The 60,948-nt window shown below is 46.0% G+C and overlaps 4 protein-coding genes across 4 annotated transcripts; 1 reads left to right on the forward strand and 3 right to left on the reverse strand.

Annotated features, from left to right (window-relative positions):
• Nucleotides 1-21,456: 21,456 nt before the first annotated feature.
• LOC119658926 (nucleotide exchange factor Sil1) lies at nucleotides 21,457-23,178 on the reverse strand. Its single transcript, XM_038066755.1, has 2 exons — nucleotides 22,743-23,178; nucleotides 21,457-22,657 (listed from the first exon to the last, which is right to left on the reverse strand). Exons 1-2 carry the CDS (start codon nucleotides 23,017-23,019, stop codon nucleotides 21,468-21,470), a joined length of 1,467 nt encoding a protein of 488 aa, XP_037922683.1. The 5' UTR covers nucleotides 23,020-23,178; the 3' UTR covers nucleotides 21,457-21,467.
• Nucleotides 23,179-23,259: 81 nt separating this feature from the next.
• LOC119658927 (iron-sulfur cluster assembly scaffold protein IscU) lies at nucleotides 23,260-33,202 on the forward strand. Its single transcript, XM_038066756.1, has 2 exons — nucleotides 23,260-23,493; nucleotides 32,531-33,202. The coding sequence occupies exons 1-2, from the start codon at nucleotides 23,410-23,412 to the stop codon at nucleotides 32,906-32,908; spliced, it is 462 nt and encodes a 153-aa protein (XP_037922684.1). The 5' UTR covers nucleotides 23,260-23,409; the 3' UTR covers nucleotides 32,909-33,202.
• A 55-nt stretch (nucleotides 33,203-33,257) lies between these two features.
• LOC119658929 lies at nucleotides 33,258-34,412 on the reverse strand. Its single transcript, XM_038066757.1, has 3 exons — nucleotides 34,254-34,412; nucleotides 33,476-33,661; nucleotides 33,258-33,414 (listed from the first exon to the last, which is right to left on the reverse strand). The coding sequence occupies exons 1-3, from the start codon at nucleotides 34,282-34,284 to the stop codon at nucleotides 33,356-33,358; spliced, it is 276 nt and encodes a 91-aa protein (XP_037922685.1). The 5' UTR covers nucleotides 34,285-34,412; the 3' UTR covers nucleotides 33,258-33,355.
• A 12,077-nt stretch (nucleotides 34,413-46,489) lies between these two features.
• On the reverse strand, nucleotides 46,490-60,746 carry LOC119659218 (rho GTPase-activating protein 92B). Its single transcript, XM_038067192.1, has 4 exons — nucleotides 60,141-60,746; nucleotides 49,880-50,115; nucleotides 49,252-49,815; nucleotides 46,490-49,186 (listed from the first exon to the last, which is right to left on the reverse strand). The coding sequence occupies exons 1-4, from the start codon at nucleotides 60,188-60,190 to the stop codon at nucleotides 47,355-47,357; spliced, it is 2,682 nt and encodes an 893-aa protein (XP_037923120.1). The 5' UTR covers nucleotides 60,191-60,746; the 3' UTR covers nucleotides 46,490-47,354.
• Nucleotides 60,747-60,948: the final 202 nt, after the last annotated feature.

The raw sequence follows: 60,948 nt of genomic DNA on the forward strand, positions 1-60,948 counted from the left end.
GGAGCATTCGCCTACTGCATCACGGCCGGCAAACCAAAGTGAGTACAGCGTCTCCCGGTGCCACCACTATGGAGGTTCTCCTCGGCCACTTGGTTTTGGTTTGGCTGACAGGGTTGCTGCCCCGTCTTCCTCACCGCCACCTCTGAGCACCAGTTGAGCTGACAAGTGGAACTGCTCCAAATGTCGGCAATGATTGTAGAAGTGGAGAATGAGCAAATTCTTCAGTTGAAATCTGCTCAAAAAATTCTCGCCATCTATTCGTCGCGACTCAAAAGTTGGTAAGCAAAGTACCATTCTTGTCATTAACGCAACAGAAGTGTTCGATTTCCTGTATGCGTTCGTATCGCCTTTTGGCAAATCGATATAGATCTCCCTCACCATCCCGAGTGTCCAGTTTATCGTAAAAAATTTTGCAATGGGCCGCTCGGGTGACAGCGGTCGTTTTCTTTGCTTCCCGGTTGGCACTCTTATAAATTTGCCAATTGGCGAACGTTTTATCGTCAAGAAACTTGTGGTAGACGGGTTTCTTTTAACGGACCTTGATTTCAAAATCGTCATTCCAAACCCAAGTACCTCGGTTGATGTACCGCTTACCTGGCTTGGTGGCCCCGAGGGTTGCAGAGGCCGCTTTGTGGATCGTGTCTTTCATTTCGTTTCACGATTCCTCCACATTCGCAATGGTTGATAATCGCGTAAGTAAGATCATTCCATCTTTCCTCTCGCGAAATCATCATCATCAACGGCGCAGCAACCGGTACCCGGTCTAAGCCTGCCTTAATAAGGAACTCCAGACATCCCGGTTTTGCACCAAGGTCCACCAATTCGATATCTCTAAAAGCTACCTGGCGTCCTAACCTACGCCATCGCTCCATCTCAGGCAGGGTCTGCCTCGTCTTGTTTTTCTACCATAGATATTGCCCTTATAGACTTTCCGGGCTGGATCATCCTCATCCATACAGATTAAGTGACCCGCCCACCGTAACCTATTGAGCCGAATTTTCTCCACAACCTGCGGTCATGGTATCGCTCATAGATTTCGTCGTTATGTACGCTACGGAATCGTCCATCATCATGTAGGGGGCCAAAAATTCTTCGGCGGATTCTTCTCTCGAACGCGGCCAAGAGTTCGCAATTTTTCTTGCTAAGAACCCAAATTTCCAAGTCTCTTCCATGAGGACAGGCAAGATCATTGTCTTGTACAGTAAGAGCTTTGACTCTATTATGAGACGTTTGGAGCGAAACAGTTTTTGTAAGCTGAAATAGGTTCTGTTGCCAACAAACGTGCGCGGATTTCATCATCATAGCTATTAACGACCCTAGATAGGAGAAATTATCAACGGTTTCAAAATTGTAGTCCCCTATCTTTATTCTTCCCGTTTGACCAGTGCGGTTTGATGTTGTTGGTTGGTTCGTCTTCGGTGCTGACGTTGCCACCATCATCCGCCTGCCTCGGCGAGCTATATAACTGGATCCATGTTTACTGTCCGTTTGTTTTATCAGAACGCTAGGGCTTTAAGAACCAAGCTGAGGTCTTCAATTTATCCGCGTTGGCTCAGCAACACCATGCCATCTGTATCTGTATTGTATTAAACTCCGAGCTCCCCGAAGGGTACTCCACTTTCCCCTATGAGAGGGACTGGAATGTATTTCGTAAGCCCACGGTAGGGTTCATTGTATGCGTTCATTGTATCTTGTGTATATGTCTCCTGTTCTAGCCTTTCTCACCTGCATGAAGAATTGTTTGACAGTTTGTCAGAACTCCTTCTCGTCAGATTCCCTTCCCTCCCTTTCTTCCTTTGCGGAGATTTCAACGTCCCCATGCTCCACTGGCCTAATCATCCTAGCCTTCCAATTCCTGCCAACAACCTCTCCCATTCTTCCCTCCCACTTTCTTCCTTTATGAACACTTGCTCTGCCCTGAATTTCAATAGCACCAAAAACTCCTTGGGCCGCACTCTCGATCTCTTCCTTTCCAACTTCCTCGAGCGCCACCTCTCTTTATTTCCTTGCACATCCCCGTATGTCAAAACTGACGCTCGCCACCACGCTGTTGAATTTGAAGTGGAGCTCCCTCGTTCAAAACCCAAAACCAAGCGTAAATACACTAAGTTTCACTAAGTTTAACTTAATTTTGACGGTCTGAACTCAGCTTTAGCGTCTTTCAACTGGGTACATATATTAAGCAACTCATCGTGTGATCAAGCTCTAAACACCTTTTACAATATCCTGTCCTTTCCTGTCATGTCCCTTCCCCTCCCTGCCTACGTTCGTACCCAACTTGGTCCACAACGGAAATTCTTATTAACATTCGCTTGAAACATACCCTGCGGAAGAAGTTTCGGGCTTCTAAGAATGACGTCGACCTTGCTCACTTTAAGGCCATACGCTCTGCTGTGAAGTCAATGGTCGGAAAAGCGCGTAAAAGGTACTAATTGAGCGTCGAAGCTGCCCTTGCCCGCGGTAACTTAAAACCCTTTTGGTCTCACGCTCGCAATTCTCGTAATCCAACTCAATCTCTCCCTTCTTCTATCAGCTTCGTTGACTCCACTGCCAACTCCCCACAACAATCCTGCAACCTTCTCTGCACCTATTTCTCTTCAGGGTTTTCTCCCTCGAGCCCTCCACCCTCTACACTTCTCATAACTGCAGACTCCTCCGAATCTCTAGCCATTCCTCTCCTTACGCCTTCATTGGTTGAGTTCCTCATTGAAAATCTTGACCCCAATATCGGACCTGGCCCCGATGGGCTTCCTAATCTCTTACTCCTTAACTGTAGAAAACATATTACCCTCCCCCTGAGTATAATCTACAGCAAAAATCTAGATGAAGGCTACTTTCCCCATCTCTGGAAAGAGGCCTTAATCATCCCTATCCTCAAGAGCGGAGACCCTTCCCTTGCTGTGAACTACTGCCCCATTTCTCTTCTCTCAGCTTGCTCCAAAATCCTGGAAAGATACGTCAATGACTGGTTAACCGCGCACTTCGGTCACCTCATTATCAAAGAGCAGCATGGTTGGTGGTGGTGATGAAACATAGATCAACGGCTTCAAACCTTCTGGTCTTTACCAACTTTGTTGCTAAATGCTTGAATTGAAACAACATTCTCCTCTCTAAACTTTCATTACTAGACTTCCCTCCCTCAGTTATCTCGTGGCTTTCCTCCTATCTCTCATACCGTTCCTACAAAGTTTCTTTTCATGGTTACTCATCTCGTTCCTTCTCTCCTTCCTCTAGTGTTCCCCAAGGCTCTATACTTGGCCCGCTACTCTTCCTGTTTTTTATCAATGACCTCGCCTCCATCCTCACCTGCCCGTATTTGCTTTACGCAGACGACCTTAAATTGTTTGCCTTTGTGTCGTCTCCGTTCGACGGTGCAGTTTGTATGTCTCGGGTCGTTCTTCCCATGATGTCGATAACGTCAGCATTGGCCAGTAGTTGGGTGGTCTTAAAGAGGATCGTTCCCCTTTGCATTTACCTCAGCATCACGGATCTCTTTCTCGAGGGCCTGGTTAAAGAGAATACATGATAGGGTATCCCCTTGTCGTAGACCGTTGTTGATGTCGAATGGTTTTGAGAGTGATCCTGCTGCTTTTATCTGGCCTCGCACATTGGTCAGGGTCAGCCTAGCCGGTCTTATCAAAACGCTACCATTTAATGCGCCGCGGGCCAAGGCGTTCTTCACGCTGTTTTGTCGGTGACTTAATTCGCAGGATGGGAATCAACAGCCGATGTTGAGGTGCGATGGTCTCATAGGGAACGGCTTTGCAATCAGTGACAGTGGTGAAATGTCGGCTTCTTATGAGAATATAATTTGCGTTTTACTATTCCCACAATGAAATGTAGGAAGATGAGACAATTGTTTGATGAATCATGCATTCATAGCGGATCCCCATGACGTTAGTCTGTAAAATCGATTATATGCTCGCTTCCACCATGGCAATTGTTACCGTCTGCCTTTTGACCCACATGGCCATTAAGGTCTCTGGCAATGATGGTATATTCATCAGCAGGCACGTTACAAGTCTTTTCATCGAGTAGTTGCTAGAAGGTCTCTTTCTCGGCATCAGGTGGATCTATCTGTGGTGCGTATGCGGTGAGAAGTGCGGTCAGCTGATATAATGGAGAGCTTCATCAGCCGATCATCAAATCGTTCGATTTCTTTAATGGCATCAAGGAAACTCTCTGAGATGGCAATGCCAACACCGTATTGATTGTGTGGGTCACCAAAATAGAGAAGTTTATAGTCATTTTTACTGCATTCGCATTCTATGTCGCAGCTTTTGGCACCAGACCATCGGGTTTCTTATAGAGCGCAGATATTAATGTGCCTTTTCTGAAGGGCTCTTACGAGTTCCTCGGTCCTTCCAGTTAGGGTACAGACACTAACTTACTTACGTCTTAACGCCACCCATGAGTCAAGAACCCTTGCTCATTTCTAGACAGGACAGGGGCGCGTCCTGCCGCGTCGACTAAGGTGGACGCCAAACATTTCTTCGAGGCTTGTTACTCGATCCGATCACTTCTAACGACATTGAATGAATTTCTTGATCGGCCTGTCGCGGGACCTGTCTGTAATAACTCCAACTATGCTTTATTTATCTCTTTCCCTGATCTTAGCATTTTATTTTTGATTTACTGAGGACCTTTACCTGGCCTTGGGACCAGCATACTACGTTAATAGCATGGCGGAGTAAGCATACAATACTCTATATTACTGGCCTGATACAAATTTAAGTTATCAACCAATATAAACTCAATAAACTAAGATATTTGTAGAAAACTTCCTTCCCCTGTAATTAAGTGCCTACTTACCCGTAATAAGACGCATCCGTACATCCATTAAGATTTTTGGGAGCAAATTATCAGTTAATAACACAAATGACACTGCAAACATTAAGTCATTGAATTGGGTATTACCGGAAGGCTACAGAACGCTGCTGGGACGATATATCCGACATACTCCTTGACTTGAAGGTCTCATTTGGGATATGTAAAAATAGAAATAGTTTTCCGCATAGTACGACGGCTGATGCCGTGGATTCTTGTAAACACCCTAGTCCCAACTGTTCTCCCAAATCTGAGCCAGACAAAAAACAACAAGAAAAACAACCAAAAATATTTTAATGACACAATTTCAATCTTTGACCCAAAGAAAAACATTTACACCGAAAACAGAAGTCCCTTTTTCCTAATCCCGGAGTTCGCGTAGCCTTCGATCTCCCTGAACTCTCACATTCCATTCCGGGGACATGAATCATTTCATTGGCAGCACGCGGTTCAAGGATCTCATCTAAGATCCTTATTAAGTCACACACGCGCTTTACGCAAAGAAAAACATTTTTTTTTTCGTCCTATTGAAATGTGTCTTATGACCCGGGGACATGTGATCGGTGTCCCGATATAGAGATCCAAGACCATTTGTGAGCAATTGAGTACAGCCGTCTGCCGATTTCGCAGGATGTTCTCAATCTTATCCGTTGGGCGATCATTTATTTCTTCGCGTGTGCCCAACGTAAAACGCGCAATCTCCTTAGGCATTTAATCCCAAGTGACCCGAAAGGTTGCTCCGTGGATAATAGGAAATCGACAATTGACACGCGCGCTTATGGTCAAAGGTCCTTTTTTATGGTCAGACGGTGATTTTTTTCGGGAGAACGAGGACTGATGAGGTGAAGAAGGGAGCTGGCTCCGAAGGAAGGTTTTGAAGGAATTGGGAAGGAAGATCATTTATGGTCGTTAATCTTCAATAAACGGTGGTCGGAAACCCATGATTAAATGCAGGATTGCTACGGTCTAATTTGCAACCTCGAATCAAGAAGTTTGACTTAGTTCTGGTTGAGTATTAATACGAGCTACTATCAAATTCGACTTAACAAGGTCTTTATCCAACTTTTTGATAGAATTGATCCTAGTGTGTGCCTGCTAGTGAAGGAGCATATCCCATAGCAGGTCTGGGTAGCAGCCCGCAAACGAACGCTGCATAACATTCAAGTTCTTTGTAACCATTGCAGCATTCCTACCTTCTCCATTGTTTCAAGCAATTATTATGAAATCCTTACTCCATTTAACGCCAAACAACACAAACAGTTAACTCACCCTTGTCTTCGACCCTCGAATGAAATATAGTAATTTCCCGAGATCATCAGATGATGTGGGTACGTTTTAATCAAGCATGATCCCACCCACCACAGCTTTCATATAGGGGTGACTCTATATTCAACGAAAAGAGGGTATAAGCATTTTTCATGTCCTTTCTCAACCGAGGGGTCAATTCGCTGATTTTTTTGTTCAACAGGGGAAACTGAAAAAAATTCAGTTTCCGTTTTCCATGCTACCATCGGTTTCCATGGCAGCATGCACCCAAGAACTCTTTGGAAATCAAGGATTGGTTCAAAAACAACTGGCCGCAAGTCCTTTCACGAAGCGCAGCCGATGTCCTGTCCTGTCCGAAAGTCGGTTCGATGTTCAGAAGAGCTCATTGATTCTCCCATGTTGGGTTTGTTTTTTTTGCTCCCATGCTTATTTTTGGGAAAGAAAAAGGAAATCTGCAGTTGTGATGCATTTATTTACCCACAGAACTGGATAAAGTACATTTTGTGCATTTTTATATTCGAGTTTTTGTTTGGGTATCCCTTTTTGGCAGCTTGGCAACAGCTGTATTGGGAAATTGATGGTGTTTTGGGATAGGACGAAATTGGACACAGCAAATGGCAATGAGTTATATCAAAAATGAAAGCGGGTGTTTATGGAATGGATGCAAAGTATCGTGAAGGGTATGATAAGATGCATTGCAATTGTAACGACAGTTGGTTGACGATCGGGTTATTGAAAAAAGGATAATGTGTCATTATTATTGCAATTTCTATGCAGTTTGCATCTTTCATAGCCTATGCATGGTGGATGTAATATCATCCTAGGTAGCGCAAGAGCAATGACACCTGTCCTAGGGACAATGGCAGTGATTATCTGTCCTATGGATCCACACCTGCTTGTGAAATGTTAATAGAAAATGAAAGTCCTATCATCTTTTCTAAGATATAAAGAAGGAACTTACAGAATCGCACTTCATCAAGGGAGATGTTCCTATGGAAAACGTAGACAAAAATTGGCTGAAATCGATGACTCCCTCCGCTGTGGTGCGCCGTTTTGATGCCACAAACTCGTAAGACCGTGACTGCTGTTGTGGGAGCAGAGAGACAGAGTCTAGCCGGCTCGGATCTTCAGAGCCAGCATTCACGTAGCATTCACGAAGGAAAGCAGCTCTCCCACCCTCCAACTAGAAATCTCTTTGAGATCCCCAAAGAATGGTTTACCCAGTTTTAGTAGCCTGACTCTAGCTAGAGTTGGACAATCGCCGAGAAAGTGCATGAGGGTTTCCCTTCCTTCTCCGCAGCTTTGGCAATGCGAATTGTAGGGTATGCCGATCCTGGCGGCGTGGTCCCCTATGGGCCAGTGCCCTGTGCAGACCGCCGTAATCTTGAATGCATTTGCTGTAAGTCGCCCAAATTCTCCTTGACTTTGCACAGCTCATAAGCCTTCCCCATCTAAGGCCCGCGGTTGCTAGGTAGTGCGAGTAGACTCAGCCCCGACAGCCGCCAGCGGAACACTGACTGTATTCACCGAAAGGCTGCCAAGAGCAGAGCCTCGCCTGGCCAATCCGCCAGCCCACTCATTCCCCTCTATGTTCCTATGCCCGAAAAGCCAGAAGAGGGTGACCTTGAGCGTATCGCCCAGACGGTTCAGCGCGTCTCTGCACTGCCACACCAGCCTGGAAGATGTCGTCGCTGAGTACAAGCCCTTGATGGCCGCTTGGCTGTCGGTCAAAATGGTTGTGTTACGCTTGGGGCTCGAATCTCGCTCCAGCCATCGACAGACTTCCAATATCGCCAGTATTTTCGCCTGGAATACACTGGCGAAACCTGGCAGACCGTACGATTTGGATACACTGTGTGTATTCGAGAAAACCTCCGCGCCGACTCCACAGGCCATCTGTGATCCATCAGTAAAGAATACTGAGTCATAACCTTGCAACACGCCGCTGGTCTTCCACTCCGCCCTGATTGGAAAGTCCACAGCAAAGTTTCTCGTGAAGTTAAGCTTGTATGTGGCATAGTCCGTGTGGAATGCCCAGATTTGTCGAGGTACTTCGTCTAGGATGTTGCTGTGGCCGTAGGACTTCGCTGCCCAGCATCCGAACTCACCTAGTCTGACGAAACTGCACGCTGAAACGTATTTAATGTGGAAATCTAGGGGAAAGAGATGCAGGAGTATATTGAGAGCAACTGCCGGGCAGGACTGCAAGGCGCCAGTAGCATCTGAACACGCAGTTCTTTAAATCCTGTTAAGCTTTATCCTATTGTATTTTTTTCTCAAAGCCTGCCACCATACAATAGAGCCGTACATTAGGATCGGACGTACTACAGCGGTGTACATCCAGAGAACCATCCTCGGCCGGAGACCCAATTTCTTTGCAAAGGTTCTCTTGCAAGCATAGAAGGCCCTCAGTTCTATAATCAATCTCCAATTTAGCTTTGGATCCAGGATCACACCCAGATACTTTACATTAAAGGAAAGAACCACTCTCTGTTCATTCAGCCGTGGTAGATGGAATATAGGTATCCTTGTTTTGGTGGTGAATAGCATCAATTCCGTTTTGGTTAGGTTTATGCTGAGTCCGCATCTTGCAGCCCACAGGCACACCTTTCGCAACGCTCCTTCCATGATGTCCCTCACAATTCCTGATACTAATATCACCAACTCGTCGGCATACGCCACCACCTTCGCCCCGCTGCTGTCCAATGTACGTAAAATTTCGTCCATTACTATTAACCAGAGCACCGGTGAGATGGCGCCAGCCTGGGACGTGCCTCTCTTCACAGCTCTGGTCAAGTGGTTGCCTCCCAGATCCGACTGGATTATCCTGGTACTTAGCATGGATATAATCCAATGCGTGAGATACCCATCCAATCCAATACCGGTCATCCGGCGATGGCGCTGATACTAACGTTGTTAAAAGCTCCCTCTATATCCAAGAAGGGAGCTAAAGTATACTGCTTGTACTGCAGTGACCGCTCAACCGTGCCAATTACCTCATGGAGGGCGGTTTTTGTGGATTTTCCTTTGAGGTAAGCATGCTGGCACTTAGAGAAAGGCGTTCTCTCCATAATCGCCTTTAAGTGAATGTCCAGGACGCGCTCTAGGGTCTTCAGCACGAAAGAGGTTAGGCTGATTGGTAGAAAGTCCTTCGCGGAATCATAACCGCACCTGCCCGCTTTCGGTGCGAAAATCACCCATGTGCGCTTCCAGGACTGTGGTACGTATCCTGAAGAGATGCAGCTCCGGTAAATCTCAACAAGCCTCGGCACAACCCTTTCCTGCTGCTTCTGTAGCATGACTGGCATTACGCAATCTGGACCTGGAGATTTATATGCGGAGAAGCTGTTTATAGCCCAGCCAATCTTATCCTCGGTAATTACCGATTTAATAGTCTCTCACAGCTGGCGTGGCTCTCCAAGCAAGGTTTTGACTCACAGTCCTCCTCGCTGGCGGGAAAGTGTGTTCAAACCAGCAGCTCCAAGGTTTCAGTAGAAGATACCGTCCAGGAGCCTTCCGACTTTTTAAGAAAGGATGGGCTCTTATGTTGCTTGGACAGAATCTTACTGAGCCTCGCGGATTTACTGGTGCTTTCGATATTCTGACAATAGTCCAACCAAGACCGCCTCTTGGCGGTCCTGATGGCCGACTTATACTTCTTCAGGCAACCAATATTTTTGCCTGTAACAGATGTTGAAGATTTCTCTGGTCAGCTTCCTGAGGCTTTTTCATTCCACCACGGTGGTAGCGTCTTCTTGCTGTACTTAGTAAGGCACGAGACTTTAAAGGCGGTATCGAATGCCTTTTCCAGAGCCCCGACCTTTCACTCCAGTTCGTCTGTCGTGCCAATCTTCCCAATTTGCGCACCAAAGAGTTTGTTTTTAATTACTTGACCAAACTTTCTCCAGTCGATCCTCGTGGGGTCTCTGAAGGGTTTGGAGACCTCTGCGGCGAGATCTAGACTGAAAAGTATCCAACTGTGATCAGAGAAAAGTATCCAACTCTGGTCAGACACTCTCCAGTCCTCCACTCTAAAAATCCCATTGTCTGTTATTAGGGTGATATCAAGGTCCTCCTCCCAACCGTCACAGTTCTCCGAGCACGCAAATGGAAGGTTGGTGTACTACCCCTGTTACACACCGATAGGTTTGAAGTAATAATAGAATCAAAGATTGACTCACCTCTTTCGTTGATTTCCGAGCTACCCCAAGGCGTCGCCTTGCATTGGTGCTATGGTGTTCGTCAGATGTTGTAGTTCTTCTGGCGGAGCCGATCGGTCATGAGCCATATAAGCCCAGGAAATATACACGTTCTCTGCCCTCGCCAGCTCCAGCTTGACCACAACTAAGTCGCTGGAACTCAGCTCTGGGCAAAGAAAAGCGTGCAGACTCTTCCTCGCGAGAATACATGCTCTAGGTCTATCCTGATCGGCGTGTCCTGTGCTGTGGAATAAATTAAAATATTTGCTTTGGAACCCTTTGATGGTTCCGTTGCCTCCCAGGACTCCTGTATTAGTGCGATGTCGATCCAGATTAGCCGCACGCACTTCGAGTGCTGCTGAAGGTGCAGGAATTGGACGAGCTTGTTCTTATCCATGCGGATCTTCGTCAACCAGATTCGAACGACCGGTATCCTGGGAATCTCGTCGTAAGGGATGACCTTGAACTTTACCCCCTCCCAGGCGTCGCTGATTTTAGCGACACACGAATCGAGAAAGTCCCTAGAGAACTGGTCCATGCAAGATATAACATGGAACCCACGGACCACCTGAGAGGAATCAAAGCAGGGTATGAGTCCCGTGTGTTTGCCTTCGCTGTCCAGGAGATGCTCAAAGACCATCCCCGATAGCCTAGCCTCAACACTGGTCCACACCCCGGCGCTAGTTTGCCACCAGCAGAATTACCATCCGCCAGCGCCACATGTAAGTGCTCCTGGCCACGGTTTCGCAATTCGTGGCTCGTCGGCTGACTGTTGCTGCGTACCTCGGATGTTGCTTAGCGTCTGAACTCCTGCCCACTCTGCTCCGCTTCTAATCTTGCTCGACCTCGTCTTGAGATCGATTGCGTTTCAGAGCGATGGGCTTCGCCTTCTGCTCGTCTGCCAGGCGTTTGCTATTGTATTCTTCAACAATGGGTATTTAGCGAGCTCTTTTTCATCCCGCTCGTTGACAGTACCGGCCTCCTTATTCTTAGCAATCTTGCTAAGAATATGCATGGCCTTCTGGTACTTGCTCTTGAACAGGACACCAGTGGACGTTCGCTTCTTAGCCGGCTTCCGGCGACCGACGTTCTTGTCAGTTTTCACTTTCGAAGGTTCCCCCGACGTTGAGGGTTTCGGATTAAGAGTACTATGTCTGGTACTCGCTATACCCAGTTTGACGGCAGTGGATTGCAGATTGAAAGCTACTAGTCCGTCCACCGCCTCGTTCCGGGAGGTCCCTGCGGTTGGTTTCAGTACAGCGGTGCCAGGGCTGGCACCGAGTGTACTGCTCTCGACTGGTACTGTCTCCTGGCTGGAGGCCTCCTCAGATAATGCGCCTGGCATCACCCCCTCTTCTTCTATCGTCGTTTATTGTTTTTTTTGAAAATTGAGTAAATGTCTTGGTGCCATGTCCGGGAAGAATGTCCACCCTGGCTGGCCGAGCCACCAGGGAAAGGGTGTTATTTGAAACTGAAAGTGCTCAAGTTATTCAGAGTTCGCATGCTAAAGACCAAGCTCCCTATTAGCCACACAACCCTCGGCGTATTCTGTTCCACCTTGGCTTGGGGTCCTATTAGCACCTTTTTCGGTGCAGCGAGGACGATGCCCGGACATATGACCAGCAGACAACCAGATCCTCGTCAGTTGCATGAGCCTACTCCCAGCCCGCCCCTACACACTCTTGGCCCGTCCGAGACGGTTTCCAGCGGCCACCACGAGGAGGTCGTGTGAGAACTTGCCGAATGATGCAACTTTAAACTGAAGCATAATCAGACCAGGCCGCCGATTTGCGCGAATTAACAACTTTTCGAAAGACGATTTTAGGTCGTTAACCTGCATGGCTCGGAGGATGTCGATACACGCCTTTTGAATGGCCGGAATATCAGCATAGTGCATGCCTTTCATCGGCAAATAAAGTTTTCCGAATAGATAAAAGTCAAAGGGTGCCAGATCAGGCGAATACGGGGAGTGATTGACGTTGGACTTTAAGTAATTTTTGGTCATCAGTGAGTTTGTGCGGCACAAAGTGAGAACAAACCTTCCAATAGCCCAATTTTCCGGTCATAATGCGATGAATCGAATCTTTGGACATTCCCAATTCAATTTCCATAAAACGCAATGACCATTTAGTCTGAATTTTGAGAAAATCACGGCGTTTTTCGATGCTCTCTGGCGTAATCACGAATTTCGCTTGGCCAACATGAGAGTCATCATTGATGTCTTCACGACTCTTCCACGGGAGAGTCAATCATCATCATAAACTTGTTGCATCAATTGAAACGTTTCTGTTGCATCAATTGAAACGTTTCGGTAAACGTTTCACCGAGTTTGAAACAAAACATAATATTGGCTTTTTGCTGAATACTCATTTTTGTACCGACAATGCAAACATACTATCACTTTAGGCGCAATAACTTTACTTCCAGTGAACCAAATGTCATGAAATTTTTACTGTAAGTCGGGAAAAGATGTACCTTTCGCCTATAGCCATATCAAGATGGCACTACCATAAATATTCCTATTGGAAAAGTTCTGTTTACTTTGAGACAGACTGTGTACATACAATGGTTCAAACCCATAATCAGGCAAAGAGTGATTCATATTTTGAACATGTTTTTTTGTACTAATTTATCTACTTTTTTTTTCAAAATTTATATGCATACTTTAGATAATGAACAGACCTTTCAAGAAGTATAGAACGTAATATATTTTTATTAAACATTCTTATAAAAAACGTAACAACAAAACCTAAACACAAATTTAATAATAATAATAATAAATCCCATAATAAGTCCCAAGCCCGGTTGTGAAAGGAGGAGGGATGGATAGCTTCAGTCTGAATGGCTGTACGCCACCGCAGCGTCTCAGGGGGTAGGTGAGGAAAGTGCAGGAACTTTGCAGTCTTGCAGATTACTCACTAAGGAAGCTATCTACACACCTGGCAGCTAGGGATAAAATGCACCACCAAAAAAATGAGAAGAAGGAGAAATTTAAGGTCCGGTACGGATAACCGGCGGGAGTCGTCCGACTTGGTGAGTGGGTCGGGCTCTCGTAATGGACAGCACGGCGTCGAAACCGCTAGTCGTGGGGCGGTTCGACGTCTAGGCGCCACGACGACCAGGAGCACAGCTCCGCCTGCTGCAGCTGTTTCGCCACAATCTGTGGCGACCACTTCAGCAGGTTCGCGTAGGAAGCGGATGAAATGGACTGAAGAAATGAACCTCTTCATCATCCGCTCCTACTACGAAATAACGGCAGGGGCGGGTACAACATCTTACCGCCCCTTGTTGCACCAGAGATTCGTCGAGCGTTTCCCGCAATTCGCGCACGTGACTGTGCAGCGAGTCGCAGACCAGTACCGCTTCATCACTCGCAGTGACACAATCCCGGCCACCATCAGGGAACGTGTTCGACTTGAAGTCATCGGGGAAACTGGTGACCGAGAGTCGATGGGGGCAGAGGCGGCGGCATCAACAACACCACGCCGCACTGCAGGCAACAGGTTCAGTACTCGCCGAAGCACTCTTCTCCACCGTCCAGCTGAGGTTTCCGCTGAGGTTCGGGACGAATTCCAAAGAGCGTGTATAGAATTCTCGGATATGGATCCTTTGCATAGACCAGGTATTCCCAGGCTCTATGCATCTCCAGCAACTCCGGGAATTCTATCTCAAATCAATGATGAGACTGTGTGCTGATCTGTCGCTGCTGCAACTACAATCACTTGTGTATTGTGGTGCAGTTGCGGCTATCAGATTGCACGGTCAGAAGATTCGCTTTCGCGTTATTGGTTTGAGTGACAAAAGAGATCCACCATGGAAAATTCGTCTGGAACGTCGGCGGGACTCACTAAGGCAGGACATTGCTAGACTGATTCAGATCAGCACTGGCAATGCCAGCCGACGGGTGAGAAACAAAGTGCAGAGGGTTTACCGGAACTATGCCATCCCCTGTGAGACACCCGTAGTTGAAATTCTGGACACACTAAAACAGAAACTTTCTGTCATATGCAGTCGGTTACGACGGTATGGCGAAAGTTATTCCAGACGTGTCCAGAATGCAACATACGCGAGGAACCAGCGGAGCTTTTTCAGATCTCTCAACGAATCCCAACAGAGCGCCCAGACAATACAGTTCTCGGTGACGGAAGCGAAAGAGTATTGGGGTGGACTTTGGGGGTTACCTGCCCAGCATGCTGAGCATGCTGAGTGGATCACCGCCGAAGGCACCCGCCATGTCAATACACCTGGCATGAATTTCGCGGATGTTACCGAAGAGGAAGTTCGACGAGCCATAAACAGCTCGAAGAACTGGAGGGGCCCAGGTCTGGATCGGGTGCAGAATTTCTGGTATAAGAAATTTACCAGCGTACACAGTCGGTTGGCACGCAGTATAAATGAGGTCATGAGTCGGCCGGAGGAATTTCCACCTTTCCTCACTGCGGGGATTACCTACCTTATCCCTAAGAAGGACACGGTGCAGAACCCCGCAGACACAAGACCGATCACTTGCTTACCAACCCTCTACAAATTCATCACGTCCATTATTAGTGGAAGGATCAATGCGCACCTCGAGACCAACAACATTCTGTCCGAGGAGCAGAAGGGCTGCCGAGTTGGATCAAGGGGTTGCAAAGAGCAACTCATTATCGACTCGGTAGTTGTAGGACAAGCAACTAGAGGCCAAAGAAACCTCTTCAGTTGCTATATCGATTATGCCAAGGCTTTTGATAGTGTTCCGCATACCTGGCTAATCGACATCCTACATCTGTATCGCATTGATCCGAAACTAATAAAGTTTTTGGCGACAGTCATGGAAGGGTGGCATACCACCTTATCAGTCCGTACATCTGAGGGTGCTAATACCTCAGAGCCCATCCGTATACGGAGGGGCATCTTCCAGGGGGATTCATTGAGTCCTCTTTGGTTTTGTATGGCACTGAACCCCCTTTCATGGCTACTGAATGATGCTAGAGGTCATGGTTTTGCAATAAAATATGGCCTACGTGCTAAGTGGGAACTGACACACTTGATGTACCTAGATGACATCAAGCTGTATGCTGGTACTGACAACCATCTTAGAAGTCTGTTGCGAATAATAGACATGTTCAGCCGTGATATTCGGATGGAGTTTGGATTAGACAAATGTCGAATCCAAGCCATCCGCAAAGGTCATCACGAGCCGCATGCCGGACATAGCATTGGTGACCTCCACATCGAAGCTATGACCGAGACAGACTTCTACAAGTACCTAGGAATTCTGCAAGGAACCCATGCTCGAGTTGGTGATCTGAAAGAAGCTCTGCTGTCCGAATTCCTGCGACGTGTAAAGCTGGTGCTGAAATCGCATCTCTCGGGGAAGAATAAAATAAGCGCGTTGAATGTATTCGCTATCCCTTCACTGGCTTATACATTCGGAATATTGCCGTGGACGAAGACCGACCTGGAAAACGTCCAGCGGCGGATACGGACAACTATGTCCAAATTCCGAATGCATCACCCAAAGTCTGCCGTGGAGCGGATGAACCTGCCTCGTGACATCGGAGGTAGGGGCGTGGTTGACGCGGCGGCACAACATCATCGCCAAATCGACTCGCTGCGCGCTTATTTTTACAGCAAAGAGCAGGCGAGTCCCTTGCATGCGGCTGTCTGTAAGGCAGACTGTGGACTGACTCCACTTAACTTGAAGGATCGATCTTTCAATCCTCTGAGTGGGGTGAAGTCGGACCAAGAGCGGATCGTGGAATGGAAGTCGAAGGCAATGCACGGTAAACACGTGAATTGTCTTTGGCAGCCATTTGTCGATTTGCATCTGTCGAACAGATGGCTGTGTGCTGGGGAGCTCTTTGCTGAGACGGAGGGGTTCATGTGTGCCATTCAGGATGGCGTGGTCGCCACCCGAGCTTATAAAAAGCTCATCATGAAAGAACGGGTGGAGAACGACCAGTGCAGAATGTGTGGTTCGGCGTTAGAGACGTTGGACCATCTCATTTCTGGCTGTACTGTTATGGCACCGGTGCAGTACATCACCAGGCATAATGCTGTATGTAAGGTTATCCATCAAAACCTTGCATACAAGCATGGGCTGATCACGGGGACATGTCCGGTTTACCGATACGAGCCGCAAGCAGTACTTGATAGTTCTGCTTACAGCATGTATTGGGACCGACAAGTTCTGACTGATCGCCATACCGCACACAACAAGCCTGACGTACTGTTAGTTGACAAGACAGGTCGCTCCGCGTATATTATTGATGTTGCTATCCCCCATAATAGCAACATTGAACGGAAATACGTGGAGAAGAAGGTGAACTATGAGCCATTGGCTCGGGAAATCAAAGAAATTTGGCGTCTCGAGCGGGTGGTTGTAGTTCCCATAATATTGTCAGCTACAGGTATTGTACCTAAATCCCTCACGGCTTCCTTTGATGTCCTGGGACTTTCGCACAGTCTGGTTCAAACCATGCAGAAGTACACCATTCTGCATACGTGCTCGATGTTGCGGGGAGTACTCGACTGACCTACCACCGGCCACCACCACCAGTGCCCCTTTAGTTTTTAAGTAGGTAGGATCGTCCGAGCCTAAATGCTTGGCACTTAGTGCTAGTATTAGGTAAAATCCAGCATCTGCCGAGATTGTGATAACTCGGAAATAATAATCGTTGGCGCAACAGTCCATGTTGGATCAGGGCCTTGAAGTGTGTTAGAGCACTTCATTCAAGACCGTAACGGTACACTAGGGTCAGCATTGCGCTCGCCCGAGATTATTAACCTGATTTGACTCAGGTACTCATTCACAGCCACCGGCCACCACCACCAGTGCCCCTTTAGTTTTTAAGTAGGTAGGATCGTCCGAGCCTAAATGCTTGGCACTTAGTGCTAGTATTAGGTAAAATCCGGCATCTGCCGAGATTGTGATAACTCGAAAATAATAATAATAATCATTGGCGCAACAATCCATGTTGGATCAGGGCCTTGAAGTGTGTTAGAGCACTTCATTCAAGACCGTAACGGTACACTAGGAGGCAATGTGGTCAGCATTGCGCTCGCCCGAGATTATTACCCTGATTTCACTCAGGTACTCATTCACAGCTGAGTCGACTGGTGTCCGACATCCAGTCACGATAACAAATTCCTCTGCCCCCAGCGAGATTTGAACCGCGACCTTCCGTATGACAACGTTGCGCTCTAACCACTCAGCTGTCCGGACACAAATTTAAGTCAAACCAATAATTGGACAAACAGTTCAAAGTGGGATTTCAATATTTTGAAGCATTTCCTCTTGCCAGTCCTCATGTATTCCTCGGAGACTTGGGTTCTTAGCAAAAAAAACTGCAAACTCTTGGCTGCATTCGAGAGAAGAATCCTCCGAAGCATTTTTAGCCCCCTTGGATGAGAATGATCCAGCCCGGAAAGTCTATAAGTCAATATCTATGGTAGAAAAAGAAGACAAGGCAAACCCTCCCTGAGATGAAGCGATGGCGTAGGTCAGGATGCCAGGCAGCTTTTAAGGATATCGAATTGGTAGACCTTGGCGCAAAATCGGGATGTCTGAAGTTCCTTATTAAGGCAGGCCTAGACCGGATACCAGTTGTTACGTCGTTGATGATAATGATTTTGAAGCATTGTTTATTTATATATTTATTCACTAAACGGACAATAAACAGAAAAACTTCCAATTACATATTTCCCTCGGAAGAAGCAAAAAGCAAAGATCGTAGTTTACCCTTAAAACTAAAGTGCGAAAAAGAGTCCACGGGACCAAGCTGTTGTGCATTATAATTCCAACACAGTCTCGGGATCGAGGAATTGATATAGACTCCGAACTCCGCGAAGGACACACCAAAAATTTTAGCGTTACGATAGTGTTGTATGACGCGTTACGAAGAACGATATCAGCAGAGGCAGAGCGGTCCGTTAGGCCAGTAGAGAGTTTGAAGAGGGTGCAAAGGTCGAGGAAGATTCTGCGTTGTCGGCGATAAGGGAGACGAAAGGTACAGAGGTGGGCGGGATAGTCAACTCGGGAGGGGTTCATCTTGAAGAAAAGCGAGCGAGTGAATATGTGCTGTGTCTTCTCTAGGGCAAGACAATCACGGAACAATCTTCAAGGATACTTCTCACGAGGGAGTTAAAAAGTATTATGGAGGGTTGGACCAAGGTGAAATGAGTACAGGAACGCAGTATGAAAGTACAGGGTGCAGCAGCATAACTTCCTTTTTTAAAATGCGCGCCACTCAGTTAGTTGATGTCATAGCAGAGCGCTAGTGGTCTCGTTCAAGAGGGGATACTGTAAAGTTTTGTCCCGACACGGTTCAGTTGCCATCATGCGTTGGAATAGTGAGGAGCGTGCCTTTGCCATTGAGGTTTACTTTTCAAGCGGATGTTCGGTTATTGCAACACAGCGTGCATTTCGGAATCGCTTTAATTTAGCCCCCTTGGCTCCCGTTCCAGACCGCAAATCAATTGTTACATAGGTCACTACATTCAGACAAACTGCAAGTGCGACAAAAGGAAGAACTGGAGTCCCTCGGCCCGTTAGATCACCTAAGAACATTGAAGCAGTGAGAGCGTCAATGTTGCGATCGCCACGGCGTTCTGCGCGCAAACACGCATCTGCCCTTGGACTATCCGATCGTTCTGTGAGAAGAATTCTTCGTGATGATCTTCATTTTCATCCCTATAAGATGGCGATAGTGCAGGAACTTTCAGAACGTGACTTCAATTCTCGGATGAACACGTTTGAGCTTCTTCTTGATGTCGTTCCCGAGGGTGCTATTGTTGTTTTTAGCGATGAAGCCCATTTTCATTTGTGTGGGTCGGTTAACGAACAAAACATGCGCTACTGGGCTGACACCAACCCTCGCGAATTGCATCAAAAGCCTTTGCATTCATCCAAAGCCACAGTGTGGTGTGCAATTTCCTCAGCTGGAATTATTGGTCCCTGGTTTTTTTAGGAAAATGAGGTAACAGTGACAGTGAATTCGGACCGGTATGTAAACATGCTACAGACTTTTTTTTTCCACGGCTAGAAAATTTGGATTTGGGGGACACTTGGTTCCAACAAGACGGTGCAACAGCACACACTTCAAGAGCATCGATGGCTGTTTTGAGGGAACACTGTGTGTAACAATGTATGGAGAATGGGGGACGTCACCTAACAGATTTGATCTTCAAAACAATGTAAATAAAAACTTTAGACATGTACCTACATTATAAAAAATAAATAAATATTTTCCGATGCATACAATAGTTTTTATTGAGTTTTGAAAAAAGGAGGTTATGCTGCCGCACCCTGTATGAAACCTAACATTTTGGAAGCACAATTGGTGATATTGAACTAGTGGCTGCCAAAACGGAGTTTATCGTCGAAAGTTACGCCCAGGTCAAAGATAAAGTTCAGATAGGGCAGATAGTAACCACCAAGGGAGTAGGAGAAAGGGGTGGGAGACGTTTTAAGCGAGTAACACATCGAGTGGCATTTTGTGACATTAAGAGGCAACTTATTAACTGTGTACCAATGGACCAAAGTATCTAGATTTGTCTGCAGGGAAGTGCAATCCATTGGGGACGAGACAGAGGAAACCGCTTGAGGTCGTCGGCATATAACAAGCAACAACAAGTGAGGATAGAGGGGAGGTCGCTAAAAAGGTATAAAAATAAATAAGGGTTTTGAATGGATCTTTGTGGCACACCAGAGGAGGGGAAAAAAGGATTAGAAGTGCAACCATCAAAAGAAACGCTACAAGATCGGAGGAGAGGTAGGAGGCTTGTCATCTAATAAGTGATGGAGGAATGTTGGGAGAGGCGAGTTTCGACAATTGTATCTCGTGATTAACGGAAACGAAGGCCTAGTCTGTGTAAATGGCGTGGATTTTTGCCCAGAGTTGAGGCATTTAGCCACAAAATTAGTGATGTCCAAAATATTGGTAGCAATGGATCTACGTTTTATGAAGCCGTGCTGCTCCTTAGCTATAAAGTGGCCGAAGTGGGTGGTCAACCAGTCATTGACGTAACTCTCCAGGATCTTGGAGCAGGGTGAGAGGAGTGAAATAGGGCGGTAATTCTCAGCAAGAGTATGGTGACCGCTTTTGTGTATGGGAGAAGTAAGGACTTCTTTCCACAGGCTGGGAAAATGACACTCGTCGAGCTCATTTTGAAAAGATTCGGAAGAAGCTGTACTCGGAAGGGGGAAAGAGGAAGAAGAGGAAGAGGAGCTATGCACCGAGGAGAAGTAACTGCAGTGGAGTCAGAGAATTTGATGAAAGTGGGAGGGGGCTGGGAGGCATTGCGGGTGTTATGGTTGTAAAACCAGAAAAGCTTCAAGTTATCATGGGCCAATTCTAGACTTAACTTTCAGCGACTAAAGGGGGTCATCCTGTGTGTCGGATCCGCGGAATCCAGTTTTTTTTTTTTGGTATCAATTGTATCTAGATTTTTTGATATTCGGAGTCGTTCGGAAATAATAGTGTTAAACACGTGATAAGTCACATGCCAGATTTATGTCGATCGCCGTAATAAAGCGTGTATTTATCGGTCCGAATGGCGTTCGAATGACTTCGCTAAAAGGACAAGAATTGAAGCCAAGCCTGTACATGTGTTTCTTCGAGAAACCTAAGGTTTATAGACTAGATCAGTTAAGATTTTATGGCTAAAAATCACATTCTACTTTTTAAATGCGTTTTGTATCTTCATCCGGTTCTTCACAAAAAATTTCCAAATCAAGCGAAAAAAAACGGCCTTCACACAGGATGACCCCCTTAACTGAAGATGGCAGGGCGCTGAATTGGTCAAAGCCTGCACGGCTTCCAGTGGATAAAAACTTTTCGAAGTTTTTTATGGATTTCAGTGGTGAATCATACTGGGTAGGAGCTCAAGGATTTGGGGGAGGAAGGAACGTAACTAGGAAGCAGGTCGGACAAAATGGAATAAAAGGAGAGGAGAGCTTGGTCGCAGGCTAATGGTGAAAGAATGGGTGCCCAGTTGATTGACGTCAGCAGCAGTCAGACTTCGGTGAAATCACGAAGAAAAGAAACCAACCAGAATTTTCGGGAAATAAAACTGCAAGTAACTTTCTAATAACAAATATTTAATTTTCCTAAAATAATCAAACCTTCTAGCATTTTTCACACTTAAGAATAGAATAATAAATATCCAATCCAAATACTAAATATCACATTTTTACAGTTCATCTTTGAACCTCAGCTTTCCAAACAGCCTCTCGTGGACCAGGGAGGCTTGCTCTGAAATTTCCACTAAGAACTCATCATCGCTGGTATTATGAAACAGATCTTTGATGAATACCATCGCCTCTTCCAATTCCTGACTTTGTGACCAGACATCGTAGCACAAGTTCAATGACGTGTTCAAATCCTGAAGCAAGTGCTCAAGAACGTCGGCCTCTTTGCCGAAGTCCGCATGGTTCGCGATAAGAAAACTGCTCACTTCATGACAGTATTGTTCGTCGTGCAACCAGAAGTCGAGCAACAAATTTCTGTATTGGTCTAGTTTCTTACGACTGGCCTCATCATCTTGAGCTGCATTCACGGTTTTGAGGGTTTCCTGCTGTTCGATCATAAGGTCGCTGAGAAGAGTCAGTACCTTCACTTTGGTCCGTACTTCTACCCCCTCTTTGCTAAGGATTCCGACTAGTGCCTTTGTACCGGTTTTTGGTAGGTTTTCCTTCTGAGCGAAAGGAAACTTTCGTAATAAACTCCCGAAAGCATAGACAGCGGCCGAAATTTCGTTGTTGTTTGTGGATGACAGAAGGACATGGGAAAGGTAATTGCCGCAGTTTTTCTCAAGGGCTTTTATCTGGCCTTTAGGATTGTTGTGAATTAATGCTCCTAGCAATTGCAGCGATTTGACTCTCACGTTTATGTCGGTCCCATTCACGATGGCTGGCACGACGATGGTGTCAAGCCCGCCGCGGTCGATGAACCAAAGCGCGTTGTCGATTTGATGCACCAAATAGTCTAAGTCGTCGAGGATGCGGAGGAACCGACCAGTGTCTTGTGTGGCGTTTTTGTATTCGTCCATGAGGCCGGTGATTATTTCTGTGTCCGTTTTGATTTCCATATTAACGCTTTTGAATTCCTTTTTCAAATCCTTGTAGCTCCGATATTTGTCTCGAATGTCTTTCCAATTCTGATCAGAGTAATCGGCTTTTTCAGCAGGAATGTTTTTGAGAGCTTCTTGCAACCTTTTGTGGACTTCATCTAGGTAATCTCGTGGCTGGGAGTCGTCTGCCGGCTGGCTGTCTTCTGGTAGTTTGGCCAGATCATTGCTGGACGACTTTTCCATAAGTTTCGCCTCCTTTCGTCCAGTTTGTAGATTTATTCGTACATGCAACCCGGGCGGGATTGCTTGTCCTGCAAGGGTGAATAATTTTTAGGTGATGTAACTGCCAGTTACAACCGTTAGAATTAAAAATGCTTTTAGAAAGAACCAACTCACCTTCTTCGACTGTCTGCCATTCATTTGTGGGAATAAATGTGCCGTTTCCTCCGTCGCACAATATTGGAAGGAATATCGTTATGTGTAGAAATAATATTGAGAGCAAATATGAGCCCCACATCTTTATTTCCATTGATGCTTCCACCGGCTTCAACAAATTACGTGTCCTTTTAGTGAAATCTTTGCGACCAAAACAGCTTAACCCACGTTTGAGATCAGATGTAAACAAATCAGAAACTGCTAGAATGCGGGGACTTTTAAATGCGGCCGTAGTCATTTCAAATTCTTGTAAATAATCTGGAAATGTATGTACCGAGTTATATTATATAATAATTGCTTCGCGAAAATAAAACTGTTTGTCCCCTAGAATAAACTGTTTTTCACCGATAACTAATTGCTTCAGCTAAAGAAAAATTTAAATCGATGAAATCCGGTCTCTGAAACTGCAATAAATTCTCAAACAGCTGTCGACTGTCAACAAACAATTCACCCCTTGACACCTCTCGGGTTGTTTTGACGCTGTCAGAAGTTGCGCACGGTCTTTTTCTCGCGTGAAGAGCTGCGGCTTACAAATTGTCATACGAAATTTGAAGACGCATTTGGTAGAAACCTTCACATAAAGTAATTTACTTGTTCTGTGCATTAGTTTACGCGGAACCGGGTCAAAATGTCATTAACGCGTGCTGGTCGCCTTCTCCAAAGCCGAATTAAACGCATTCAAAGTGTCCCGGCCGTTTTCTACCACGAGAATGTAAGTATGATCGCAATTATTGCGAAATCATGTACTTTGCAGGCTACTTAGTGGATGTCTGCCGTTTGCCAATTATGTAAAGTGTAACTATTTTTAATCCTTCATGCAACGATTGTTCAAAAGTGATTTTTCAGGATAATTTAGGTGGGAGAGGAAAAAATGACCCTCGAACTCCAATTCTCGATGCATCGTTGGGCCCCTGATTGATTCTCTATAATTACTTGCTTCTCGCTAACTAATAGTTTTCGCTAGTCAGAAAGCGCATCTGATTGTTGGTGCAATCGTCTATTATTAGTTCAAGACTGTTTCCTCTCTGGACATGCAGCTAAAAAGCTTTTGAGCTCAGCGAAATTATATTCATACAATGACGAACCGAAACGTTGGAGACTTTTCCTATTAACATTATCTGTGGCTAGAAATTCCTTGGTTAATTTAGTAAACTAGTGTGGCCCTTATCCTCTCCGATTATCTGTTTTTCTGGAAAATGGCTGACCAAATCGGGAAATAATGGAGGAAGGCTTCCACAGATAATCAATTTCTTTAATTGCTTGGGATGAGCCAAGATAAGAATAGATAAAAGACAACAATACGGCGTCAGTATGTGTTTACCTTTTGTTATCACCTCAATTACGAAAAACGCTACGTCATTAAATAACGAAGTCAATCAAAATGCGACATTGGACGTGGAAAATCAATTTCGATTCGGTTGCATTAGCGTGAGGGTATGGAATACGAAATTCCGGTTTTCTTCCACATATGCTGCAGTTTCTTAGAAGTGGTCAACTATTTGTCGAGGTTAAATGTCGAGGTGGAGCCGTGCCACATTGAGTTTGGTGTGCAAAAAGTCGAATTCTTGTTGTATTCGTCAAACCTTCGATTCCGATGAGGTATATCTTGGAACCAGTTTTTGGAAAAAGAGATATTTCCGGTGAATGGCTGCTAGTGGTTCAACGCATCTTCTCTGTAATTGGCACCATCAGTATCATGCTTTCGAATGTCTTCATCATCATCAATGGCGCAACAATCGATATCATATCTAGGCCTGCCTTAGTGAGGAACTCCAGACATCCCGGTTTTGGGCCGTGGTCAACCAATTCGATATCCCTAAAATCTGTCTGACGTCCTGGACTACGCCATCGTTCCATCTCAGGCAGGGTCTACCTCGTCTTCTTTTTTTACCATAGCTATTGCCCTTATAGTCTTTCCCCGGCTGGATCATCCTCATCCATACGAATTCAATGACCCGCCCACCGCAACCTGTTAAGCCAGATTTTATCCACAACCAGAGGGTCGTGGTATCGCTCATAGATTCCGTAGTTATGTAGGCTACGTAATCGTCCATACTCATGTTGGGGCTCAAAAATTCTTTTCTAGAACGTGACCAAGATTTCACAAGTTTTCTGGGTAAAGTCATTCTCTCGTACAATAAGAACAAGAAGATTATACACAGGAGAAGCAACTTCAACGGTTAAGGGGCCCGGAATCTCATTGTGTACCTTTCGGGTAGGGACGAAGTAGATAAGTGGCTCGAGACCCATGTATTTAATGTATTGCTGTGTCGATGTCACCTGGATGGTTTTATTGTGAGTGTTTCCTTATTTTATCCCAGCACAAAACGGATCCATCCGAGAGATTGATCTTGGATACATTTACTTATTTCTTCCTTACTTCCTATGATTCCGTAAAAGATCCATTACCATTAATCCGGAATGAATCTCTAAAGAAGCTCCGCCTTTGGTTCCTGCTAGGATGTGGGAAGCCATAAACAGCTGTGCAATTTCTGTTGTTATGGGAGGTGCTGCCACGTGCTGACAGCAAATCACAGCCTTGTTTGCAGAAATATGTTCCACTTATGCAATGAAAGAGGCATTCTTCCTATTATATAAACTTTATTATAAAAGAATCCCTTTAACTATCACAGATTCCGTAAATATCAATGGCTCTTAGTTGGCCGGCGGACAAGATTAGAGTGCCCGGAATTGACAAAAACGTCATTCTTGACGTTTGTCACCTCAGTCTTCTGTCTGACCATCCTCTGTTTCCACATTCAATGCAGCGGCAAAGGCGAATTCACGGTGGCGTTCATGTTTGCACCTTCGATGTGCTGCCACATCACTCCGTCTCCAGCGGAAATTGTGCGGGTTCACCGGAGCAAACCAACCACGTGATCCCGTCAATGAGATCACTGTACGAATCTGATGCTTCACGGGCGGTTTTTTGACCCACTTAGGCCTGCCTCGGCCTGCGAGCTTGAACAAATGCTCACCTCGTTTCAGAACTCTAAAGGGTCTCTCGTGCGGTGTTTGCAGCGGCCTCCGAGGAGCGTCCATCCTGTGCACACATCTCGAGATTCCTGGGAGTGTTGACCTCCGCCGTTGCGCGTTGGGACGGTGGAATTGGCCGCATCTTCGAAACTGCGTCTCTGAGCAGACAAAGCATGCCAGAGTCGCTTAATCCTGCACTGATGTCCAGCACAGGGTCAGTGTGGAGGCGATAATTCTCCCCGTACACAATCTTCGCGGGGCTGGCTAGGAACTCCTCTCGGTGGGCTGTGCGGAGGTCGAGGAGGACGAAAGTCAAGGACCGCGACTACGACGGATCGTCGCGAGCCATTAACGTGGCCTTCAGTGTCCGGTGCCAAAGTTCCAGTATACCATTGGACTGTAGATAGTATGCAGTAGTTCGATGCCGTCTGAAGCCTAACTCGGCGAAAAGAATAGATTCGGTGACACATGATTGCGCCATAATGTCAGTCAGAGGCATTACCTCAGGCCAAACCTGTCGATAATTGTGAGGCAATACTTGCATCCGTGCGAGTCTCGTAAAGGGCCGATGATGTCGAGATGGTGTGGAAACGCTTGGTTGGTCTAAGGAATACTCCTACTTCCTTTCGTGCGTGCTTGTTGACCTTGCACTTCTGGCACGCGATGCACTCTCTGGCCTAAGAGTTTACGTCCTTCTTCATGGACGGTCAGAAATATCTTTCAGTGACTAACCGGTTCGTCGTTCTGATGCCTGGGTGCGCAAGGTCCTGTATTGCGTGGAATATTTCCCTGCGAAAATTGGACGGAATGAATGGCCTAGTCTCTTATCTGAGGTCTCGCAAGGTAAATAGAAGTTTGAGCCGAAATAGGAAACTCCTTCAACTTTTTTTGAGAATTGCGTGGCCCGGACCAAATGGGGAGCAACTACACCCTCTTTTTTTTGGTCCACGGACCCCTCGTTTATGGCTTAGCACCCAAACTTTAAAAAATATTAGGCGATGACGGCTTTACGGCTTCTTACCAGGGCAGAGGCAAATCATCAGACGCTGCCTCACCTCTGCCCTGGGAGCAGCGTGACCGAAGTTGCTCGCAGTTAAGTGCTCCTTTATATAATTCGCAGAACACAACATGACTACGAATTTTATTGAGCACAAATCCGCTAATTCTATTGACCAAAACGTGGCCAGAGCTGAAGAAGAAGAAGTCTTGCCTGACGGTCCGGGGCAGAGGCAACTCATCAGACGCTGGCTCGCATATGCCCTGGGAGCAGCGTAACCGAAAGTGGCGGCAGGTGGTAATCGCTCCATTTATATATAATCGCAAACACGACATGAGTGCGAATTATAAATTCAAGTGAAATCCGTCCCCTGGACAAAATCGTCAGTCAAGATATTTTCTTCTTCTTTTTGAACTTGGGTGTTTAACCCAAAAGTTCGTGGATCACAAGAGAGGGTCTAAGTTTGAACTGGGAACGGATTTAATTTCAATATAATTCGCACTCATGTCATGTTTGCGATTATATATAAATGGAGCGATTACCACCTGTCGCCACTTTCGGCCACGTTGCTCCCAAGGCATAGGTGAGGCAGCGTCTGATTTGTTGCATTTGCCCTGGGCGAAACCGTCAATCAAGATTTTTTCTTCTTCTCCTTGGATTTGTACTTGGAGTTTGTCTTCAGGCTCTGAAGCTTTGCGTTGTCTTTTTCTGCCTCGGCGATTTGCGTATAATCGACCGCGGCGGGAACTGCGACCTCCGAGATTCGAGGCAAAGCGTCTGCAACAACATTGTTTTTTCCAGACGCGTGTTGGATATCAGAAGTAAACTGGATGATATAACTCAAGTGCCGAAGTTGGCGATGGGACGCTTTGCCGGACCGTTGTCTAAGCGCAAAACAAGGAGCTTGTGGTCCGTGAACGCGTTGGACGGCTTGCCGCAAGGACGAAAAGGGAGTATTTTATAGCAAGGTACGCGGTCAATAGCTCACGATCGTAGGCGTTGTAGTTACGTTGAGCTGGGTTGAGTTGTTTTAAAAAGAAACAATGGTTGCCAGATTTGATTTATCCGTTGGTGAAGAGCGGCGCCTATCGCTGTATCTGAGGCATCGACGAACACACAAGTAGTCGTTAAGGATCGTTTGTAGATGAGCGGCCTTGGACAAAACACGATGATAGAAGTTTAACATACCCAAGAACCTTCGCAGATCCTTCACCATGGTTGGCAGGGAAAATTTAATCGCCTCAACCTTGTCTGGGTCAGGTTGAATACCGTCAGGGGTTATCAAGCCGAGAAATTTTACCTGCTTCTGTAGGAATCTGCATTTTTCAACGTTTAGGACAAGTTCGATGTGGTCCAAGTCCTCAGATTCTGAAGAAGAAGCGGCCAAAACATTATCCATATAAACGAAACAAAATTTCAAGTTTTGCAAGACAAAGTGAATGAACCTTTGGAAAGTCTGCGCAGCGTTGCTCAAACCCCGGTGAACTTGAAGGGTCCGAAATGTGTGCTTAGTCTGTTTATTGTTGTTTAAATAAATAAATAAAATAAAAAAAAAAATAAATCACATTATCAGTGCATTCATTCAGTATTGATGCCTCAGGACCCCTTCGCATACGGAGAGATATCCTTCCAGGGAATTCATTGAGTCCTCTGCTGAATGATTCTAAAGAGCGTGGTTTTTATAAAGTAAGCCTACATGCTAAGTGCGAGCTGACACTCTTGATGTATTTAGATGACGTCTAGTTGTAATCTGCTATTAATGACCATCTTAGAAGTCTGTTACGTATAGTAGACGTGTTCAGCCGTGTTATCCGGATGGAATTTGGTTTACACAAGTGATGAATCCAAGCCTTCCGCAAACGTCATCACGAGCCGCATGCCGTACACAACATTGGTAACCCCTCCACATCTAAGCTATGATCCAGACAATAAGAAGTATCTAAAAATGCTGTAAAGAACACATGCGTCAGCTCCTCTCTTGTTACGCACATCCAGGAGACAACTTCTAAATCTACTGTTGATTGTAAAATGATCCATCTGATTGCTCGTATGATGTCAGCCACTTGAAACCCAACTGATTTTATGGCAACCTTTGTGTACAAACAATGACGAGGCGGTAGAAGCTGCAGAAATCCACAAATCCCCTAAAATTATCGTTACGGTATCTAATACTGTGCTTCTCTATGAAATGTTCGAGCAATATATTGTCAGAGCCAATCTTGGCATTCAGATAACGCATTACGATCGCAATTTCACCTTTAGGAGGAACCCTCACTTGAATTGCATGTAATTGCACGTTGAAAGAATCCTCCTCCATTGTATCGAAAATCTCCGTTGGTGTATAACACTGTACAATTGTGGTGCTTCTTAACTTGGACTGGAATCTCGAAGTCAGAAGTCTGCCAGAAAACGGTTATCAGGCCAAGAGAGTGCGCCTTGCGGCAGAAACAACCCAACATCGGATTCGCCTCTACTACCATTTGGCTTTCCAGAATACAAAAGCACATTACGGCAAGAGGGAGAGAGTCCCACCATCTTATTTCGCTTAGGCTCAGAATATCCAACTTATAACGTTGGAATTTGGGTATAAGTTTAGAAAACCCAACTCAAAATACTGAAACTGCAGGAGTCTCGCAAAGGGCTAATTAAATCGAGATGAATTGACTAACCAATTTGTTGTGCGGATGCCTAGGTGTGTTAGATTGTGAACGGCGTAAAATACTTCCTTATGGAAATTGGTCGAAATATATGGCCTTGTTCCCTTGTCTGAGGTCTCGCAGTATATACTGGAGATTGAACCGAAGATAACAAACTCTCTAAGTGAGGCTTTAAAAAACTGCGCTGTCTTTCTGCGCTTCCGCGATTGCCGGAAAATCAACGGTGGCTGGGATCTTGACCCCTACAACATGTGATAAAAAACACATCTTGAATGCTGGAAGTGTACTGGCTGATAAAACTCAAGTTCCGAACTTGGCGTAGTCCATGAATATTATGAATGGCTTGTTTTCAGGGGAATACTGGAAGTATTTTATTGCTACATACGCTATTAATAACTCATGACCCTACTTGTAATAGTTTCATTGAGCGGGGTTCGATTGTTTGGAAAAGAAGCTCAACGGTTGCCAGATTTGGTTCACCTTTTGGTGAAAGGCACTACCTATGACAATGTCTGAAGCATCAACAAATACGGCTGAGGGAACGCCAGAAGCGTCCGAAACGCCTGAATAGCCTCTGGGACCACGCAAACAGGCAGAAGTTACTGGTCTTCGCTCGAGATATGCAAACGTTACGGATCAATTCATGGTGGGGAGCCTTGGTTAATAAACGAAGGTAGTAGTTTAACATGCCTAAGAATATTCTCATATCCTTAACTGTTTTGCGGAAGCGGGTAACTTCGGGAGAACGTTTTGACTGGGTCCGGTTGGATGCCTTTAGTGGTTATCAGGTGGCCGAGGAATCTCACCTGCGATTGTTAGAATTTGCATTTCTCAAATGTACAGTACACTTGTATTTTAAACGCTGAAAAGGGGACGCCGCTGGAACATCTTTCAAATAAACGAAACAAAAGTGGATGTTTCATGGCGCAGAGTAGGTGAATCTGTGGAAGGTTTATATCGCATTGGACAGTCCAAAAATCATCCTAGTGAACTCCAGGAGTTTGAAAGGTGTGCATATTCCCGTTTTAGGAATGTCTTTTGGGAGCTGCAGGGATGGGTGGGTGCTATAATGAAGCACCAAGAAAACGCTTGTCGAAGCCCCAGAATCACGTTCACTTGCCTGTAGCCATAAGCGCGAATTGACTGGCTCGGAGATCATAAATTGCTAGCTGACGTGGTGTTGCATTTCGAGTAGCCGTCCCCGGAAAGTCTAGCTTGTTTTGGAAAAGGTGCAGGAGCTTGTACATTTTGACCGTTTCGTTTCCTGTGAGCCTACCAGCATGCCCCGGCATTTGTCAAGCACCCTGACTATATACCACCCAATCGCCCTTTCAGAAGGCGGATCTATGTTACATCGTCATCTCTTCCTATTTACCTCTAATTTAGAAAGGGTGGCTTTTAGTGCTGCCATTGTCTGCGGAAGCTAGGCCATCTGGTTTAATGTCTTGCCAATCACGGACCACGCGTGATCCTCATGAATTTCATCACCGGTGACGGCCACCGTGCCCAGGCACGCCGAATCCACATGCTAGGATAGCCTGTGTGCTCCGTAGTGTCTTTGTCTCCCACAGCAGTTGGCTCGGCGCACGGTCACCTAGCGTTAGCTCAAACAGTAAGTGATTTAGCTTAGCCTCTTGTACGTTAGAGACAAACTCAATTTCTCTTCATTCAGCCCGGCTGGAGCATATTGTGCGTCGAGCTGCTGGGCTGTCGGGTTCCTTTGTCAAATAGTAGTACTCGTACTGTCACAACAGTTATTGAGTGAATGAGTTGAAGAGGTGGAAAGAACATTTCACCACGGTTTAAGAACCGATGAAGATCCCATCCCGTGAAGTGTCACCTCTTGTGGATAAAATGGCTAGCCACCGTAATATGTATCCGCGTTTCATCTATGTTCCTCCCAAGTGGAAAATAAATCTTATGGTCATCAATGCACCCATGGTAAAGCTGCTAAACTTGTCGATCTCCCCGAAGAGTTATTTATCGTGGTACTGGCAGTTACTGTAGCTCTGATACTTTCATTCTTACGGAAATGCTAGGAAGCTGAAACCTTTCCAAGAGAGTGAAAATAGTGGATGATCGCCAAAATTCCAAAGGAGGCCATTGGTTGAGTGTGACGATTGGATTTATATCTTCGTTCTCCTTACCATCGTCCAGATTATATATAGCTGAATAATCCTGGAACGCATCAAAAAATATCTCGAAAGCTTGATCGACAGAGAGCAGACTGTTTTCCGCTCTGTATCTTCCCCCATTGACCTGACGGAGGTTAGATTTTCTCTTCACTTACTCTTCATCGATTTCGAGAAAGTTTTCGACTGCGTGAAGGAGGAGTGTATCTAGCGTGTTCTACACAGGAGGAGCATTCATCAGAGCGACATATGATATCAAAAAATGTCGCGTGTTGCGCCGAGGTAAAATTTGAGAGGCATTTGAGGCCCAAAGTGAAATTCACTAGGGTGGCATCTTGTCACCGATATTATTTCTTGTTATCGGTGACGTTCTTCATGCAGCCTTGTCAATGAACTATGACATCCTTCCTGAAACACCTCGACCACGCTGGTGAGATCTGTTTGCTTGCTTGGTCAAATGGCTCTGGATTTGGCAGGAGATGTAAGTAGAGCTGGACTGAAAATAAACACCAACGAAGCGAAGGTGGTTATCAGTCTGACGGGTCTCTCCCTGTCTGCAGAAGGCGAGAATCTCGGAAGTCCTGGGGCAGCTGCAGCGTATTGCAGCGAATCGCGAACAATGGTGCGTGATGTGGTAACGTAGTATACTCCACAAAAGGATAAATGGCAACTATATATGTATATTTTTGGGATTTCTAAACTAAAGTTGGGCTACCGCACTTCAGCCCGTACTCTCAACCTATTTTTAAAATTGGTTCGAATAATGGCGCAAAAGATAAAAGGTTCCCGATGCATTGATGCGCTACGATTTTTTTAGAGCCATCTATTACCCCCTCGGTTCTTTGACTTTGACGCTGTTTTCCTACCGTTTCAGCCTTTTCTGGCAAAGGTTAATCGTACAGTTAATTTAATATTATTAATGTAAGCTTAAAATTCAGTTATTTCTAGAAAGACATCCCAGTTTCACTCTTCCTTTTCCTGTTACAGGTAGTTGAACACTATGAAAATCCACGAAACGTCGGTTCTCTCGACAAAAAAGACAAAAACGTTGGCACCGGCCTCGTTGGAGCACCAGCCTGCGGCGATGTCATGAAGCTTCAAATTAAAGTCGACGAAAACGGCAAAATAATCGATGCGAAATTCAAAACCTTTGGCTGCGGTTCTGCCATTGCATCCAGCTCCCTTGCTACTGAATGGGTTAAAGGAAAAACCATTGATGAAGCACAAAAACTGAAGAACACCGATATCGCCAAGGAGCTTCGCTTGCCACCAGTTAAATTGCATTGTTCTATGCTTGCCGAGGATGCTATCAAGGCGGCATTAGCCGATTACAAAGTAAAACAGCAAAAGGCTGCGTCCGAGTAAATGTAGAATGAACGGCGATGCTACTAAGAACTTGAAGAGATTCAAGTAATTGTGATTGGAATTTACAAAATCGATTAGATTTTGATTGTACAGAATTAACGATAGATTGGATATTGAAAGGAAATTGTTAAATTAACGAACCATGTAAACATATTTTAGTACATATTATATTGGAAGTTTACGATTTGAAAGTAGACCAATAAGTTATTCGCTACGTGTCCTTTGCTGACACTATCTTTTGCTGCTTGATTCAATTATGATAATAAATCTCTAGATCAGCCATTTGAAACAGAATCGAAAAAGTCTTTTTATCTGAATCTATTGGACGTAAACACTTAAAACACTTGAATATTGGATAGATAAACGTTTATTACAGGATATCATAAATATTACCAAAGATTCATTGAACAAAATCATTGAAGTATTATATTATCTGAAGATTTAAAATTATTGCAAGCGTATTCCGGTCGATCCTGGACATTCTCCACTCGATATGCGCTCGTAGCCTTCAAATAGATAAGATATTAATTAAATTCTAACATTTTTGAGCATATAAAGGAGACTTACGTGCATTAGCGTGTTCGCAGTTGTAATTCTCTAATACACAATCATTTCCGAACGCAAGTTTGGGTCCTGATCCGCCTTGGGGCTGTGCACAAATAGGGTCATAGTTAAACGGGCAAGCTTTAGAACAACCCTTTGTTGAGGACCCTGATTTGGCTGGTAATGCAGTGGAAAGTGCAACGAAGCACACTGTGTATGATTTTAAAAATAAACATAAGAAACTTCTATTAAGTGAGTCATTTGAAAATGGAAGTGATTGCCGCCATAAGCGATTAAAGTCGATTTTTAAGCTCTTCCAAGTGGAACACTCTAATTTTAATATACAATTCAATGGTGTTCCCTGTTCCACAATGTTGCAAATTAAATTTGAACTTCGTTGGAAACAGTAATTTAATCTTTTTGTTGAATAAACACCGACAATTTTAATGGATCCGTTCCAAGTATCATCAAAAATCAGTTCTAACATTTGGTCAATTAATTTACTATGGTAAAAACTGTTAATGTCTTTTTTATATGCGCATTCATTAAAACTACACACAAAAAACGGAAGCTCTGACATAATAAAGTGCACGGGGCACTTAACAAGGCAGCAGAGGTTCACTTGATCACCACACATCCATCGCTATATCTTTTTTTGCACTGTACTAGATAGAAGATGTTTGTATTGTAAAATTCGAAGAAATGAACTGCGACCAAGTTGATATTCAAGCAGGTTTCGACAGGGCTTATGTAACCTACTACCGGCGGTATCCAAATCACATCGATAGTATCTGCGACTTACCAAACAAACTCAAGCTGATGATGAAGCGCATCTTTAGGTTGATCTGCGAACTGCTTGTTGTGAGTACTTCCAATCTTACTTGCACCAAAATACTGACTGCTAACTCGTTAAGAGCCGGGCTTTATATAAACATGGACGGGCAGCCGTTATTCGCTCGGATATGAGCAAAAACAATTCGCTAAAGCGCCGGTTTTATACAGAAAGATCATGCATTAAACAAGATGTGAACATTATTTTGTCTCCACCATACTAACCGGGGCAGGTTATCTGCTAAATTTCTACTTTTGTGTTCTCTTTTTTTGATTTGCATTAGTCACTCCGATACTCAGTTGACCTCTGTGGTAGATTTATTTGTTGTTTCTGCGACTTTCGGTTGGCGTATCGCCGGAACACTAAACCGCTGCCCACAGTTTAATGAGTATCAAGACTCGCTTAATTGTAATCTACTCAAGTACGACGATAATGTATGCTAAATACTTAAATGGCTTTTTGCTGCGACTAACCATGTAACGAGTTGATGGGCTCTATTGAGATGGCTGTCGTGTTATTGTTTTGATTTTATCTAAGAAATTAGATGATGTTAGATACAACTCGTTAATTTGTTAAGGAAAAATGACACGTAAGGTTACTGAGTTTGATTGTGTTTGGTTGATGAGGTGAATGATTCAAGCTAGGTCTATGAGTAGATTAGAAGCAATTTTCTTTAGTAGTTGCTTGCGTATGTAAAAAGTTTGTTGATTTTTCTATCTCAATCAACTTAGTTATAGGAAATTTTTGTTCTAAATGAAGTGGAATAGAGGTTTTGCAAACTCTTAGAATACCGTGGTGATTTGATGAATTAGAATTACGATACAAAGGTAGAGGCTCTCCTGAATGAATCCTTTCGAAACTCAACTAAAAACTAAAAATTGAAAGTTTTCTCTACTGAGGCTATCTTAACAATCAACAGGTACCGGTCAGGCAATCGATATGTTCCTGAGAGACGTCCTAGACAGCTTCAATATTTAAAAAAGGCCCCAAGAAAATCTGATAGTGCCATACGACATAATTTACCAATACAAAAACAAAAACCTTTCAGCAGTTGTTTTATATGCTCCGAAATTTATGGAAAATTTCCTCATCAGTCACGACGATCAAAAAAGCTTACTAACTGCTGACTTTTGAAGACCTTTTTGAATTCGTGTGATATTCTCTATAAAATGTAACCAAAAAATCCTACAAATGAAATTGTGTCAACGGAAAGGATCACTGAAACGCCGAAAATTGAACCCTTAACATACCAAAGGGGTCCCAGAGGGATCCCAGTTGATTCTTTGTGTCCCAGATTAGGTGGGAAGTAATATCGTATTAATATGCCTAATTTTAGGCATATTAATCTTAATAATATTCTTTCAAAAAAACAAAAAAAAATTGGGTTTGGGAGATCCGTTTGGAACGAACTACTTTTTAAGGTTTTGTGTAAAATAAAACCTTATTAAAATCGATTCAATGTATGTCTGTCTGTCACACGCACTTTTCTCCAAAACGGCTAAACCGATCCAAACGAAATTTGATGGACAGATGGAAACTATGAAATCCCACAGATACAGCGAGTGCCATAAATTTAGGTGCAGTATAAAGGGGGGCCCCAATACATGCAAAGGGGGGATTAACAATTTTTTCACCGGATATAGTCGTGTAGGGTATCAAATGAAAGGTCTCGATTTGTACTTTCCGAAACTGACATTAGTTTTGACGTAAATTGCAAAGTGCGTGAGTAAGGAGTCAATGGTGGAACTCGGATTTGGCAAAACAGAGTAGAACGACAAGGATGCTCCTTATCGTGCTCTGAAGGGCGAATCAAGCACTAGCTGGAATCGCTATAAAGAGGCACAGAAGGCTCTAAAGAAGAGCATAAGATCGGCTAAACGATCATCTTGGAGACGCTTTTGCGAAGAGACTAACTCTCTTGAGACAACCTCAAAGCTGAAGCGGATTCTGGTCAAAGAACGTAGCCAGAAACTGGGTTACTTACGTTTACAGAATGGGAAGTACACAGGAAGCGATGAAGAAACGGCAAATCATTTGCTTGAAGTACACTTCCCAGGCAGCATCCAATCTAATCTCGGGGCCAACAGGTGCATACAGCCCTCAACCGAGAGATTGGAATCTGGCATGCAAAGTAGTATCACTGGAGCGAGTGAAATGGGCATTTAACTCATTCCACAGATATAAGTCTGCAGGTCCGGATGGCATCATTCCTGCGCTAGTAATAGAAGGAATGGATGCCCTGGGTCGACACATTCGGAATATATATCGGGCATGCCTAGCACACGCTTATATTCCAATTATATGGCGGGATGTGAAGGTGTTGTTCATTCCCAAACCAGGAAAACCCACCTACACAGACGCAAAAAGCTTTCGACCGATCAGCCTAACGTCCTTTCTGCTAAAAGGACTAGAAAGATTAGTAGATCGGTTCATAAGGGATACACACATTCCTAAATGGCCACTTCACCATAGGCAACACGCCTACCAGAAAGGCAAATCCACGGAGACAGCACTCCATCAAATTACGGCAAAAATTGAAAAGGCGATGTCCGATAAAGAATACGCTTTAGGCGCATTCATGGACATCGAAGGTGCCTTCAATTATGCCTCATTTGCGGCAATTTGTGATGTGGCAAGACAGCATGGAATCGAACCGCTGCTAATCAGTTGGATCCTTCACATGCTACAGTGGAGAAAAATCTACATATCGGTCGGCCAGAAGTCTATTGAAGCAGGATGTCTCAGGGGCTGCCCACAGGGAGGGGTTCTCTCTCCACTGTTATGGCTCTTGGTGATGGATACCCTGCTGTGGCTCCTGGAGGACAAAAAAGTCTTCGCGCAAGCATTTGCGGACGACCTAGCCGTAATAATTACCGGCAAATTTGCGGACACAGTATGTGACCGCTTGAATGCAACTCTGCATGTAATCCACAGCTGGTGCCTCCGCAATGGACTCACGGTGAACGCTAGAAATACTGGACTAGTTATGTTCACTAGGAACGTCAGGTGGGGCAGCTATACGCTACCCACCTTAGCAGGGGTGGAAATCCAGCTGGCACAAACAGTCAAGTACTTAGGAGTACATTTCGACTCCATGTTAACGTGGAAGCATCATATCCAGGAACAATACCAGAAATCCTGCAGATTGCTCTGGTGCTGTAGGAATGCGATAGGTAAGACCTGGGGACTTTCACCAAAACGGATATATTGGATGTATACATCCATAATAAAACCCATTTTGATGTATGCATGCATCGTTTGGTGGCCAAGACTGAACTTTGCTAACAGCAGGAAACTGCTAACGCAGATTCAGAGACTTGGTTGCCTAAGTATTACTGGAGCAATGAGTACTACGCCGACTGCGGCACTTGAAGCCATCCTAAATTTACCCCCCATCCACTTGGAGGTGAAACGGAAAGCAGCCAACGACGCATATAGGCTCGATACCATTGGGGCGTGGAAAGGCGGCCAATCCAACGGGCATGCGTCTATATCGAAATTCCTTGAAAAACATCCGGTAGCCCTGATGCCGACCGATCATATGGTTTCCAGATTCGTTTTTGAAAAGACATACACTGTCGTAATCACCGAAAGAGAAGAATGGTCGACAAGTGGCCATGAGTCTTTTCAGATTACAGACCTAATAATCTTCACCGACGGGTCAGTCACGGAGGATGGATCGGGTGCAGGCGTGTTCTCGGAGAATCCGATTATAGAACTGGCCAGACCCCTCGGAAAAATGACGACCATATTCCAGGCGGAGATATATGCCATTTCATTGGCAGCAGAAGAATGTCTGCGACAAAAATGGAGGGGTCGCACCATTCGAATCTGTTCCGACAGTCGGGCGGCCGAGATGGCAACAACATATCAAGCCAGTTGGTGTGGAGTTGTCATCAGGTGCTGATGAAAGTTGGCCGACTGAACGAAACATTCCTGATGTGGGTGCCGGGGCACTCTAACATCGCCGGTAATGAGGGGGCTGATAGACTGGCTCGCCGAGGGTCTGGATCCACAATGGTGGGCCCAGAACCAGCTCTTGGAATCCGACCATCTACTGTCAAGTCTACTCTGAAAGGTGAAATTGCAAGGATTCACGCAACCGAGTGAAGAAATTTGGACTCTTGCCGGCAAGCGAAAATCCTTGTGAAGCAGCCTAGGGCCGCTAGAGCGGCATTTTTGTTGTCCCTTAAGAAGGGGGACATGAAAACCCTAGTAGGGCTTTTGACCGGACACTGCCCCTTAAACTACTATATGGAAAAGATTGGGGTAGTGGTTTCGGCTGTGTGCAGCCAATGTGAGGAGGAGGAGGAAACTGCCCTGCACTTTTTATGCAGCTGCCCGGCATTCTCAGACCTCAGACGAAGACACCTTGGCAAGGTTTTCTTCAATGAAGAATCTGCACACACTCTGCCTCTTGAGAATGTTCTCAGATTCGCTAAAGCCTGCGAACACCGTAGGCGGGAAGCCATTGAATAGGCAACTTACGGGGATAGTACAATGGGCCTAATAATGACCTGAGTGCTCGGAGCTGCGGCTCCCCCCATTTAACTAAACTAACTAACTAAAGGAGTCAAAATGTAAGCACTCAAAGTGAGACAGGACTCATTTTCGGAAACTACCCAACCATAGATAGATAGATAGATACAATCTAGGCCTCAAAATATAAAATATGTCCCATTCCGATATCTACTCAAAAAAACTTACTAATAGTATATTACTAACTTTTAGAAATTTACTGAAAACCCCCCCCCTTAAATTCATCCTAGGACTTCCGAATTTTGTAGACAAGACAACGAATTAACTATTTCCAAAGCCATGCAAATAAGAGCTGACGTCATAATTAACATTTGCGTGAAATATTAAAGTCGCATTTATGAAGAATCCGGAAGAAACCGGAAGCTTGACGCTTCAGGTATTAAAGGTTTTGTGTTTCCCTATATGAGGAGCATAACGTAGTTCTCCATCGGCTGATAGCATTGACCCAAGATATTCAAATCGCTCAGTTCTGGGCAGGTTACTGCCATTGCCAGAACTCAGCGATTTAAATATCTCGAGTCAATGCTAGCAACCAATGGAGAACTGCGTAATGAAATTGCTTCACGCATTAACATAACCTGGATGAAGTGGCATTCCACAACTGGTGTTCTTTGTGATCGACGTATCAGCGCACGTCTCAAATCTATAGTTCTGAATGTTGGCCGATTATAAAAGACAATGAACGGCGTCTTGTAGTAATGTAGACGAAGATGTTGCATTGCACTGGTGGCATGACACGTTTTGATCACGTCTAAAATGGGAATATCCGCGATCGATGTGGGTTTGCTTCGATCGTGGAAAAACTGCGAGAGAGGCGTTTTCGATGGTGTGGTCACGTAATTCATGCTAACGAGAATTCACTTACCAATATTGGTCTGAACATCGAAGTCGATGGTAAGAAACCAAAAAACCGGCCGAAACAACGGTGGCTGGATACGCTGCATGGAGATTTAAAGGCATCGCGATTACATCCTGATCAGGCATTTGATAAAATAAAATGACGAAACCGATCACGACGAGCCGACCCTACCTGTGAACGGGACAAAGGCTGAAGAAAAATAAAAAGATGTGAGGAGCTGTGGCGTGGCAGGATTCGCAGCATTCGAAATTTATTTCGAATGTTGCGAATGCGAACAAATAGATGGCGCGGAACTATCCACTTTGTAGAGCTCGCCACGGGAGTGGAGGACTAGCGAGGAAAGTGTGTCATGAGTTAGGGGCAGAAAGAAACACATGAAGCGAGATGATTCTCTTCTGCCTCTAACGTGTAGTCGTTTGCTCTTACTGATTCATTAAAATTAATACATTCTAATTATTTCATCTATCGAGTATTGATTGTAAAAAACCTAGTCTATGTTCCGGTGTACATAAAAATTGTGGTTTGCAAAGAAATGGACTATTTAAGTTAAATTGGTGACCCCGTAACAAAAAGTTTGAGTAAAGGATCTAAAAATTAAAAAAATCCATTGCCGAGAATTCGATGTTGTTTGACTGTTTTGTGACTCCTAGTTGGATCATGTTGACATTCTCTGGATTGATCCAGGAAAAGAAACTCACATTAGTTCCTATGCAAGAATTTGTCCATGAAGGAAAACAAAATTCTCATATCCCATTACTTGTGTAACTGAGAGCAATTCGTTTGCAGCGACTGAGGCCGCTCAACAAGTGGCGAATGCGAAAATTGAAAGTGTCGGCTATTCACACTGTCAGAAGACTCCGCCACTGTTGTTGCAATTATGACGTGGCGCGGCAGGATTCGCAGCATTCGAACCCAACATTTGCCACGTATCCAGAACCACTCGGAGAGCCGACGCATCAGAACATTCAACATTGGCAGCAGCAACCTAGAAAACGAACGATTATTTGGCAACCGCGGTCTTAAACTCAAATAAGGCCACAATTGACTTCATCTCAACAGCCACCGCTATCAGGCAGAAGCCGAAGACACCGCAGCAGTCACCAGAGAAGCAGCCGCAGCCACCAGAGACGCCGCCGCAGCCACGCTCGCCGTCTCCAGCATCGACGCCGCCGCCGCCTTCACCATCAACACCGCAGCCGTTGCCGCCTGCGCCGCTGCAGCCGTCGTCACCTTCACCGCCGCAGCAGCGAATCATTGTTGTAATTTGTTGAATTTTGTTGTTTGAATTTTAATTTGTTTTAGTTGAATTTATTTATTTAAAAAAAAAAAAATCAATAAATATTCCCGCTGCAAGAGACAGCGTTCAGGCGTTTTAGGTGCGGATCATCATTGGTTGTCCGCTCTCTGGGCGAAGTTCTGGGAAGTGGTTTCGGTCTGCGCTGAAAAGCGTCCGCTTCGGTGGTGATTTCTTTGTACGTGCGTGAATTTGTGGATTCGGCCTGCCGTGTAGTTAAAACAGTTTCACTGCGTTTTCATTTTAACACTCGCGTCGAAAAGAAGTTTCCTTTTTACTAGTAAAGATGTCGATCGACAACAAAGACGCGGCAGGCCCATCGGACCCACAAGTGACCGCCCTCGCCGTGCGTGTTCCTCCATTTTGGCGGCGGAACTCGGAGCTGTGGTTCATACATTTGGAAGCGCAGTTCCGCAGTTCCGACATCATACACGCAACTCAAGAGTGAGTTGATCAGGCGCCTGTCGGCAAGCCAGTCGGCAAAATTAGACCACTTGCTGGCAGGTTTAACGTTGGGTGATCGAACTCCCAGCCAATTGCTTCGCGAAATGAGGCAATTGGGTGGGAGCAAGATCGGCGATGACCTGATCAGGTCGCTCTGGCTGCGACGGTTCCCGGGGGGCACCCAGGCGATCCTCGCTTGCGTCTCCGGTTCCTTGGAGGAACTGGCAGCGACGGCCGACCAGGTGCAGGAGGTGTACGTACGCCCAACCATGGCGGCCGTTCAACCACCGTCGGATGAGGTGAGCGACTTGAGGCGCGAGATAGCCGCTTTAACAGCCAGTGTGGGCGAGATGCGGGCGACGTTGGACGCTCAGCGTTCGGGCGCCAGATCGCGAGCTCGCTCACGGTCTGCCACTCGAAAAGGGCGTTCGGGTAGCAGGTCGTCAGGACAGTCCACGGACCGGGGGATTTGCTGGTACCACGGCAGATTCGGCGATAAAGCCACCAAGTGTACTATCCCTTGCAAATTCACGCCTGCCGCAGAAAACTAGGTCCGCGGGGGGTTCTGGCGACGGCCACCCAGAGCGCAGCGCCACGTCGCCTAACAATTTACGACCCTCTCAGCAGGCGCAACTACCTCATCGATACTGGTGCGGAGGTCTCGGTTCTTCCCGTACCTCGGCAACATCCACAACCGCTCAAACTTGCGGCAGCAAATTCCTCCCGCATAAACACATACGGGTATAGACAAGTGGACGTGAGTCTTGGCTTGCGTAGGACATTTTCGCGGCGTTTCATCCTGGCGGATGTCAGCTTCCCCATATTAGGCGCAGACTTCTTGTGTCACTATGGGTTACTGGTGGACTTGCAAAATAAGTCCCTTATAGACCCTATGACCAACCTTAATTCGTCGGGACAAATGGTATCTCACCCAGGCAATAATCTTTCCGTTCTTTTAGAAGACATTACCGACTCTCGTGCTCGGGCACTTCTCCAAAAGTTCAGCCAGATTACTACCGAGTGTAGTCTCTCCAAACCAGTGAAGCACAATGTACAGCACCACATTATCACTACTGGTTCCCCGATCTTCTCGAAAGTGCGTCCTCTACCATCCCAGAAACTGGCTATTGCACGGAAAGAGTTTGAACAACTCGTTTAACAGGGTATCTGCAGGCCCTCAAACAGCTGTTGGTCTTCTCAAATCCATATGGTCCCTAAGCCAAATGGCGCATGGCGCCCCTGTGGGGATTACAGAAGGCTAAACACGCAGACTGTTCCAGACCGATATTCTATTCCAGTCATCCATGACTTTGCGCATCATCTCGCAAACTACCGCATCTTTTCGACCTTGGACTTAACCAAGGCTTCACCAAATCCCAGTAGCTCCTGAAGACATTCCAAAGACGGCAATATGTACACCCTTTGGACTCTTCGAGTTCACCCGAATGACTTTCGGATTGTGCAATGCGGCGCAAACCTTTCAAAGGTTCATTCACTCAGTCCTGCGAAACCTCGACTTCTGTTTTGTATATTTAGATGATGTTTTGGTCGCTTCTTCCACTGAGTCTGAGCACTTAGCCCATCTCGAGTGCATTTTTCAACGTCTCCTTGAGGCCGGTTTAGTCCTAAACGTTGAGAAATGCAAATTTCTCCAAAAACAGGTGAAATTCCTCGGCCATTTAATTTCCCCTGAAGGAATACAGCCCGACCCAGACAAGGTGCAAGCGATAACAAGCTTCCCGCGTCCAAAGACAGTGAGGGAGTTGAGGAGGTTCTTGGGCATGCTAAACTTCTACCGTCGATTCCTGCCCAAGGCCGCCCATCACCAGTCCATTTTGAACGCGTACTTGTCTGGCCCCACAACTAAGGACACACGAGAAATCGTGTGGTCTGAAGAGGCTATCCGCGCGTTTGACAAATCCCGTCAACAACTGGCCGACGCTACACTCTTGGCATTCCCTCTGCAAGATGCACCCCTAGCCGTTTTTGTTGATGCCTCTGACATCGCAGTAGGTGCTGCCCTTCACCAAAAGGTGGATCAAGTTTGGCAGCCGTTGAGCTTCTTCTCGAAGCAGTTGAATTCCGCTCAACGGAACTACAGTACTTACGATCGCGAACTGCTCGCCGCGTACTTGAGCATCAAATACTTCCGTTTCTCCCTAGAAGGCAGGCCGTTCACAGTGTTCACGGACCATAAGTCTCTCACGTATGCTTTGAAACAGAAGCCCGACAAAGCATCCCCTCGTCCCCTGTCATCTGAGCTTTATAAGCCAGTTTACGTCAGACATCCAGCACGTGTCCGGCAAGGACAACATAGTTGCTGACGCTTTGTCTCGTGTCTCCGAGGTTAACATCCCCGCCTCACTCGATTTCTTGGCTATCGCCATGGCGCAGGAAGATGACGCAGCACTTCAGAGCCTCAAATCCAACCCCAAATACAAATTTCGGGAGTTGCCCATCTTCGGCTCAAACCTCTCTCTCTGCTGCGAAGACTCAGAAAAGGGACCTCGGCCATACATTCTGGCCACCTTTCGCAAGGAAGTGTTCCACGCAGTTCACGACTTAGCGCATCCAGGCATCAGGACAACAAATCGGCTAGTCACCGAGAAATACCTCTGGCCCTCTATGAATAAGGATGTCAATTCCTGGGCCAGAGAGTGCATCGCATGCCAGAAGTGTAAAGTCTTCAGGCATGTAAGGAAAGAAGTGGACTCATTCCCCCGCATTACCAAGCGGTTCCACACAATACACCTCGACATAGTAGGGCCTTTGCGAGACTCGCACGGTTATAGGTATTGTCTTACAATCATCGACAGGTTTACGTGGTGGCCTGAGGCAATGCCTCTGAAAGATATTACGGCGCAATCATGTGCCGAAGCCCTCTGTGGAGAGTGGATACCACGCTTTGGCATCCCTGCAGTGGTCATCACTGACCAGGGAACGCAATTTGAGTCCACCCTTTTCTCCGAGTTAGGCAAACTCCTTGGTTTTAAACGCCAGCGGACTACTGCATACCACCCGTAATCCAATGGGATGCTAGAACGTTGGCACCGGACGCTGAAAGCCGCCATTATGGCACGCGACGATCCGTCCTGGTCCCAAGTCTTGCCTCTCGTCCTACTCGGCCTACGTACAACCCGCCGAGAGGAATTTATTTCGAATGTTGCGAATGCGAACAAATAGATGGCACGGAACTATTCACTTTGTAGGGCTCGCCACGGGAGTGGAAGACTAGCGAGGAAAGTGTGCCATAAGTTAGGGGCAGAAAGAAACACATGAAGCGAGATGATTCTCTTCTGCCTCTAACGTGTAAATAGTCGTTTGCTCTTACTGATTCATTAAAATTAATACATTCTAATTATTTCATCTATCGAGTATTGATTGTAAAAAACCTAGTCTATGTTCCGGTGTACATAAAAATTGTGGTTTGCGAAGAAATGAAAGAGCGATGAGGCAAATCAGCAACAGATCAGATTTTCTCTCTGCGGCAAGCGAAGGAAAAACTGTTGGAATATGGACATCAGTTGCACCATCTTTTCATCGACTTTAATGCAGCCTATGATATCATAGCCAGGGTAAAACTGTACACGACCATGAGAGAATTCGGTATCCCGACGAAACTGGTAAGACTGACTAGACTGACCCTGACCAATGTGCGAGGCCAGATAAAAGCATCAGCCTCACTCTCAAGTCCATTCAACATACATCAACAACGGTCTACGACAAGGGGATACCCTATCATGCGTCCTCTTTAAAACCAGGCCCTGGAGAAAGTGATCCATGATACTTAGGTAGATGCGAGGGGTACGATCCTCTTTAAATCCACCCAACTACTGGCCCATGCTGACGACATCGACATCATGGAAAGAACGACCCGAGACGTACAAACTGCCTTTATCTAGATCGAATAGGCGGCAATTGACGCGAGATCTTGGCTACACATCAATGAAGGCAGGACGCCAGACAGCTTCGATCGAATTGGTGGACCTCGGCGTAAAACCGGAATGTCTGGAGTTCCTTATTAAGGCAGGCCTAGACTGGATACCGGTTGTTGCGCCGCTGATGATGATGAATACAGTGGCGGAGGCTAATCCACAATGGCGCCCAGGTTCGCGCCTCCGATGCACCGCCCCCAGCTCAAACCGCGTGGTTTCAGCGAAGTAAGCCCTCTGCGCGATCCCGCCAATGGGAGTCACCGGGCGAATCTGATGCTTCGGGAGAGCTTTTGCGGAGCGGTTGCCGGTTCGAAATAGTCCTTCAGCCTCAACAGGGAGACCCACTTGGGCCCGCACCAATGTCAAGCTTGAATGAGTGCTCGCTTAGATCAAGCACTGTAAAGGGGCCCTCGTACGGTGGTTGCAGTGGCCTCCGAGGGGCGTTCACCCTGATGAGGACCTGGTCACACGTCTCGAGATCCCCAGAGGTGTTGACCTCCAATGTAGAGTGTCGAGACGGTAGAGTTGGCCGCTTCCTCGAAACTGCGTCCTTAAGTAGATGCAGCATTTCCGAGTCGTTTAACCCTGCTCTGATGTCCAGTACAGAGTCGGCGGAGAGGCGTAGATTCTCCCCTGAGCTGGCCGCAAAACGCCTCTCGCTGGGCTGTACAGAGGTCGAGAAAAACGAAAGGCAGTGACCGCCACCACGACGGATTGTTGTGAGCCGTCCGGTGCCAACGTTCCAGCATATCATTGGACTGTGGGTAATATGCAGTAGTCCAATGCCGTTTAAAGCCAAAGAGCTTTCCTAACTCCACGAAAAGAGTAGATTCGAATTGCATTCCCTGGTCCGTGATGATGACGGCTGGGTGCCCGGAAAGTTGTGGAAATTTGGAGGAATCTTGAGGAAAACTTTAAACGTTTATAACTCCGTTAATATTGAGAATTTCGAGAAAAGTACAATATTTTAATGCTTTGCAAGTTGTTTTTAAGAATGCAGTGATCGAAAATGGGGTCAGCCTCCTTGAAGAAATCAATTGAGACTTTCATAAGAAATGAGCACATATCTACGGAGAGCCGATACGAACCAGTCTTCATTCCAGGTTAAATAAAACGACAGCCGTTTTTTAATATTTTATAAAATTTTTATTCAATCATTTTTAATTTTCATTCATATTATTTAAATTGAATACTTTTTTTATATAGCAATAATGTAGGGTCCATAAAAAAATTTGATGTAACAGGGGTTAAATAAAATTACAATATTACATGCACTTGAATGATATTGTTCTAGCGGAGTCACAAATATGATTTCCTTGCTCATTTCCATTATCAATTGCTAGAAAATGCAGCGACGCATTTGCTTGAGGGCCCTCAGGCGTACTCCATCTAACATTTCCAATGATAGCCCTAAAAAATGATATGAAACGTGTACACGCAAAAGTTTAGGGAAATGAAGTCGACGGGTCGATGATTCAATATTTCGCGTATGGATAAACTCGTTACGTAGATTGAAACATTTGCCGAAATAACCTGTAGCGTCACATAAGCCACGGTAGTTGCGCACCAGGGAGAGAAGGCGCATTTTTTAACGTAGCCGGCAGTGCCAGAAGTTCTAAAATTGTCTCCAAGTTTCAAGTGAGGGTCCGAAGGGAATTGCACTTGTGTTTAAAACTGTGCTACTGCCTCCCTGAAATTTCATTTCAGGTCACAAAAAATAGGGACTTTTGAAAATCAACAATTGGATTGTCTGACTATTGACTCCATCACTAATTCGAAAACTTATCACAACTTTAGATAGTGAACCGGGAAACCTTAGGCTCATCAGACGCGTTCAACTTATCGGTTAAATGTCGTGTATCGAAGATTACTAACTTAAATGGATGAAATTGAAGGTCCTAGTTATTGAACGAACAGCTCTAAACGTGGTACAGTGTGAATACTCGCAAAAACGCTTATAGGTCTAAGAAAATATCTAGGTAACGCGTGGCTAATTGATTTTATAAATGCGTCGAATCACCTAAAGCACCATCCGATTTTCGATGGTTTGTAGGCGGCGGTGGTGCTGGCACTTGAGGCCGTTTTATTCGTGGATCGAATCCTCTCGGCGATGGGGGCACCTGTGTCAATGATGTCTGCATGCCACTCTCATTTGCTATGAATTCGCGCGATTGGGACATTGCACTGTCGCCAATGGTGGCTGGATTGTCGATCCGCAGTGGTGATTTGTTGGCGGTTGTTGTCACGCTGGTAGTGATGCTTGTCGGCTCTGAGGAAGTTACATCAATGATAGAGACCTGTTGCTTCTCCACGCTGTAGATTTGTGCCCGCTCCAGAGTCGTTTTATGATTGTTATTATGGCCAGTAGTGTTTGGGGTGTTGTTTCCGTTATTGTTTGCACAACCATTGCTGTTCCCGTTGCTAGTTGGACTATTTTGTGACTTTACTACCACGGCTTGTTGCGGATTGTTGCTCATGGAAGTTGTACTCATGCCGCGGAAACTAGAAGCTTTCTTAAGGTTAGTAGTGGTAGGTGGCGGCGGGCTTGGGTCACTTGTCGCCGTTTTTAGCATCATCTCTTGAAATTGTTCGTTGCGATAACTGATTGGACGCACTAAAGTTGCTGGTCGCTCCGGGATAGCAGGCTTCTCGCGGATGTCAACGCGCTCATTGTCATCTGGTGATTGTATTGACAAATTTTCCGTGCTTTTCGCGGCATTTAGGATAGTCCGCGGAAGAGCCACCGGCTTATTACTGCTTAGTAACCTATCGCGGTTTTTATATGTTGACCTATTTAAAGTGGCACATTCCATGGGAGCCGGTCTGGGAGGTTTATCGGGCTTAATGAAATTCTGTGCTAGTTCCGACTTTGTGGTTAGTGGAGGCGTTTGGGAGGAGCTATCACACTTCATAGATTGCTGCATCACGACTGAAGCTTCAGCCAAATCAGTAGCAGGGTGACTTTGATCGCTCGGTTTGGGTTCAACAACGGAATATATATGGACACTGCTCGAGGGTGGATTGGTTTTATGGGGAGGCGTGGGTGCTGATGGCTTATTGTGTCGCCGACGGTTTGGCAATCTTGGACTGTCCGCGTGAGTTGGACTCGATGTGTCGGACAGAGAATCATTCGAATGGCCACGTCTCATGGAATCTGTATCGGTGTTGATTAAAATACGACTAGTATCATGACTGCTGCTGCGAGAATGGGTGCGATTCGTCTGCTGTGATATTGCTTCCGTCAGATATGGCGGTCCATCTTTTTCAACGGTTATGAATCCCGCGGAAACGTCCGCCCCGCTCTCTGCAAATAATCCATCGCGTGTTATTGTCTGGAAAAACTCCACATCGCCATCGAAGAAATGTTCCCATTCACTCACTAACATTTCGGTTATGGTATTCACAGCTGCAGAACTGTTTACTTGACCGGCATAGTCGATCGGGTTCGTACTGCTTTCAGGTGGCCATAATATATTCGGTGACATCACAATTGCGATGTTCTGCGAAGACATTTTATTGACATCTTGACGCTGCCAAAGACACCATAGGAAGCGCGTCAAATATCGCAGGTTTTCGTAATGCCCCGGGCTATATTTCTGCAATTGATTCACAGCATTAAGTATTGCACTCTTGCGTTCTCCTTCCGTGGGTTTTTGTGCCGCCTGGATGAAATCGGTGTAAAGCTTGTAGGTGAGAAGCGGCTCGGGTAGCTCTCTTAGGTAGAGTTTGAGCAATCCGCCTATCACATGAATATCCTGATACTCGGCCGATAGAGGAGGATTGACGTACTGAGCGTCTATAGCATTCTTTAAGCGTTTCAGTTTAGTTCCAGCTGAAAAGGTTTACCATTTTTAAAATAAATGAACACGACCACAAACTACTTGACAAAGCACTTACCACAACCAACACGTAACAGCCCTTCTTCATTCAGTCCCCTATCAATTAGACAGCACACGCTCAGTTCAATCACTTTCGAAATTCTCCTATTAGTTGAACTCAAATGCTCGATAAGCGGAACACCGAAAACTCGCTTCTTATCACATGTATTGACTATACTATTGATATCTCTTAGACTCTGTTGAATATTCTCTAGAATTCGCTCGTAATATGTCTTTTGGCATTCAACGAAATCCTTTATACAATTTGCCATGTCCTCGTCTTTTCCAATCAACGCGAACATCTCTGCGGCCAAGTGGTCACGTTCCTTCTCTAATTTCAACTCAAGATCCTCCTGCTCTTGTCGTAACGAAGTAATTTTCTGACTTTCATTCGAACGCTGTGCATTCTCATGAGCTTTCTTCACTGAGTTGTACTCAGTGACGAATCTATTCACAGATCGCTTGTGATTGGAAATCTGTTGGATATCATTATCTAGAATGGCCTTCAGTCGCTTGGTAACATCATTTTCGGTTTGGATCTCATAATCGAGAATATGATTGGCGATGTTCTTCTCCAGTTCACCTGTTGGGGAAGTTTATCTGATTGAGAGACGAAAATAGGTGGAATGAACCGGCAGCAAACTTACCACATTTCTTCATAACGTTGAACAAGCACAGCTCTTCTGGCAGATCTTTCGCCGTCTCCTCAAGCGTCTGCGCCAAACGATATTCGTTGACTTTCTTGATGCGCTTCTCTCGATCCTGATCCGTACCAGCGGAAGGCGAGAATTTTTTGTGAATCTTCTCGAGTACATCTTTATATTTGTCTACTTGCTTTTCTACTTTATTCAATTCATCGTTTTTATTTTCCAGTTTATTGGACCTGCAAGTGAGAAAATTGGGGGATAACCGTAATGGAATTATCATAAAATATAAATATATGAAAATTCAATGGAGAAGACTTTTTTACAAAGATAACTTCGTTTTTTCACACTGGCCTGGACAGAATGTCTTCTAGGCTCCTCCTCTCATCCACAAATCTTGGATAATGGAAGAATGCATGTTCTGGATCCTCTGGAAATCCATCGCAATTTTGACAATCAAGTGAGGTATCCAGTATAAAACTGTGTAGATACTAACGATATTCTCCATGCCCCGTGAGAAACTGGGTAAGATTATAGGTGATGATAGCGTGTTGTCTCTCCGACCACTCTCTGGCCGGAATCAGTCTGTAAGTCTACCGACAATTTCCGGAGCGTTCCCAACGCTATTGGCATCTATTTACAGATCTCTCCCCTACGGTATTCTTCATCTACGATAATGGAGAGATTAGCTTCATTTTGTAAACATCTGTCAATCAGTATCATTTCCGAGTGACGAATGCTCCATCATCTAAGACAGTCCTGAAGGCAAAGCACACGGTCCTTAACGGGTCGCTTACGATACGGGAAGCGGCGTCCCTGAGGTGCCCGAGCAAATAGGCTTGGATCCCTACCTGGCATAATACCTGCGTCCTAGGTAGTAGCCTCGAGAAAGTTTCTCGGTGAAGAGTGAACTGCTAATGACCGATATACGCCGGGACACACTGGGAGTCCCCAGACCCATCGACAACTCGTTGTCGACGTCGATAGGATGATGTGAGCTAAGCTTTGCCAAGGTGGTAGTTGTGGCGTGCATCAGGAGCCAGCTCCTTCGGGACCCTGGTCGGATAGTGTGCATTGAACCGATGTTAGTAGACCGCGTTGCCCCGAGCGAGCGCTGATCCGTCCGTGAGTTTCGGGATCAGCTAATCGTAGGTCAGGGAACTGGGGTAGCGGCTTTGTCCCCGAGGGTATACCCATTACTGACTATTGGCGAACACAAACAAAACGAACGAGAAGATAGTGGGAATGAAGAGTGGGCTGGCTGCGTTTATACGCAGTACGAAAATGCGTCGCACGCCCCAGCGCCCAGCGAAGGACGCAGCAATTGCCGAAATACCTGACGAGGCATCGGGATGCGGATATAGAGAAGAAAACTCGCAAAGTGATGCGACACCTGCAACGGAGACGGGAATCCAGGCAGTACCACGCAATCTATAATTGCGGAAAGAGGCACAGAGACAACTGCCGAAACTATTTCTTCGGTTGTGTGTGTCGTTGTTCCGGCTTATTTTATAATGAAAAAAAGACAAATTTTATTTCTTAATGGCGAATAGTGAGTTTTTTATTTTTCAATTTGGTATTAAGAAATAAAATTTGTCTTTTTTCATGCCGAAACTAATCAAGTGGTTTTGAATATAAGCCGTGTGGGAGCGCTGTCGACTACTTTGGCGAAAGCTGAGGAGAAAAGACTTATTAAGAAATGTGCGGCAGCTGTGAAGCGCATGCGATCTGCGACGCTCCTCAAGAAAAACGTCAGCAAACGAATGAAAAACGGACTGATGGAGCTCGAGGAACTCCTGGACAGAATTTCATATTATAGGCGGACATGGAGAATAAGAGAAAATCCGCAGGAAACAGAAACTACCGCGCCTCTCGATGAGAAAACTGCGAGCGCGAAACGGATCGCAGACAAGCCCATTGCAGGGCGAACTGGGGAAAAAAACAAAATGAGAAAGGAGCATCTGAAGGAGACTTCAATCAGTTACTCTCCAGGGCTCAAAAGAAGAGGGCGAAAAGGGACAAAAGACAACAACATAAGAAAAATCTAATTAAGGCGGATACGAAGGGCGAAGCACCAAAAGAAAAGGTGGTAGGAGAACCAGACCGCCAGCCCTGCTTATTAAGCCGACGGAAGGCAAGACTTTTGCGGAAGTCCTCAGTGAAATCCGTTACAAGATCAAACCCGAAGATAGTGGAACAGAAGTGTCTTCCATTCGTAGAACAAAGGGTGATGCAGTCCCGAGGACAACAAATAAAGTTACGTTCTGTGAAGCAGTCAAGGGCTTCTGGGAGAAAAAGCTTTGGTTTCTAGTCTGGAACCCCCCGGAGGTTACCAATGTCCGGATTCATACCACCTCTGCAAACTCCCGAGGCCAAAACCTGGCTGTGATGGGAGTTGCGGAGCAATACGCGAGGAAGCTTCTAAATAGCGAGAAAATCAGAATTGATTGGGTAGTGTGTAGGATATGAATCCGGGCCGCACCAACCAAATGTTGCAGATGATTGGATTATGGGCACACAGGTCTGCAACCTGTCGGGGACCTGAGAGAAGGGCAACATGCCGCAAATCCGGTCAGGCAGGCGATAAAGCGAACACCTGCAACGAAAAGGAAAGCGGCATCCTATGCAGGGACCGAGGCGCGTCTGATGAGAACATTGCTCAGGAAGGCAGCGAGACGTGACAAACCTTCTATGTATTGCTGGACGGGGAAAATTGCCGAGCTCCAGAAGAAGTGTCACAGACTCCGCCACTTAACACAACGTGTAAACGACCGGGAGGAGGCATGTACTATAATGACAGAGTACAGACCAGCCAAAAGGAGACTCCACAGTGCAATAAATTGTAGAAAAGCTCGCTGCTAGATCCTCTCAGCAGTCGACGAAGTGAATGGGAACCCCTGGGGACTCGATTACAAACTGGTAACCAGAAAAATCGAGGTTCTGCGGAAACCCTGTTCACTTAAGGCATGGAATGCATTTTACGGGCACTATCCCCCACGCACTCCGTACACGATGATGACGTTGGCGCGGTGAGGGTAGAAGACTGTCCACTTTTCTCTATAAAAGGGTTGGATCAGGCAGTCCTCTCTATGAAAAGCAAGAAGACGCCAGGACCCGATGATATTCCAACAGAGGTATACAAACTGGTATTCCAACATCGGCCAAACCTACTGCTCGGCGCATTCCACGCTTACCTGACTGAAAAGGGCATTTCCCCTTCTCGTTGGAAGGTGGCGAGGCTTGCGCTTGACTCTGCTGGAAAAGAGCTCATCAGAACTCGACGGGTGGTGCTCCTCGTAACGCTTGACGTCAGAAACCTCTTTAATTCGGTAAAATAGAAAGACATCCTAGGCACACTATACAGGCCGAACTATCTCTTACGGATCTTCTTTTTCTTCAGCCTTTGTTCGGCTCGTCGTGATTGGTTTCGTCATTTGACCCTATCAAATGCCTGATCTGAATGCAATTTCGAGGCTTTTAAATCCCCATCCAGTGTATCAAGCCACCGTTGTTTCGGCCGACCTTTTGTTCGTTTACCATTGACTTCGATGTTCAGACCAATTTTGGCAAGTGAATTCTCGTTGACGCGAATCAGTGACCATACCATCGAAGACGTCTCTCTCGCAGTTTTTCCACGATCGGTGCAACTCCATATCGATCCCGGATATCCTCATTTGATCAAAACGTGTCACTCCACTAGTCCAACGCAATATTTTCGTTTCCATTACTATCTGCGAAACCGCTCCCTGCTTTGTGAAACGCTAGAGGGTCAGAAGAGGGTGGAAGTCACGTCGAGGGTAGCGCAGGAATCCATCCTAGTGCCGGATCTCTGGAACGCTACCGGCCGGCTATGCAAATGATGTCGCGGAGCTTGTTGCTGGACGCACTGCCGAACAGGCGCAAAGCAGACTTGGCATATTGATGCGACAGGTAAGCGGATGGATGACTGCCCACGGGTTCAACCTTGCACTGGAAAAAACCGAAATAGTCATCCTAACTAAAAAGAGAAATACGACCCTGCGTCGCATATCGTTCGGTGAGTTGACAATCGAATCAAAACCAGCGGTAAAGTACCTTGGGCGGACTCTTGACTTCAAGATGAACTTTTTTTTGTAAATCAAAGCAGCGGTGAAGAAGGCTGCAAATGGAGTTTCGGCGTTAAGCATTAACTCCACTGGCAGCCTTGGGGCCAAATATTAGGGGTCCTACGTCTAGCAAGCGGTGTCTCCTGATGAGTTCAAAGCAGTCTGTCCTGCTCTACGGTGCAGAGGTATGGACTGACGCTCTTGGCAAGGAGGTAAATCGTAAGCATCTCGGGCAAGTACAGAGACGGGGAACTTTGCGCGTGGCGTGTGCGTATCGCGGCCGTGATGATCGCGGGAACAATCCCGGTTGTCTTTTTTGCTAAGGAGCGTCAAGCCATATATAAGCGCAAAGGAGAAAGGCCAAGGGAGGTGGCTGCTCGTAAAGATCGATAACGCACCCTAGATGAGTGGCAACTCTCTTGGCAAACTGAAACTAGAAGCAGATGGACTGCGTGACTCATTGACAACTTAGGTGCGCGGCTGAATCGGGAGCATGGTGGGACTGACTACTTCCTTACCCAGTTCTTACGTGGGCATAGAGGTTTTCAGTCTTACATGTAGAAGATTTTAAAGGCATGCTCTCCGGATTGTGTTTTGCAATAGAGTTGTGGACGACACCCATCACACTTTTTCAGATTTTGTGTGAAACAAAACCTTATTAAAATCGGTTCAATGTCTGTCACAGCCGATTTACTTGGAAACCGCTGAACCGATTATCATGAAATTTGGTGAGAACATGTGGTTTATGTGTCCCGTTACATGCAGCGAGTGGCGCCATATTATGTTAAGTTTGAAGGGTGGCTCCTCATACATGCGAACGGAGGGTGTACTTTTTTCACAGAGTATGGTCGTGGGGGATATCAAATGAGGGCTCGATTTGTGCTTTCCGAAACTGACCTTATCATATATCAGAAATATTAGATGAAACATAGGGGAGCGTGGGGTCAAAATGTGTGCCCCAAATAGTTCTCAGAACCTACCCAACCGAAAAATCTATTACAACTATTATTAACAAGGTTATTGGAAATCAAATTATTGCATTTCATGCAGCTTTCGGTATTCCGACTTGTTTTTTCTTGTGGAAGGAGGGATAAGATTCGTCAGCCGCTCTATTTAAACACAATGGATCTCTCTCCAGACAACATTGCCGAGAAGATGCTGAGGAGTGCTGGCAGGTGGAGTCGCGTTGCCCATTACGTTCGGGCCCTTCCCGTTGCAAAGAAGATACGAGCTCGACCAGTGGAGGAGCCAGATGGCAGCAGATTCCTTGAACTGACAGTTCCCTTCTTCTCCACCCCCCCCCCCCTCCCGTTGGTGAAGGTAGGTAGGTAGGTATCAGTGGCCGCTCCGAGGAGCCCAATTAGCGCTTTGGTGCGCCGTTGGTGAAAGAAGTTCCCTGATTTGAAGGCTCCGCAAGGCGGGAGATTTCGTGGAGTAGCCCGAAGTAATGAGACAAACGGTTCCAGGCTAGCTCTTTTACGACGAGGTCTTTAGTTGGTAGTCCGAAGACGTACCGTTTCGGGAGCCCAATACTCTGTACGTACCCCACCCAAAAAAAAACAAAAAAAAAAACCCTTAGGTCTGTCAACCTGTAGACTGTACCAAGTTTATCAGCGTTAACTGAAATCTGCAACTCCTCTCCCCAAACTAGGTTTGCGTAGAGCATAACCGAGCTCACCACCCTGACTATAAGCAACTCAGAAGTATACCGTGGTTCTCCCACGTTCGGGATCATCCTTGCCAAAGCCATACTTGCACTTTCAATGATTTGGTGGCCAGCTTCGAAGTGATAATATAATATCCAATTTGAACACGGGCATTTCGTTTACGGCACTTGATGATGAATACCACTTCTGGTTTTCCTCCTCAAATATCAAACCAGAACTCTCCTGAGTATATTCAGCATTTTCAAGATCCACCTCCGGAAGGGAGAATTAAGTGCATCGTTGCACATAATGTTCCACATCGATGGGCCCAATTCGGGGCCCTGTGGGACACCCGCGGGATAACATACTCCTTGATTTCGTTATCGGTGTCATACCGAAGCCTCCTTTCTGCTAAATAACTATCGACAATGCCTGCGAAATAGGCGAGAATTCCAAGCTTCGCCAGTGATTTCAGTACTAGATTCCAATTGGCCGAATCACTACCACGCAATATTTGTTGGTACTACTCTTTCCGTGACTTGCATCCTCGGCCAAGCTTGATAGCTTCCATACTGTTGGTCTGAAAGGCCTCTCTGACCTCAACAAGCGGGAGTAATCTATGATAGATTACCCGCTCTAAAATCTTCCCCGATGTCGATGAGTATGGTTTACCTGGAGGTTTAGAAGCCTTAGGCAGCAGTACCAACAAGGAAATATCCCTCGGACATGCACGCTTCGAACAACTCACGGAACATGTCCGGTCTGGGTTTCACGGCCAGCTTAAGGGCTTATTTGATACTCCGTCTAGGCCGAAGGCTTATTCTGCCATAGATCTCATTTCTGATGTCTGCCGAATTGCCGTCACATTCAGAAGTCGCTAGAAGCTGTCAATATCCCACTCGTGCTAGGGGAATAACCCCTTGATCGATTTCAGCAAAATTTGTGGAGATGAACGGCCTCTGAAATGTCCAATCACGATTCTACAGGCATTCCCCCACGGATTTACGTCCGCCCTCAAACAGACCTCCTTAAAGCATTCCCTCTTGCTATGCTAAATAGCGAGCCCGAGGGTTTTGCGCACTTTCTTGTAGACCCAGTGCCCCTGTCAACTCAACCTACCTGAGCCCTCTAATTTCACGGGGTCCCTATAGCACTCCCTGGTGCTCAGAGGTGGCGGCGAGGAGGATGGGGCGGCAACCCTATCGGCCAAACCAAAACCAAGTGGCCGAGGAGAACTTCCATAGTGGTGGCACCGGGAGACGCTGTAATCACTTTGGTTTGCCGGCCGTGATTCAGTAGGCGAATGCTCCAAAGGCCTAATCAGGGCGATCAGACCCGAGTCTGCACGAGGACTCATCTGAAGTGGCAAATTGGTCACGAAACCTTACCAGGGGTATACTGGTACCATGGGAACCGGGAAAGCCCCTGGACTTACATACTTCGGGTGAACTCCTGTTGTATGTGAGGACAGCTCGGTTATTTGCGGTTGGCCCCCTAGTGGGAGTTTCATGGTAGTTGTGGTTATGCTCAAGCAAGAAGAGACCTTCGGGCCTCGACGTGGTGTTGCGTATCAACACGGGTACCGTACTCCATAGTTCGGTAGAGATTTAGGTAATTCTTGCATCCACCAGTATGAATGCTAAGCCATGCACTTGGTATAGACTGGTATCGTTGTTGCTTGTCTCAGCGGGGCTCTGATTGTGGTCACAAAATCAATCCGTATCTGAAGAGGACCGTAGGATTAAGTCTCACGACAGGTGCCTACGTAAAACACCATGGGCTTCACTATAGCACTCCCTGGCAATATGGCTTTTCTCCCGATACTTTCTGCATCGATCAATGTCGCTGGTGCCTGCCTTTGTGAAGTGCTTAAACATGGGGCATCTCTTTAGTGAGATCTAATCTCTTAAACGGCGATTTTGCGACGTCTCCGCTGGTATTTGTATTGTAGCCGTTTGGGTTCCGCCATAGCAAGTTCTTCCAACTTAAATTGTTCCTTCGAGGCAGTGGAAATTTCACCTTTCTATGTCATTTTATCGAAATCGTTACTTTGTGTGTAGATCTTATATCTTTGGGCATGCACTGCGGCATTCCTCCCAGATGAGTTTCTATCTTGAGTGCGAAAGCTATCAATTTTGTCCACGTGGGATCTTTTCGACTCGAATATGAGCCCCTCGTTTTCTGCATTTTTCGGGGAGGGCGGAATCAAAATTGGCACACTAGAAAATTCTTACGGATATTGAGGGATTATCTGAAAGAGCGCTCCCTGCTCTATGAGACGCTAGGCCAGAGGAGTATGGAGATCACGTCGGGAGTAGTACAGCAATCCATCCTAGAGACTCGACATGCCAGAAGAGTCGCGTCTGGTCGGTTGTACAGACGACGTTGCTTCACTTGTTGCCGGGTGGACTGTTGAACAGGCGCCAAGCAGACTTGGCATATTGATGCGATGGGTAAGTGGATGGATAAGTGCTCATGGTTTCAACCTTACGCTGGAAAAAAACCCAAGTAGTCATTTTGGCCAGAAAGAGAATCCCGATCCAGCGTCCCATATCGATCGGGGAGTTGACTATAGAGTCAAAACCAGCGGTTAATGCTCAACTCGAGGAGCTTCTTCTAGTAAATCAAATCAGCGGACAGGGTGCAGCTTCACTCTCGGCCTTCAGTCGGCTAATGGCGAATGTTGGGGGCCCTATATCTACTGGGAGACATCTTATGGAAGCAACGCAGTCTGATCTGCTCTATGGCGCGGAGGTATGAGCTGATTCCCTTGACAAGGACGTACATTGTAAACGAGACGGGGAGCTTTGCGAGTGGCGTCTGCTTATCGCACCGTTTCAGAACCAACCGTGATGGTAATCTCCGTTGCCCTCCTTGCTAAGAAGCGTAAAGCTATCTACAGCCGCAAAGGCGAAAACTCAAGAGGGGTGGCTGCCTGTGAAGAACGTCAACGCACCCTTATCGAGTGGCAACAGATGGACTACGCGGCTCATTGGCAATTCACATCCGTGGCTGAACCGAACGCACGGTGAAATTAATTACTTTCTTACCCAACTTCTAAGTGAGCATGGAGGTTTTCAGTCTTACCTGCACAAGATTGGGAAAGCGAGATCTCCTGATTATATGCTCTGCAGTGAAGTGGTGGACAACGCTGAGCACACCTTTTTCTCTTGTGGAAGGTAAGGTGGCTATCGTCAACAGCTTTATGAAGACACAGGGGAGCTCTCTCCAGACAACATTGTCAGAGAGATGCTGAAGGGTGTTGCGCATTATTTTCGGGATCTTCTTTTTGCGAAGAAGATTCAGCCCGACCAGTGCAGGAAAAGGATTGCAACGGCTTCCCCGAGCCCGTTGATGAAAGGAATTCCCTGACTTGAAGGCTCCCAAAACCGCGAGAGTTGTCTTTCCCTGGTCCCCTGTTAAAAGTTTGCAACGGTCCAAATTCTGAAATATTTAATCCCACCAGTGTTACTCAATAGAATAAGCTTTTAAACGGAACATTTAGACATGTAAACTAGTAACGACGCACTTTTGGAAGAGAGCCAACGGATAACTACAGAAGAAATTCCTCGTTTGCCCACTTCAACTCGATACAAACTTGTTCCCAAATGCTCAAAGCAAAATGCAATTAGGAGCACAATAGATTAAATCGCTGTTGGAAGCAAACTCTATTGAAAACCACAATAATTCAGTCGTTATCGGAGTCAAAGCATTGAGTTCCGACCGACCCATAACATATTCAACAAAGCCTGCAAAGTGCGCCTAACAACGATCAGCCCTGACCAAATCGGCATTCCTGCTGTCATGAGTCAGTTGCGCCGGACAAATCTTCCCGATAAGAAAACCATCTAAATTTTCGTCGTGTGAGCTCCAAGCGACTCGTACGAGCGACAGTAGTCGAATTCGAATCAATTATCAATTGCTGCATGAATTTTTGTTTATCCAAGCTCGCAATCTGAAGACCGGGGGCCCTGCTTGTCCCGGGAGAAAGAAGAAAGATAAGCGCACCGTCAATAACGCGACCGGCCCCAGCGGTAAGGGTGGGTGCGAAAAGCGGAGGGCGCAAAGAGCCAAGACGTGATAATACCGGGCGCAACAATTGAAACGATTACCGCGGACTGGTCGCGGCCTTATCAATCGAGCCAGACGTGCGGGATGAAAGAAATTGAGAAATGAGTGCTGTCTGAGTAGCGATTAGCGGATGAGCACGTAATTGCCAATTGCGCCCTTCGCCTGGGGAGCTGCGGGGCGAGCTGTTGGGTTTGGTACTGATGTAAGACTTTTTTGCTTCGCTTGTCCGAGCCAGGTCCACATGTGAATGATTAACTGTTTCGATTGCGGCCTCGCTAGCGGAAATGTCTCAATTCATTGACGAACGTAAGTCGGCGGTTCGGGACTCACCGCTACCCTGCCCTGCCAATCCCAAACTAATCACGCGAATCTCCCAACTCCTCAGCCAATCGACTTAGGGCGTATCGCAAATCTTATCTACAAATTGCACTATCAACACAAGCAATAGGTGCGGATATTTACCTGGAAAGATTCTCCGCGGCTATTTTAATTTTGTGGAATTGTTTCTTCATCTTTTGCCGTGCTTTTCCCAACGGGGCGCAGACACGAAACTCGAATAGGATGTCGGATCAAGGGCGGGACAACACGAAACTGGAAGCCAATTTCCAATTGGCGCACGCAACAGTCGGTCCTTGTTGGTGTTGCTGCCTGGCTGGACCTCACGTCATCTCCACCCCGACTCGATTCGCAGATTACCTGGCAGCCTTGTCCTCTCCGCGGAATTTGTCCGTGTCCTTCTACCTCCTTGGATGGACAGTTGGCTGTATATGGTGGGTTGCAACAAATGTCCTCGACTCTCCTAGCAATGAGATCATCGAGAGAAGTCGACGTAGAATGAAACACGAAAATTGAACCGAAATCTCTGCGTAAACACTTGGCCCGAACGCTCAATCGCTTTGTTAGACACTTGGGCACTTGAGGTTGCTCAATTACGTAGCGACGAGTTTTTTCTAACACGAATTCTCGATCGGGAACAAAAAAGAACGACAGACAAACGGACACAATCCAATGGAATTCATCACTTCGCCTCTGCGCCTTTTTGGTTTTTGACAATATAACGTCAGCGCACTGAACTGTAGGCGATGGCACGAAGACAGTTGGTAGGGTTGACCACGAATACTAATTTCATATTAGGACATTTGGGACAGATAATTTGATTTACCGGAAAAGATGTACCAATTCAGATTTCGGATTATTTTATTGAGGAGAGAAAAAAAAAAATTCATTTGTGTTCCAAAAAATAAATATGTATATCTGTGACTCCTATGCA

Source organism: Hermetia illucens, chromosome 6 (assembly GCF_905115235.1).
Source record: "Hermetia illucens chromosome 6, iHerIll2.2.curated.20191125, whole genome shotgun sequence".
Lineage (NCBI taxonomy): Eukaryota > Metazoa > Arthropoda > Insecta > Diptera > Stratiomyidae > Hermetia > Hermetia illucens.

What these genes read in the sequence shown, in the direction of transcription:
- LOC119658929 (XM_038066757.1), bottom strand. Translation starts at nt 34,284, where the DNA reads ATGCGCTTCATCATCAGCTTGAGTTTGTTTG. An exon ending in CATCAGCTTGAGTTTGTTTG is followed by an intron (nt 33,662 to 34,253) that starts GTAAGTCGCAGA and finishes AATCATACACAG; the next exon opens with TGTGCTTCGTTGCACTTTCC. An exon ending in CTGCGAACACGCTAATGCAC is followed by an intron (nt 33,415 to 33,475) that starts GTAAGTCTCCTT and finishes ATCTATTTGAAG; the next exon opens with GCTACGAGCGCATATCGAGT.
- LOC119658927 (XM_038066756.1), top strand. Translation starts at nt 23,410, where the DNA reads ATGTCATTAACGCGTGCTGGTCGCCTTCTCCAAAGCCGAATTAAACGC. An exon ending in CCGTTTTCTACCACGAGAAT is followed by an intron (nt 23,494 to 32,530) that starts GTAAGTATGATC and finishes TTCCTGTTACAG; the next exon opens with GTAGTTGAACACTATGAAAA.
- LOC119658926 (XM_038066755.1), bottom strand. Translation starts at nt 23,019, where the DNA reads ATGACTACGGCCGCATTTAAAAGTCCCCGCATTCTAGCAGTTTCTGAT. An exon ending in ATGGCAGACAGTCGAAGAAG is followed by an intron (nt 22,658 to 22,742) that starts GTGAGTTGGTTC and finishes TCACCCTTGCAG; the next exon opens with GACAAGCAATCCCGCCCGGG.
- LOC119659218 (XM_038067192.1), bottom strand. Translation starts at nt 60,190, where the DNA reads ATGAAGAAACAATTCCACAAAATTAAAATAGCCGCGGAGAATCTTTCC. An exon ending in CAACGTTATGAAGAAATGTG is followed by an intron (nt 49,816 to 49,879) that starts GTAAGTTTGCTG and finishes CTTCCCCAACAG; the next exon opens with GTGAACTGGAGAAGAACATC. An exon ending in GCTGTTACGTGTTGGTTGTG is followed by an intron (nt 49,187 to 49,251) that starts GTAAGTGCTTTG and finishes AAACCTTTTCAG; the next exon opens with CTGGAACTAAACTGAAACGC.